Source organism: Cherax quadricarinatus, chromosome 8, assembly GCF_038502225.1.
Source record: "Cherax quadricarinatus isolate ZL_2023a chromosome 8, ASM3850222v1, whole genome shotgun sequence".
Taxonomy (NCBI): Eukaryota; Metazoa; Arthropoda; class Malacostraca; order Decapoda; family Parastacidae; genus Cherax; species Cherax quadricarinatus.
Genome location: NC_091299.1, coordinates 32662326 through 32734414, shown reverse-complemented (window position 1 = coordinate 32734414; position 72089 = coordinate 32662326). Strand labels below are relative to the sequence as shown.

At 41.0% G+C, this 72089-nt stretch overlaps 2 protein-coding genes across 3 annotated transcripts in view; both read right to left on the bottom strand.

Annotated features, from left to right (window-relative positions):
* Positions 1 to 27499: 27499 nt before the first annotated feature.
* Positions 27500 to 46303, bottom strand: LOC128685496 (zinc finger protein 54-like). 2 transcript variants are annotated; one of them, XM_053772061.2, is made up of 5 exons: positions 46116 to 46303; positions 42312 to 42468; positions 39398 to 39454; positions 37812 to 37906; positions 27500 to 31913 (listed from the first exon to the last, which is right to left on the bottom strand). In XM_053772061.2, the coding sequence occupies exons 1-5, from the start codon at positions 46219 to 46221 to the stop codon at positions 29848 to 29850; spliced, it is 2481 nt and encodes an 826-aa protein (XP_053628036.2). In that variant the 5' UTR covers positions 46222 to 46303; the 3' UTR covers positions 27500 to 29847. The 2 variants fall into 2 exon arrangements, with proteins under 2 accessions (XP_053628036.2, XP_053628037.2); XM_053772062.2 differs by lacking the exon at positions 39398 to 39454.
* An 8543-nt stretch (positions 46304 to 54846) lies between these two features.
* The window catches only part of LOC128685260 (transmembrane protein 151B), a 53369-nt gene continuing 36126 nt past the window's right edge, over positions 54847 to 72089 (bottom strand). The window contains exons 7-8 of the mRNA XM_070083026.1: positions 62925 to 63134; positions 54847 to 61669 (exon numbers count right to left, since the gene is read on the bottom strand). Of these exons, the coding sequence (XP_069939127.1) occupies positions 61097 to 61669; positions 62925 to 63134 (783 nt within the window). The 3' untranslated portion in view covers positions 54847 to 61096. The remainder of the gene's footprint in view (positions 61670 to 62924; positions 63135 to 72089) is intronic.

The window sequence follows — 72089 nt, the reverse complement described above, 5'->3', positions numbered from 1 at the left end:
GCTAGTGGAGTTATTTACAAATGGTGTGCCTTGCAAGTGGAGTTCCTTGCAAGTGGAGTTCCTTGCAAGTGGAGTTCCTTGCAAATGGTGTTCCTTCCAAGTGAAGTTCCTTGCAAGTTGAGTTCTTTCCAAGTGGAGTTCCTTGCAAGTGGTGTTCCTTGTAAGTGGTGATCCTTGCAAGTGGAGTTCTTTCCAAGTGGTGTTCCTTGTAAGTGGTGATCCTTGCAAGTGGTGTTCCTTGCAAGTCGTGTTCCTTCCAAGTGGAGATCTTTCCAAATGGAGTTCTTTCCTTGTGGAGTTCCTTTCAAGTGCTGTTCCTTCCAAGTGGAGTTCTTTCCAAGTGAAGTTCCTTTCAAGTGGAGTTCCTTTCAGGTGATGTTCCTTGCAAGTGGAGTTCCTTGCAAGTGGTGTTCCTTCCAAGTGGAGTTCCTTGCATGTGGTGTTCCTTGAAAGTGGAGTTCCTTGGAAGTGGTGTTCCTTGCAAGTGGTGTTCCTTGCAAGTGGAGTTCATTGCAAGTGGAGTTGCTTGCAAGTGGAGTTCCTTGAAATTGGAGTTCCTTGCAAATGTATTTCCTTGTAAGTGGTGTTCCTTGCAAGTGGAGTTCCTTGCAAGTGGAGTTCCTTGCAAGTGGAGTTCCTTGCAAGTGGTGTTCCTTGCAAGTGGTGTTCCTTGCAAGTGGAGTTCATTGCAAGTGGAGTTCCTTGCAAGTGGAGTTCCTTGAAATTGGAGTTCCTTGCAAGTGTATTTCCTTGTAAGTGGTGTTCCTTGCAAGTGGAGTTCCTTGCAAGTGGAGTTCCTTGCAAGTGGAGTTCCTTGCAAGTGGTGTTCCTTGTAAGTGGAGTTCATTGCAAGTGGAGTTCCTTCCAAGTGGAGTTCCTTGAAATTGGAGTTCCTTGCAAGTGTATTTCCTTGTAAGTGGTGTTCCTTGCAAGTGGAGTTCCTTGCAAGTGGAGTTCCTTGCAAGTGGTGTTCCTTGCAAGTGGTGTTCCTTGCAAGTGGAGTTCCTTGCAAATAAAGTTCCTTGCAAGTAGAGTTCCTTGCAAGTGGAGTTCCTTCCAAGTGGAGTTCCTTGCAAGTGGAGTTCCTTGTAAGTGGTGTTCCTTGCAAGTGGAGTTCCTTGCAAGTAGAGTTCCTTGCAAGTGGAGTTCCTTGCAAGTGGAGTTCCTAGTAAGTGGTGTTCCTTGCAAGTGGAGTTCCTTACAAGTAGAGTTCCTTGCAAGTGGAGTTCCTGCCAAGTAGAGTTCCTTGCAAGTGGAGTTCCTTGCAAGTGGTGTTCCTTGCAAGTGGTGATCCTTGCAAGTGGTGTTCCTTGCAAGTGGAGTTCGTTGCAAGTGGAGTTTCTTGCAAGTGGAGTTCCTTGCAAGTGGAGTTCCTTGTAAGTGGAGTTGCTTGTAAGTGATGTTCCTTGCAAGTGGAGTTCCTTGCAAGTGGAGTTCCTTGCAAGTGGAGTTCCTTGCAAGTGGAGTTCCTTGTAAGTGGTGTTCCTTGCAAGTGGTGTTCCTTGCAAGTGGAGTTCCTTGCGAGTGGACTTTCTTGCAAGTGGAGTTCCTTGCAAGTGGAGTTCCTTCCAAGTGGAGTTCCTTGCAAGTCGTGTTCCTTAAAAGTAGAGTCCTTTCCTAGTGGAGTTCTTCCAAGTGGAGTTCCTTGCAGGTGGAGTTCCTTGCAAGTGGAGTTCCTTGCAAATGGTGTCCCTTCCAAGTGGAGTTCCTTGCAAGTAGAGTTCTTTCCAAGTGGAGTTCCTTCCAAGTGGTGCTCCTTCCAAGTGGAGTTCCTTGCAAGTGGAGTTCTTTCCAAGTGGAGTTCCTTGCAAGTGGTGTTCCTTGTAAGTGGTGTTCCTTGCAAGTGGAGTTCCTTGCAAGTGGTGTTGCTTGCAAGTAGAGTAGTTTCCAAGTGGAATTCCTTTCAAGTGGTGTTTCTTTCAAGTGGAGTTCCTTGCAATTGGTGTTCCTGCAAGTGGAGTTCTTTGGAAGTGATGCTCCTTGTAAATGGTGTTTCTTGCAAGTGGAGTTCCTTGCAAGTGGAGTTCCTTACAAGTGGAGTTCCTTCCAAGTGGTGTTCCTTGCAAGTGGTGTTCCTTGCAAGTGGAGTTCCTTCCAAGTGGAGTTCCTTGCAAGTGGAGTTCCTTGCAAGTGGAGTTCCTTGCAAGTGGAGTTCCTTGTAAGTGGTGTTCCTTGCAAGTGGAGTTCCTTGCAAGTAGAGTTCCTTGCAAGTGGAGCTCCTTCCAAGTGGAGTTCATTGCAAGTGGAGTTCCTTGCAAGTGGTGTTCCTTGCAAGTGGTGTTCCTTGCAAGTGGTGTTCTTTGCAAGTGGAGCTCGTTGCAAGTGGAGTTTCTTGCAAGTGGAATTCCTTGTAAGTGGAGTTGCTTGTAAGTGGTGTTCCTTGCAAGTGGAGTTCCTTGCAAGTGGAGTTCCTTGCAAGTGGAGTTCCTTGCAAGTGAAGTTCTTTTTAAGTGGTGTTCCTTGCAAGTGGTGTTCCTTGCAAGTGGAGTTCCTTGCGAGTGGACTTTCTTGCAAGTGGAGTTCCTTGCAAATTGTATTCCTTCCAAGTGGAGTTCCATGCAAATGGAGTTCCTTCCAAGTGGAGTTCCTTGCAAGTGGAGTTCTTTCCAAGTGGAGTTCCTTGCAAGTGGTGTTCCTTGTAAGTGGTGTTCCTTGCAAGTGGAGTTCCTTGCAAGTGGTGTTCCTTGCAAGTAGAGTTGTTTCCAATTGGAATTCCTTACAAGTGGTGTTTCTTTCAAGTGGAGTTCCTTGCAAGTGGTGTTCCTGCAAGTGAAGTTCTTTGGAAGTGATGTTCCTTGTAAGTGGTGTTCCTTGCAAGTGGAGTTCCTTGCAAGTGGAGTTCCTTCCAAGTGGTGTTCCTTGCAAGTGGAGTTCCTTCCAAGTGGAGTTGCTTGCAAGTGGAGTTCCTTGCAAGTGGAGTTCCTTGCAAGTGGAGTTCCTTGCAAGTGGAGTTCCTTCCAAGTGGTGTTCCTTGCAAGTGGTGTTCCTTGCAAGTGGAGTTCCTTCCAAGTGGAGTTCCTTGCAAGTGGAGTTCCTTGCAAGTGGAGTTCCTTGCAAGTGGAGTTCCTTGTAAGTGGTGTTCCTTGCAAGTGGAGTTCCTTGCAAGAAGAGTTCCTTGCAAGTGGAGTTCCTTCCAAGTGGAGTTCCTTGCAAGTGGAGTTCCTTGCAAGTGGTGTTCCTTGCAAGTGGTGTTCTTTGCAAGTGGCGTTCGTTGCAAGTGGAGTTTCTTGCAAGTGGAGTTCCTTGCAAGTGGAGTTCCTTGTAAGTGGAGTTGCTTGTAAGTGGTGTTCCTTGAAAGAGGAGTTCCTTGCAAGTGGAGTTCCTTGCAAGTGGAGTTCCTTGCAAGTTGAGTCCCTTTTAAGTGGTGTTCCTTGCAAGTGGTGTTCCTTGCAAGTGGAGTTCCTTGCGAGTGGAGTTTCTTACAAGTGGAGTTCCTTGCAAGTGGAGTTCCTTCCAAGTGGAGTTCCTTGCAAGTCGTGTTCCTTAAAAGTTGAGTTATTTCCAAGTGGAGTTCTTCCAAGTGGAGTTCCTTGCACGTGGAGTTCTTTCCAAGTGGAGTTCCTTCCAAGTGGTGCTCCTTCCAAGTGGAGTTCCTTGCAAGTGGAGTTCTTTCCAAGTGGAGTTCCTTCTAAGTCTTGCTCCTTCCAAGTGGAGTTCCTTGCAAGTGGAGTTCTTTCCAAGTGGAGTTCCTTCCAAGTGGTGCTCCTTCCAAGTGGAGTTCCTTGCAAGTGGCGTTCTTTCCAAGTGGAGTTCCTTGCAAGTGGTGTTCCTTGTAAGTGGTGTTCATTGCAAGTGGAGTTCCTTGCAAGTGGTGTTCCTTCCAAGTAGAGATCATTCCAAGTGGAGCCTCTTTCAAGTGGTGTTTGTTTCAAGTGGAGTTCCTTGCAAGTGGTGTTCCTGCAAGTCGAGTTCTTTGGAAGTGATGTTCCTTGTAAGTGGTGTTCCTTGCAAGTGGAGTTCCTTGCAAGTGGTGTTCCTTGCAAGTAGAGTTGTTTCCAAGTGGAATTCCTTACAAGTGGTGTTTCTTTCAAGTGGAGTTCCTTGCAAGTGGTGTTCCTGCAAGTGAAGTTCTTTGGAAGTGATGTTCCTTGTAAGTGGTGTTCCTTGCAAGTGGAGTTCCTTGCAAGTGGAGTTCCTTCCAAGTGGTGTTCCTTGCAAGTGGAGTTCCTTCCAAGTGGAGTTGCTTGCAAGTGGAGTTCCTTGCAAGTGGAGTTCCTTGCAAGTGGAGTTCCTTGCAAGTGGAGTTCCTTCCAAGTGGTGTTCCTTGCAAGTGGTGTTCCTTGCAAGTGGAGTTCCTTGCAAGTGGAGTTCCTTGTAAGTGGTGTTCCTTGCAAGTGGAGTTCCTTGCAAGAAGAGTTCCTTGCAAGTGGAGTTCCTTCCAAGTGGAGTTCCTTGCAAGTGGAGTTCCTTGCAAGTGGTGTTCCTTGCAAGTGGTGTTCCTTGCAAGTGGTGTTCTTTGCAAGTAGCGTTCGTTGCAAGTGGAGTTTCTTGCAAGTGGAGTTCCTTGCAAGTGGAGTTCCTTGTAAGTGGAGTTGCTTGTAAGTGGTGTTCCTTGAAAGAGGAGTTCCTTGCAAGTGGAGTTCCTTGCAAGTGGAGTTCCTTGCAAGTTGAGTTCCTTTTAAGTGGTGTTCCTTGCAAGTGGTGTTCCTTGCAAGTGGAGTTCCTTGCGAGTGGAGTTTCTTACAAGTGGAGTTCCTTGCAAGTGGAGTTCCTTCCAAGTGGAGTTCCTTGCAAGTCGTGTTCCTTAAAAGTTGAGTTATTTCCAAGTGGAGTTCTTCCAAGTGGAGTTCCTTGCACGTGGAGTTCTTTCCAAGTGGAGTTCCTTCCAAGTGGTGCTCCTTCCAAGTGGAGTTCCTTGCAAGTGGAGTTCTTTCCAAGTGGAGTTCCTTCTAAGTCTTGCTCCTTCCAAGTGGAGTTCCTTGCAAGTGGAGTTCTTTCCAATTGGAGTTCCTTCCAAGTGGTGCTCCCTCCAAGTGGAGTTCCTTGCAAGTGGCGTTCTTTCCAAGTGGAGTTCCTTGCAAGTGGTGTTCCTTGTAAGTGGTGTTCCTTGCAAGTGGAGTTCCTTGCAAGTGGTGTTCCTTCCAAGTAGAGCTCATTCCAAGTGGAGCCTCTTTCAAGTGGTGTTTGTTTCAAGTGGAGTTCCTTGCAAGTGGTGTTCCTGCAAGTCGAGTTCTTTGGAAGTGATGTTCCTTGTAAGTGGTGTTCCTTGCAAGTTGAGTTCCTTGCAAGTGGAGTTCCTTGCAAGTGGAGTTCCTTCCAAGTGGTGTTCCTTGCAAGTGGTGTTCCTTGCAAGTGGAGTTCCTTCCAAGTGGAGTTCCTTGTAAGTGGAGTTCCTTGCAATTGCAGTTCCTTCCAAGTGGAGTTCCTTCCAAGTGGAGTTCCTTCCAAGTGGAATTCCTTCCAAGTGGAGTTCCTTCCAAATGGAATTCCACTTCCCTTCCTCACCATCACTGCCACTTCCCTCCCCACCAACACTTCCCTCCCTAACGTAACTGCCACTTCCATCCACCATCACTGTCACTCCTTTAAACCATGACTGTCACTGCCCTCACCATCACTGCCATTTCCCTGAATCACTCTCATCTCCCTCCATAATCACTCTCATCTCCCTCCATAATCAGTCACTTCCCTCCATCATCACTGTCACTTCCCTCCATCATCACTGTCACTTCCCTCCATCATCACTGTCACTTCCCTCCATCATCACTGCCAATTCCCTCCATTATCACTGCCACGTCCCCCACCTTCACTGCCACTTCTCTCCACCACCAATGTCACTTCCTTATACCATCCCTGTCACTGCCCTCCACCATCACTGCCACTTCCCTCCACCATCACGGTCACTTCCCTTCATTATCACTGCCACTTCCCTCCCCACCAACACTTCCCTCCGTAACGTCACTGCCACTTCCATTCACCATCACTGCCACTTCTCTAAACCATCACTTTCACTGTCCACACCATCACTGCCATTTCCCTGAATCACTCTCATCTCCCTCCATAATCACTGTCGCTTCCCTCCATCATCACTGCCAATTCCCTCCATTATCACTGCCACTTCCCTTTATTATCACTGCCACTTCCACCATCACTACCACTTCTGTACCATCACCGACACTTTCCACCACCATCACTGTAACTTCCCTCCTTTACCACTGCCACTTCCCCACCATCACTGCCACTTCCCCACCGTCACTGTCACTTCCCTCCATTATCACTGCCACTTCCACCATCACTGCCACTGCCCACCATCACTATCACTTCCCTCCACTATCGCTACCCCCTCCCTTCACCCTCAATGCCACTTCCACCATCGCTACCACTTCTGTACCATCACCGACACTTTCCACCACCACCACTGTGACTTCCCTCCTTTATCATTGCCACTTCCCCACCATCACTGCTACTTCCCTTCACCATCACTGTCACTTCACTCAATCATCACAGCCACTTCCCCACCATCATTTCCACTTCCGTCCACCATCACTGCCACTTTCCTGAATTATCCCTGTCACTTCCCTCCACCATTATTGCCACTATCCTCCATTATCGCTGCCACTTCCCCACCATTACTGCCACTTACTTCACCATCACTGCCACTTCCCTAAATCATCACTGCAACTTCCCTCAATTATCACTGTCACTTCTTTCCCCATCACTGTCACTTCCCTCCACCACCACTGCCACTTCCCTCCACCATTACTGTCACTTCTTTCACCATCACTGTCATTTCCCTCCACCATCACTGTCACCTCTTTCACCATCACTGCCACTTCCCTCCACCATCACTGCCACTTCCCTCCACCATCACTCCCACTTCTTCCACCATCACTGTCACTTCCCTCCACCATTACTGTCACTTCCCTCCACCATCACTGCCGCTTCCCTCCACCACCACTACCACTTCCCTCCACCATCACTGCCACTTCCCTCCACCATCACTGTCACTTCTTCCACCATCACAGTCACTTCCCTCCGCCATCACTGTCATTTCTCCCACCATCACTGTCACTTCCCTCCACCATCACAGTCACTTCCTTCCACCATCACTGCTACTTCCCTCCACCACTGTCACTTCTCCCACCACCACTGTCACTTCCCTCCACCATCACTGTCACTTCCCTCCACCATCACTCCCACTTCCCCACCATCACTGCCACTTCCCTCCACCATTACTGTCACTTCCCTCCACCATCACTGCCGCTTCCCTCCACCATCACTCCCACTTCCCCACCATCACTGCCACTTCCCTCCATCACTGCCGCTTCCCTCCAACATTACTGCCACGTCTATCCACCATCACTGCCACTTCCCTCCACCATCCTTCCCACTTCCCTCCACCATCACTGCCACTTCCCTCCACCATCCTTCCCACTTCCCTCCACAATCACTGCCACTTCTTTCACCATCACTGCCACTTCCCTCCATCATCATTGTCACTTCCCCCATTATCACTGCTACTTCCTCCACCATCACTGCCGCTTCCCTCCATCACTGCCGCTTCCCTCCACCATCACTGCCACTTCCCTCCATCGCTGCCGCTTCCCTCCACTATCACTGCCACGTCTCTCCACCACCACTACCACTTCCCTCCACCATCACTGCCACTTTCCTCCACCATCACTTCCACTTTTTTCACCATCACTGCTACTTCCCTCCACCATCACTGTCACTTCCCTCATTATCACTGCTACTTCCCTCCATCATCAGTGCCACTTCCCTCCATCATCCGTACCACTTCCCCACCATAACTGCCACTTCCCTCCACCATCACTGCCACTTTCCTCCACCTTCAATGCCACTTCCCCCACCATCACGGCCACTTCCCTCCATCATCACTGGCACTTCCTCCTCCATCACTGCTACTTCTCCACCATAACTGCCACTTCCCTCCACCATCACTACCACTTCCCTCCACCATCACTGCCGCTTACCTCCACCATCACTGCCGCTTACCTCCACCATCACTGTCGCTTCCCTCCACCATCACTGTCACTTCCTTCCACCTTCAATGCCACTTCCCACACCATCAATGCCACTTCCTCACCACCACTTCTCTTCATCACTACCATTTCCCCCACCATCGCTGCCACTTCCCCCACCATCGGTGCCACTTCCCCCACCATCAAGGCCACTTCCCTCCATCATCACTGCACTTCCTTCTCCATCGCTGCCACTTCCCTCTACCGTCATTTCCTTCCACCATCACTACAACTTTCCAGCGATCGTTGGCACTGTCCCCAGAACGAAGGTCACTGTCACGTCACTTTCTTTCTCCGTCGAAAGTTCACATACTTATAGCTACAAAAAATTGTATACACGCTAAACCCGTATGGGTGACAGCAGAGGGGAAGGTACTCTACCTGGTAAGTACTGAAGCACAAGTGATCAGGGTACCCCCCCTTGACTCCCTTTATATACCTTGAGCCAGAGTCCACCACGGTCTCCACATGTCGCCACCAAAATTATTTTTATTCCTATTATTATTATTATTGCTAGTATTATTATTATTATTATTGCCAATATTATTATTAATATCATTATTATTTTTAATTGTATTTTTCTTATTATTATTACTGGGTTTTAATAATAATAATAATAATAATAATAATAATAATAATAATAATAATAATAATAATAATAATAATAATAATTTTATTATTATTATTTCGTTTAACATACGCTAAACCCGTATAGATCATGTAGAGGCCGAGGAATGGCTGGCAATATAGTTTGATTCGAAGGAGGACAGCTCAAACTCCTGGAATCAAGATTATTATTATTATTATTATAATCAAAAAGAAGCGCTAAGCTCCTGGAATCAAAAGCACTTCACCATCCACGTCCTGGAATGTTAATTCTATCAGGTCCTGAACGTATCTTCGTTACTTTTGGCTTGTATCGTCATGTTTAACGAATTTATAATCGGAAACCCTAGTTAAACCCGTATGAGCCATATAATACATGCATAGGTATTATAGTGGGCTTATAATGTGTTTGAAACCTATCTACTACACGAGGTTCACCGTATGACACCAGGTCACCAAATGTCAAGAATACTTTAATACTTAAGGTAGGGCTTAAGCACTGAGGGATACACTTCTCCGTGTGTACATCCTGTCAGAGAACCTCATGTACGTTTTGTAAGCGTGTATAATGGAGTGTACACGTGTGCGTGTGTGTTTGGTGGGGCGTGGAAGATGTGTGAGGAGTTGGTGGGAACTTCCCTCCAGACTCTGGTAATTCCATTACCCAGTGACCACCTTCCTTCACCCTTCACACACACACACACACACACAGGAGAGGTTAAGGGAGCTCGACCTGATGACACTGGAGGACAGGAGAGATCGGACATGATAACATGCAAAATATTTAGAGGAACTGACAAGGTGGACAGAGACAGGATGTTCCAGAGATGGGACACAGCAACAAATTCAAATTCAAATTCAAAATTTATTCTCTATAAGGATTACAATGCTGAGTTTACAGAATTTGGTTATTGTGTGGTTTACATGTAGTAAAATAATAATTACAGAGTGTACCACTAGAACACCTAGCATGGCTAGGCATTTCGGGGTCACAGATGGAAGCTGAAGACTCAGATGAGTCATAGGGATGCTAGGAAGTATTTCTTCAGCCACAGAGTTGTCAGGAAGTGGAGTAGTCTGGAAAGTGAAATAGTGGAGGCAGGATCCATACATAACTTTAAGAAGAGATATGATAAAGCTCATGGAGCAGGAAGAGGGCCCAGTAGCGACCGGCGAATAGGCAGGGCCAGGAGCTATGACTCGACTCCTGCAACCACAATTAGGTGAGTATACAAACACACTCATATACACACGGTGTTCCGTGGCCTGGCAGACAATGCCTCACACACACAGTGTCATTGGTTTAATCCCCGGCAAGGGTGGAAACACTGGGTGTGTTACCTTACATCTGTTGTCCCGTTTACCTAGCAAGCAAGTAGGTACCTGGGTGTTAGTCGACTGGTGTGGGTGGCATCCTGGGAAACAAGATTGAAGGGGCCAGCAAGGAGGCAGGGCCAGGAGCTGCAAATCGACCCCTGCAGCCACAAATAGGTGATTACACAAACACGGGAGGACCAAGAGCTGCGAATCGACCCCTGCAACCACAAATAGTGATTACAGGAGGGCCAGGAGCTGTGATTCGACCTCTGTAACCACATAAAGGTGAGTACACCAGGTCACAGTGTGATACCTACGGGCTTAGCGCTCCCTCATCCACTTAATATACGTAATGACACCTTGAATTGGACCAGTTTAGTTGAACACTCTCAAGAAGTCTAACACCAGTAGCTTGAAAAGCCCAGGAGCTGCAGATCAACACCCTTGGGAGGCCCAGGAGCTGTAGGAAGCTGAGAAGGAGAATCATGAAACTGTCAGTCATGACACTGAATTATGACTGAATCGTCACAGTGAGAATCATGACACTATGAGTCGTGACACTGTGAATTATGACGATGTGAATCGTGACAATGTGAATCATGATGCTGTGAATCGTGAGTGTGAATTGTGACACTGAATCGTGAGTGAGAATCATGACACTCTGAATCATGACACTGAGAATCATGACTGAATTATGACACCGTGAATTGTGACACTGTCAATCATGACACTGTGAACCATGACACTGAATGATGACAGTGAATTGTGACACTGTGAATTGTGACACTGTGAATTGTGGCACTGTGAATAATAGTAATGACACTGTGAATCATGACACTAGTTTTTTACAGAATTACGACACTCACTTGTCTATAGCAACCATTATTATATTCATAAGGAAGCAATAAACCTGTAAGGGGTCTTACAACACTCTTCCAGCTGTTTTGTACTAATTATAAGACACAGAATTTAGAGCACTGTTAAAAATTTGATATAAATCACATAATTTTGTTTAGAGAACTCATAATTAAGAAAGGGCAAATACGAAATAAAAATGAACATAATATAACTTGAAAACATTGCTTCTTTTCTTACCTGGAGTTTACCTGGAGAGAGTTCCGGGGGTCAACGCCCCCGCGGCCCGGTCTGTGACCAGGCCTCCTGGTGGATCAGAGACTGATCAACCAGGCTGTTACTGCTGGCTGCACGCAAACCAACGTACGAGCCACAGCCCGGCTGGTCAGGAACCGACTTTAGGTGCTTGTCCAGTGCCAGCTTGAAGACTGCCAGGGGTCTGTTGGTAATCCCCCTTATGTGTGCTGGGAGGCAGTTGAACAGTCTCGGGCCCCTGACACTTATTGTATGGTCTCTTAACGTGCTAGTGACACCCCTGCTTTTCATTGGGGGGGATGTTGCATCGTCTGCCAAGTCTTTTGTTTTCGTAGTGAGTGATTTTCGTGTGCAAGTTCGGTACTAGTCCCTCTAGGATTTTCCAGGTGTATATAATCATGTATCTCTCCCGCCTGCGTTCCAGGGAATACAGGTTTAGGAACCTCAAGCGCTCCCAGTAATTGAGTGTTTTATCTCCGTTATGCGTGCCGTGAAGGTTCTCTGTACATTTTCTAGGTCAGCAATTTCACCTGCCTTGAAAGGTGCTGTTAGTGTGCAGCAATATTCCAGCCTAGATAGAACAAGTGACCTGAAGAGTGTCATCATGGGCTTGGCCTCCCTAGTTTTGAAGGTTCTCATTATCCATCCTGTCATTTTTCTAGCAGATGCGATTGATACAATGTTATGGTCCTTGAAGGTGAGATCCTCCGACATGATCACTCCCAGGTCTTTGACGTTGGTGTTTCGCTCTATTTTGTGGCCAGAATTTGTTTTGTACTCTGATGAAGATTTAATTTCCTCGTGTTTACCATATCTGAGTAATTGAAATTTCTCATCGTTGAACTTCATATTGTTTTCTGCAGCCCACTGAAAGATTTGGTTGATGTCCGCCTGGAGCCTTGCAGTGTCTGCAATGGAAGACACTGTCATGCAGACTCGGGTGTCATCTGCAAAGGAAGACACGGTGCTGTGGCTGACATCCTTGTCTATGTCGGATATGAGGATGAGGAACAAGATGGGAGCGAGTACTGTGCCTTGTGGAACAGAGCTTTTCACCGTGCCTGCCTCGGACTTTACTCTGTTGACGACTACTCTCTGTGTTCTGTTAGTGAGGAAATTATAGATCCATCGACCGACTTTTCCTGTTATTCCTTTAGCACGCATTTTGTGCGCTATTACGCCATGGTCACACTTGTCAAAGGCTTTTGCAAAGTCTGTATATATTACATCTGCATTCTTTTTATCTTCTAGTGCATTTAGGACCTTGTCGTAGTGATCCAATAGTTGAGACAGACAGGAGCGACCTGTTCTAAACCCATGTTGCCCTGGGTTGTGTAACTGATGGGTTTCTAGATGGGTGGTGATCTTGCTTCTTAGGACCCTTTCAAAGATTTTTATATGGGATGTTAGTGCTATCGGTCTGTAGTTCTTTGCTCTTGCTTTACTGCCCCCTTTGTGGAGTGGGGCTATGTCTGTTGTTTTTAGTAACTGTGGGACGACCCCCGTGTCCATGCTCCCTCTCCATAGGATGGAAAAGGCTCGTGATAGGGGCTTCTTGCAGTTCTTGATGAACACGGAGTTCCATGAGTCTGGCCATGATTTTTTTTAATACTAGAAAACGCTGTAAAGATTAATAAGTCTGGTTTATTTCCATTAGACTCCATTGTATGTCTTCTTTTAGAATGCGAACCTAGTTGCCTGAACTCCTAGGTATCTACAGTAGTATTGCTGGGTGATGGAGAAGGCAGGTAATAAAAGACCCATCCATACGTTCCACCTTGATTGCAAGCCAAGCGCTCTACTCAAGGGTGTCCCATAGCTCGGATAGTAGCACATTCAGCTCCCACAATGAGATCTGTGGTTCGATCCTCGGTACAGGTGGAAACATTGGGGCATGTTTCCTTAAGACACTGTCCTTGTTCACCTAGTAGCAATTAGGTACCTGGGTGTTAGGCAGCTGGTGAGTCACATTCTGAGAACAAAACCTAATTTACCCGAAATGCTCTGCATAACAAGGGGCTTTCTATATAGTATGTCACTAATGTCAACTACGTCTTTATAAGTTGTATCATGTACTTGTAGAAATAAGGATTATTATTACTACTTAGAAATAAAGATTATTATTTTTTTAAAAAGTCGGCCATCTCCCACCGAGACAGGGTGACCCAAAAAGAAAGAAAATCCCCAAAAAGAAAATACTTTCATCATTCAACACTTTCACCTCACTCACACATAATCATTGTTTTTACAGAGGTGCTCAGAATACAACAGATTAGAAGCATATACGTATAAAGATACACAACATATCCTTCCAAGTCTGGCTATATAAAAATAACCGGTTTCCCTGAATCCCTTCACTAAATATTACCCTGCTCACACTCCAACAGATCGTCAGGTCCCAAATACCATTCGTCTCCATTCACTCCTATCGAACACGCTCATGCACGCCTGCTGGGAGTCCAAGCCTCTCACCCACAAAACCTCCCTTACCCCTTCCTTTCAACCTTTTCGAGGACAACTCCTACCCCGTCTTCCTTCCCCTGCAGACTTAAATGCTCTCCATGTCATTCTACTTTGATCCATTCTCTCTAAATGACCAAACCATCTCAACAAACCCTCTTCAGCCCTCTGACTAATACTTGTATTAACTCCACACCTTCTCCTAATTTCCACACTCCGAACTTTCTGCATAATATTTAAACCACACATTGCCCTTAGACAGGACATCTTCACTGCCTCCATCCGCCTCCTCGCTGCTGCATTCACAACCCAAGCTTCACATCCATATAAGAGTGTTGGTACTACTATACTTTCATACATTCCCTTCTTTGCCTCCATAGATAACGTTTTTTGTCTCTACATATACCTCAACGCACCACTCACCTTTTTTCCTTCATCAATTCTATGATTAACCTCATCCTTCATAAATCCATCAGCCGACACGTCAACTCCCAAATACCTGAAAACATTCACTTCTTCCATACTACTCCTCCTCCCCAATTTGATATCCAAGTTTTCTTTATCTATATCATTTGATACCCTCATCACCTTACTCTTTTCTATGGTAAAATTAGTGAATAATGGTGGGGCCGGTGGTGACTGGCGTGTCGCCATGGAGTGTCCCGGGGAAAATACCCGTGATCTAATCCTCACTCATCGGTCTCAGATCTTAATGGAGTGGCCTCTAATGTGTATAATAATTATGAGACATTAAATCGTCTTGTGAATTGTAATGTAATCAGTGATAATAACACTAAGTTAAGAGAATGCGTGAAGTGAAATAAGTCACCTTGCTCCGAGTGAACACGTTAGACCTCGTTGTTCCCGTCCCGAGGACAGTGAAGTTTTTATGGAGTCACGACTTCTAAACCGGGACAAACCAACGGATACCTCGTCCTGCTGGAATAAGAACCGTGTCGGTGTAGCAGGACATCGAAATGAGATGGTGAATGGAGGAAATAAGGAGCATCAATCACCCACAGTTAAGTAACCTTTCTAGTTATAGCAGACTGATACTGGCCAGTTAGGTATGTTGTAATTGGATAGGTTATGGGTGATCCAGCTACATCAAGTGACTACCAGAGAATATCTGGTAAGTGGTGAGATTATGCACAAGTGTCTTTCCTTGATGGATATATCCATGTGTAACCTACCCCCTGCCCCTTCATTCAGTTACACTAATATAATCTATACAGTCCACAATTAATTAGTAGCGCCGTACTTGTGGGTGCTATCCAATCTATACTGGTCTCGGATAGATATGGATAAGATTGTGAGAGCAAGGCCCACCTGCAGTGACCAGGGGTGGTGAAGTTTTCTCACATGTCTACACGGGGTGACTACGGTAAACAATATAGTGTTGTCTCCCAATGAGATTACTTGTATGTATATAATGTTGAGGTACGTACAGGTAACACCCTAGAAAATTTTCCATACCTGCCTGCTGGTCCTTCCTGAACCAGATGCAATCAGTGAAAAAATTAATTGAATTAATTACTTAATAATTAAGTGACTGATTGAAGGAAGTGGGTATAGAGTACACAAATTTAATCGATCGTGTGGTGGATGATAATTAGTCCAATTAATTGCTAGCACACGTGTGACTAGGATTTATACAAGAGTAAAGTGCAAGAATTACTCTTAGAAGGCGCCTACTTAAGTTGTATAATCAGTGATTAATAATTCTCTAACCATGACTGGATCGGATGAAGTTAATGTGGCTGACAAGTCCGTGGATTTTAGAGTAATGAAAGCATCATTACAGGCTATTAAAGGCCATGTGACGAAGGCATACAAGTGCTTGGATTCAATGAATCAAGAAACCGTGAACCCTAATGAATTAAAGTTATATTTAGATGCTTTAGAGAGTAGATTTGAGTGGTACAAATTGTGGTTTAAAGACTGTGAAAGAGATCTACTGGAGAATTGTGCAGAAGGAATGGAAATGAATGTTTTAATTAATCAACATTACGAATTGGAAGAAAAACTGTCTTGTAAAAGTAAGGCTTTGAATAAATTAAAGGGTGTAACCCAGGCAGTTGATCAACCTATTAATGCAAAGGGTGTGGTTGCCAAAACCTCCAGAGTACGGTCTGGAGGAAATCAGACTAGGTCGGTAAGAATTAATTGTTCAATTGCAGACCAGTCAGCCAAACAGTTCTAAGGATATAACACATAATGACTCTGAAGTATCTGTCAAGTCTCAAAAGGGAAAATTAATCCCAGTGGTAATAATCATAATTAAGAGTTAAATAGACACATATCAAGTGACAGGAATCAGTAATAGTGGTTCCTCACATCAAGGTAAGAGGAATAAGTACCTCAGTAAGGGTAACCCAGTTAATAAGAGGTCAGGCAAGGAAAAGAGAGACTGTCTCTTCTGCAAGGGTACTCATTTCACTAAGAACTGTAATGCCTATAATTCATGGGATATTAAAGTGGAAAGAATGAAAGAACTTGACAGATGTATCAGATGTCTAGACAATCATAATGTAAAGGATTATCATACCAAATTGAACAGTTGCTATCAATGCAACAAGGGAAGGCACCATACAGTTATGTGCAGGGTTGTATGTAATTCTTATAATAATGGTGACAATGATAATGTTAATAACCCTGACACTACAGTGACTGATGTAAAGGTTGCAGCTAATGGCAATAATGATGGCCTAGCTGAGGTAACCTTGCCGGTGTTGGATGTAATAATTCAGGATAAAGGGCATAAATCCAAAACCATGCGGCGTCACTCTCCTCAACACAGGTACGGGCCATGTAATATATGGCAGACTACCGCCTAGTAATAATGACTAGAGTAAGTAGTAAATACAGTCACGGTGTCTTACTCATAAAAGGTCAACCCAGTACAAGTATTCTTCTATCGAGGATGATGTTGAACCAGTCTAATTTGTGGGAGCTGGACAGCATAGGGATTAATATAAATGAGGAAAGTCCAGATGATTCCTTTACTCAGGAACAATACCTGAAGGATGTTAAATGTGAATCTGGACATTACTGGGTGCGACTTCCGTGGAAGCTCAACCGTCCAGAATTATCTACTAATTATAGGATGGCGTATGGACAGTTAAAGGGCCCAGCTCTGCGAACTGAGCAAGACACTAAAATTGTTGACTGCTAATAATGATATAATTAATAAACAGTTAAATAATAAATTGTTCTTACTTCAGGCGACGATAAATGCACACCTTAGGTGCACAGACTGTAGGCATACTATCGAAGATACGGTACTATGCTCCACAGTCAGCCCTCCTGGCCCTATATCACTCTCTTATTTACCCCTATCTCACCTATGGAATTTGTGCATGGGGCTCAACAACAAGTAACCATCTCAGACCACTAATTACCCAACAAAAGGCTGCAGTTAGAATGATAACAAATTCTCACTACAGGCAGCACACTCCACCAATATTCAATACACTCAACCTACTCACCATACAAAACATCCATACTTATTACTGCACCTATTACATACATAGAACACTCAACTCTGATATTAACCCTCCCCTCAAACATCTCCTTGCCAACCTCAACAGAACACATGACCATAACACAAGGCACAGATCACTCTTTGATATTCCTCGTGTCCATCTCACGCTATGCAAAAACTCAATGCACATAAAAGGCCCTAAAATCTGGAATTCATTACCAGTAAATATAAAAGAAACACTACCTGTTTATAAATTCAAGTCTCTTCTCAAAGATCACTTACTCACCCAAAACCAAATAAATACTGAATAACTGAACCTTATAAATTGTATATCTTAAATGTTTCTCACAATTATATCACATAAATGTTAAACCTAAAACCCAATCTAACTTTATTATTTTTTAAATACACTACCTAACAGAATACTCCATTCTACTGAATTTACAACAATGCATGCAACCATATGACCTGTCTTTGTAATACTCACTTGTGCTTTATAGCAATCTGTTTACATTAATGTTTTTCACTGATTTCATCATTGCTTAGTTAATCTTAAGTTAATTTTAAGCCAGCCCGTAATGCTATGCATAGTATAAGTGGCTTTGGCATGCTGCTCTTATCTGTATTTTTTTGTACCTCTGTATGTGTGCTCAAATTATAAATAAATAAATAAATAAAAACAGGTAGTCCACTGAGCGTAGTAATTGGGTAAATAATCTTATGTGGACAATTTCCGGGTGTGACGTCAACTGAAGAGGAACTAATGAGGATATGTGAAGGGGTTAATGAAATAATGCAAGGTGCAAGGATGCCCCTGAGGGAATGGAACAGTAATTAGTCCATTTTGAGGGATCAATAAATATAGATAGCCCTGGAGTTGAAGTGCCTATATGCAGTAATGTGCTGGGGCTGACTTGGGACACTGAGAGAGACTTGTTATTGTCAAAGTCTCATAATTCCAGCATGCCCAATAAATTAACCCAGAGAGCATAGGCTTAGTGTCACACCTTACAATAAGAGGGAAATTGTTAATACCAGAAGCATGGAAGCTTGAGTGTACTTTGGATGAACCCTACCTGAGGAATTAACAGGTGGAAAGAATTAATGGGTGATTATGTAAATACCAATGTTGGAGTTCCCAAGCCAGGTGGCCAGTGAAGATGGGAAAATTGTACTCCACGTTATTTAAGTCATCTAACAACGACCTCCGCCCAGCTGCAGTGTGGAAAATAAATTCCCATAATTATACTTCACATATTTTTATAATGTAAATATACACGATTAATGCATTACTGTTGTTCTAAATTGTATTTTGAATAGAACCAACTGGGTTCGCCCTGCGCCTGCACGGATGTGCGGGGGAGGCAGGTCGAGGCAGGGTATGGAGAGGCGGGCGTGTTTTGAATTGAGGGAAGAGGCTGGGAAAGCATGGGACCAGGAAATTGGCGTTCACGGTGGCCTAAGGATTAATATAGGCCTCACTTCATAATAGGAAGTGTCGTAACTGTTCCTGATGAAGAGTGAGGGAACGTGATTTCAAATTCAATTCAAAGTTTATTCTCTATAAAGATTACAATGTTGAATTTACAGAATTTGGTTGTTGTGTGGTTTACATGTAGTTAAATAATGATTACAGAGTGTACCACTAGAACGCCTAGCATGGCTAGGCATTTCGGGCAGACTTAGTTTAATTCTTTATTTTAAAATATTACAAATTATGAGGTAAGTTGGTATTATGGCTAAGTGACTAAATACTAGTTTGTGAGTTTAGCAATGTGAATGCTTTTGTTTTGGCACAGTACATAGTTTCAGTATTGGAGTATCATAGGATTCATTATTTTAAGATTGAGATTAATATTTCTGTTTATGGTCAAATGGGTGAGTGAAAGTGTGAACCACCAGGTGGTATTCATGTAGTTAGTTGATGGGGTGTATCAGGGAGATAAGATGTTTTCTAATGGTAGTTTTGAAGGTGATGAATGTGTCTGCAGTTCTAGAGTTCTCAGGTAGGGTGTTCCAGATTTTAGGGCCTTTGACATACATAGAATTTTTGTAAAGGTTTAGTCGGACACGGGGAATGTCGTAGAGATGTTTGTGTCTGGTGTTATGCCTGTGGGTTCTGTCACAACTATCAAGAAAGCGTTTTAGGTCAAGGTTGATATTGGAGTTTAAGGTCCTGTAGATGTAGATTGCACAGTAGTAAGTGTGGATGTACTGAACAGGGAGTAAATTTAGATCTATGAAGAGTGGGGGGGTGTGTTGCCAGGGATGGGATTTAGTGATTATTCTTACTGCAGCTTTTTGTTGGGTTATTATTGGCTTTAGGTGTGTTGCTGCAGTTGATCCCCAAGCACAAATAGCATAGGTGAGGTATGGATAAATAAGTGAGTGGTATAGTGTGAGAAGGGCATTTTGCGGCACGTAGTATCGTATCTTGGAGAGGATCCCAACTGTTTTGGATACTTTTTTGGTTATGTGTTGGATATGGGTGCTGAAATTGAGGTTGTTGTCAAGGTATAGGCCTAGGAATTTGCCCTCATTATGTCTGGTAATTAGAGTGTTGTCGATCTTAATGTTAATTTGTGCATCTCCTGCTCACCGGTGGTGACTGGCGTGTCGCCATGGAGTGTCCCGGGAAAAATACCCGTGATCTAATCCTCACTCATCGGTCTCAGATCTTAATGGAGTGACCTCTAATGTGTATAATAATTATGAGACATTAAATCGTCTTGTGAACTGTAATGTAATCAGTGATAATAACACTAAGTTAAGAGAATGCGTGAGGTGAAATAAGTCACCTTGCTCCGAGTGAACACGTTAGACCTCGTTGTTCCCGTCCCGAGGACAGTGAAGTTTTTATGGAGTCACGACTTCTAAACTGGGACAAACCAACGGATACCTCGTCCTGCTGGAATAAGGACTGTGTCGGTGTAGCAGGACATCGAAATGAGATGGTGAATGGAGGAAATAAGGAGCATCAATCACCCACAGTTAAGTAACCTTTCTAGTTATAGCAGACTGATACTGGCCAGTTAGGTATGTTGTAATTGGATAGGTTATGGGTGATCCAGCTACATCAAGTGACTACCAGAGAATATCTGGTAAGTGGTGAGATTATGTACAAGTGTTTTTCCTTGATGGATATATCCATGTGTAACCTACCCCCCCACCTTTCATTCAGTTACACTAATATAATCTATACAGTCCACAATTAATTAGTAGTGCCGTACTTGTGGGTGCTATCCAATCTATACTGGTCTCGGATAGATATGGATAAGATTGTGAGGTCAAAGGCCCACCTGCAGTGACCAGGGGTGGTGAAGTTTTCTCACATATCTACACGGGGTGACTACGGTAAACAATATAGTGTTGTCTCCCAATGAGATTACTTGTATGTATATAATGTTGAGGTACATACAGGTAACACCCTAGAAAATTTTCCATAGGAGGAGGGGAGAGTGTGGATGGTGTTAGTGTTTAGAAGGGGAATCCCCTTCCATTAGGACTTGAGGTGTCAAGTCCTTTTCTGGGGTTACTTCCCTTCTTTTAATGCCACTAGGACCAGCTTGAGAGTCACTGGACCTCTGTCGCACAACATATCTGTCCATAGAGGCCTGTACCTCCCATTCCTTTATGACATTCCTAAAGTGTTTCACAACATTGTCAGTGTAATAGTCACCAGCATGGCTTGCAATAGCTGTGTGAGGGTGATTTTCATCAAAAAAGGTTTGCACTTTAAGCCACATTGCACACATTTCCTTAATCATTGAAGTAGGCAACTTCTTCAATTTCTCTATCCCCTCCTCCAGAGCAGTTTCCTCAGGTCTGGCCTCTTGCTGTTGAAGATGATCTTGCAGCTCATCAGTGGTTAGTTCTTCATTGTCCTCCTCCACCAACTCTTCCACATCCTCCCCACTAACCTCCAACCCCAAGGACTTCCCCAATGCCACAATTGATTCCACAACTGGCATAGGCTTCTCAGGGTTAGCCTCAAATCCTTCAAAATCCCTTTTGTCTACACATTCTGGCCCAGTTTCTTCCAAGCAGAGTTCAAGGTCCTCTTAGCCACTTCCTCCCAAGCCTTACCTATAATGTTTACACAATTGAGGATGGTAATGTGATCTCTCCAAAACTCTTGGAGTCAATTGAGTTTCTGAGGTCACTACAAAGCACCTTTCAAACATAGCTTTTGTGTAGAGTTTTTTGAAGTTTGCAATGACCTGCTGGTCCATGGGCTTCAGGAGAGGAGTGGTATTAAGAAGCAAAAACTTGATCTTGATGTAGCTCATGTCCCCAGAAAGTCGCTCTGCCAAGTCTGAAGGATGACCAGGAGCACTGTCTAATACCATGAGGCACTTAAGGTCCAATTTATTTTCCAGGAGGTAATTTTTCACAGTGGGGGCAAATGCATGGTGTAACCAGTCATAGAAAAAGTCCCTAGTGACCCATGCCTTACTGTTTGCCCTCCACAGCACACACAAATTAGCCTTGAGGACATTGTTTTTCCTGAACACTCTGGGAGTTTCAGAGTGATACACCAATAAAGGCTTCACTTTGCAATCACCACTAGCATTAGCACACATCAACAGAGTAAGCCTGTCTTTCATAGGCTTATGTCCTGGGAGTGCCTTTTCCTCCTGAGTTATGTTGGTCCTGCTTGGCATTTTCTTCAAAAACAGGTCTGTTTCGTCACAATTAAACAGTTGTTCAGGTTTCAGTCCTTCACTGTCTATGTACTCCTTGAATTCCTGCACATATTTTTCAGCTGCTTTTTGGTCCGAACTGGCAGCCTCACCATGCCTTATCACACTATGTATGCCACTACGATTCTTAAAGCTCTCAAACCAACCTTTGCTGGCCTTAAATTCACTCACATCACCACTAATTGCATGCATTTTTCTAATTAAATCGTCATGCAACTTCCTAGCCTTTTCACATATGATCGCTTGAGAGATGCTATCTCTTGCTATCTGTTTTTCGTTTATCCACACCAATAACAGTCTCTCATCATCTTCTATCACTTGCGATCTCAGTTTTGAAAACATAGTTGCACCTTTGGCAAGAACAGCTTCCTTGATTGCTGTTTTCTTGGCCACAATAGTAGCAATGGTTGATTGGGGTTTTGTGTACAACCTGGCCAGCTCGGAGACACGCACTCCACTTTCATACTTAGCAGTGATCTCTTTCTTCATATCCATAGTAATTCTCACCCTTTTTTGCTGTAGGGTTGGCACTAGAAGCTTTCTTGGGGCCCATGGTGCTTATTTTGCAGGTGCAATCACTAAAAACGCTGTGATAATATGAAATGTTCCGATTGTATGTTTGGATGAGACCGCGGTGGCTGGCTAGCTTGTAAACACTGGCACCCACGGGACAAGTGAAGCGCGCTCAGGCCACATGTGGACGCATCTCGAATGGAATGAATCGCATTGGTCGAGTTTTTTAGTGCTAGTCGAGGCAAAATTTTTGCGTTAAAATGTATTGCTAGTCGGATTTAACATTATATGATGCCATCGTTGGCCGAGGGTTCACTGTACTTGCAACATCTGCCACATTTCTCCCCTATCTACTCTATCATGTGCCTTTTCTAAATCCATAAATGCAATAAAAACTTCCCTACCTTTATCTAAATACTGTTCACATATATTCTTCAATGTAAACACTTGATCCACACATCCCCTACCCACTCTGAAACCTCTTTGCTCATCCACAATCCTACATTCTGTCTTACCTCTATTTCTTTCAATAATAACCCTACCATACACTTTTCCTGGTATACTCAGTAAGCTTATTCCTCTATAATTTTTACAATCTCTCTTGCCCCCCTTCCCTTTATATAAAGGGACTATACATGCTCTCCGCCAATCCCTAGCTAGGTACCTTCCCCTCTTTCATACATTTATTAAACAAAAATACCAACCACTCCAACACTATATCCCCCCCTGCTTTTAACATTTCTGTCATGATCCCGTCAGTTCCAGCTGCTTTACCCCCTTTCGTTCTATGTAATGCCTCACGCACCTCCCCCACACTCACATCTTGTTCTTCTTCACTCCTAAAAGATGGTATACCTCCCTGGCCAGTGCATGAAATTACTGCTTCCCTTTCTTCCTCAACATTTAAAAGTTCCTCAAAATATTCTTGCCATCTACCCAAAACCTCCATCTCCCCATCTACTAACTTCCCCACTCTGCTTTTAACTGACAAATCCATTTGTTCCCTTGGCTTTCTTAACTTGTTTAACTCCAAAATTTTTTCTTATTTTCATTAAAATTTCTTGACAGTACCTCTCCCACTCTATCATCCACTCTCTTCACCTTTCTTTTACTCTCCATATACTCTGCTCTTCTTGTAACACTTCTGCTTTGTAAATACCTCTCATAAGCTACCTTTTTTTCTTTTATCACACCCTTTACTTCATCATTCTGCCAATCACTCCTCTTTCCTCCTGCACGAACCCTCCTATAACCACAAACTTCTGCCCCACATTCTAATACTGCATTTTTGAAACTATTCCAACCCTCTTCAACCCCCCCACTACTCATACTTGCACCAGCCCACCTTTCCATCAATAGTTGCTTATATCTCACCCGAACTTCCTCCTCCCTTAGTTTATACATTTTCAATTATTACCACTTTGAAATAAAAATTATTATTACCACTTAGAAATAAATCTTATTATTACCACTGGGCTCTAATGTACCCCTGTACACCACTTTACTCTAACTAATGAAAAAGATGAAATAATACATAGGAGAGTAGTACAGTACAACAATTTATTCTTATCACATATGATAGTACATGTAATGAAAGTAACATGCTCTCTTGGACATTTTTTAATATGGTACAGTACAAAAAAAAAAAGCTCAAAAGAAACTTTTATGGTGGCCAAAAATCTATAAAATGTATATGTATATAAATGCCAACATCTGATGCTATCAATAAAAAATTGTGGCCATGCAAAACTGTAGAGGTTGATAAACGTGGCACCAAGTATTACATAACACTGTGCTGTCTTCAGAAAGGCATTCTAATACCTAAAAAATTACAAAATAAAATCTTTATAGAACATTACAACAGTGAATAAAAGTTAAACCTTTCTTAAACACGAAATTTAAAAAAAGCTTTTGCCATCAGGAAATTTATAACAGAAAGAGTAATTTGGCCTACTTATCAAATGTATATATCTTTCTTTCTTGTTTCAACAAACCGGCCGTATCCCACCAAGGCAGGGTGGCCCAAAAAGAAAAACGAAAGTTTCTCTTTTTAAATTTAGTAATTTATACAGGAGAAGGGGTTACTAGCCCCTTGCTCCCAGCATTTTAGTCGCCTCTTACAACATGCATTTAGGTAGTAGGTTGGTAGACAGCAACCGCCCAGGGAGGTACTACTGTCCTGCCAAGTGAGTGTAAAACGGAAGCCTGCATTTGTTTTACATGATGGTAGGATTGCTGGTGTCTTTTGTCTGTCTCATAAACATGCAAGATTTCAGGTATGTCTTGCTACTTCTACTTACACTTAGGTCACACTACACATACATGTACAAGCATATATATACACACCCCTCTGGGTTTTCTTCTATTTTCTTTCTAGTTCTTGTTCTTGTTTATTTCGTCATTTATTTCGTCTTATCTCCATGGGGAAGTGGAACAGAATTCTTCCTCCGTAAGCCATACGTGTTGTAAGAGGCGACTAAAATTACTAAATTTGAAAAGAGAAACTTTTGTTTTTCTTTTTGGGTCACCCTGCCTCAGTGGGATATGGCCAGTTTGTTGAAAGAAGAAGATAGATATATATATATATATATATATTTTTTTTTTCAACAAGTCGGCCGTCTCCCACCGAGGCAGGGTGACCCAAAAAAGAAAGAAAATCCCCAAAAAGAAAATACTTTCATCATCATTCAACACTTTCACCACACTCGCACATTATCACTGTTTTTGCAGAGGTGCTCAGAATACAACAGTCTAGAAGCATACACATATAAAGATACACAACATATCCCTCCAAACTGCCAATATCCCAAACCCCTCCTTTAAAGTGCAGGCATTGTACTTCCCATTTCCAGGACTCAAGTCCGACTATATGAATATATATATATATATATATATATATATATATATATATATATATATATATATATATATATATATATATATATATATATATATATATATATATATATATATATATATATATATATACATATATATATATACACACACACACACCATTTAAACACTAAATAATACAACAAATTAGCCTTAACTCTCCATTCTAATAATGATGTCACTATTGCAACTCAAACAAGAAAATAAGTTAAGAGCACTATGTTACATCATCTGAAATACTGTGCTGACTTATTTTTTTACTTGTGATGAGTAAAGGCATAATCAGTGACTTTATTTTTGTGCCTATTAATGTTTTATTACATGTAAATTAAAATATCTGTAGTGCATAAAGAAATAAAAAAATCATTACATCATCGACGGTGGTACATGGAGCAAAGCTGCACAACAAACTGTTACTATGATGAAATACTGTTTATGTACTTAGGTGAACATCAAAATGGTATACAATACCGACAGGTTGGTAGGTAAGACACATATGCAACAGTTCCATAGTCAGGAACTATCTGACTATGGAACTGAACTTCTCCAGGCTGAGGGACTGACAACCTCAAATTCTACGACTTCAAGGGTGATGGACTGATTACATCATCTTCACATCTCTACTGTTCCTGCCTTCTTTCTGTATTCGACTGAAGAAGCCTACTGTGTAGGCGAAACGTTTCGAAATAAAGTTGCCTAACTGTTGCATGTGTCTTACCTACCAACATGTACTTAGGTAATGTACTGTAAGAACGTGCAGTACAGTATACATCATATTCTTGCAAACAGTCCACTATACCAATATACTGATAGATAAATCATACATACAGTGTAATATCATACACACAATCCAGTACCAACATACTGATCAATAAATCATACAAACAGTCCACTATATCAACATACTGATAGATAAATCATACACACAGTCCAATACCAACATACTGATAGATAAATCATACATACAGTCCAGTACCAACACTGATAGATAAACAATTGGAAATGTATTTCTTGCCACTTGAAATTTATAATTCATTATTCTTTTAAAATATTCATGCATGAAAATCTTTTACAATACTGCACATGTACTGTAATGAGTTTTATATTAATGAATAAGATAAGTATGAATAATTACAAGACATTAACATAAGTCCATATCATCAGAAGAAGCTTGTCATCTTGATGGACATTTCACAAGTACCGCACAGTATCGAGCACAATCACAAATCAAATCAGTACTTATGCATTTATCATTCTTGTACTGCACAGAGCTTTAAAGATATTATTTATATAGTAATACAGGATAAAAAATTAAGAGTACAATAGTCGAAAACATTTCAGTAAAATGAATCATTCTTAATAATAAAACATTACAATGTTTTATTAAAAAACAAGTGAATAAGAATGAGACAAAATGCAAAAACATAAGAATGCAATATTAGTGTACATCCTTATGAATTTCTCGCAAATATTTTCTAAAATTGGCACAATATGAGGGGATTCATGTTTCACAAAAAATGACGACCTGAAGGAAAGCCAAATTTATCTACTATTTTATATGGTGTATAAATATTATATTGTATGTAGCTTTAGTTCCCTTAATATTTTAATATATTTGAACATTGGTGCTACAACCAGGAGTACTGTGGGGTTTGTAGTAGCTGATGTGTGCCTATCAGCACACCTCAGCCCTATGATGTTCATTTCTACACACATCAGCCCTATGATGTTCATTTCTGCACACATCAGCCCTTTGTTCATTGCTGCACACATCAGCCTTATGATGTTTATTTCTGCACACACCAGCCCTATGAAGTTCATCAAATATTTCTGCACACCTTGGCCCTATAATGTTCATTTCTACACACATCAGCCCTATGATGTTCATGTCTGCACGCATCAGCCCTATGATGTTCATCATTTCACCAAGCCTGCAGTGTTCTACTTCTCGCATCTCAAACGTGGTTGTTCATTCCAAACTCATGAACAAGACTTTTACTACAAAGAGTTACTGTCTGTATGATTCTATTGTGCTAGTATTCATTATGGCTAGTAACTCTATTTCCTTGGATCAAGCCTAATTATGCTGCCTCCCATTCCCCAGTTATTGCATCATCCTCACGAGATTAGCACTTCCCTATGTATGTATTAATAATTTTGGTCAGGACAAGAGTTAAATATCAGATAACAGGACCTGACGATCTGTTGGAGTGTGAGCAGGATAATATTTAGTGAAGGGATTCAGGGAAACCAGTTATTTTTATATAGCCAGACTTGAGTCCTGGAAATGGGAAGTACAATGCCTGCACTCTAAAGGAGGGGTTCGGGATATTGGCAGTTTGGAGGGATATGTTGTGTATCTTTATACATATATGCTTCTAAGCTGTTGTGTTCTGAGCACTGATGCAAAAACAGTGATTATGTGTGAGTGAGGTGAAAGTGTTGAATGATGATGAAAGTATTTTCTTTTTGGGGATTTTCTTTCTTTTTGGGTCACCCTGCCTCAGTGGGAGACAGCTGACTTGTTTAAAAAAAAAAAAAAAAAAAGGATATTCAGTGCATTGTTCAAAGCAGATTCAGAATGTGTGGTAAATGCATTTTCACATTTTTAGTGGTTTAAATAATAAGACAGCCTAGTGGAGAATTTGAACTATGATACTGCATTACTGACTAGTTTAAAATATGTAAAATGCTTGAAAACTCTTGTTTCCAATATTAGTTAATATAACTATGCTAAACAAAAAACCCACTATCATCTAAATGTAAGCACTGCATTATGCCTTGATCAACGATAGTATCTCTAAAGCATGTTTGGTTAAACTTAATACAGTAATTCTAGAAAGAATTTAACTTATACAGTTATAATAGACTAAAATGCCAAGAGCAAGGGTCTAGTAACCCCTTCTCTTGTATACATTACCAAGTTAAAAAGAGAAAGTTTTGTTTTTCTTTTTGGGCCACCCTGCTTTGGTGGGATATGGCCGGTTTGTTGAAAGAAAGAAGTTATAATAGAGTACTGTATATACAAACAATTGCCAAACAGCTGACTTTCTTCATTGGACATGCATATAAAATGTACTGTCATATACAGCCTCTCCTCACTTAGTGACGTACTCGTTTACCGAAGATTCGGACTTACAACGGGCTCTCTGACCAGTATGCATACCTAAATAAAGTATATCAGAGCTGATTTCCTCTATTCTGTTTAATACAATATACAGTACACTAGTATAAACATTTAAAAATTTACCAGAAATATTATAAATGGTGCAAAGGTGATATTAAAACAATATCAAAGATGGTTGACACAACCCACTACCGTTATAGTATGCTCCTCGCTTAGTGACAAATTCGTTTACCAACATGATCTTAGGAACAGAATTCTGTCGTTAAGTGAGGAGAGGCTGTATTTAAAAATGATTATTGGGGATAATATTTTTTGCAAGGACAAGATTTTTTATTCCTTGGCCAAGGCAACAATTAAAGCTCAATCTTATGTGGCACCAGCTCCAATTAACAATTACTTTTGGAAGACCAGATATATAGTACAAATACAGTACCACTCAGAAATAACAACATTTGTTGTAAATGCTGCAGGAAGGAGGAGGCTGGAGGCAGTGAAGACGTCATGTCTAAGGGCATGTGTGGTGTAAATATCATGCAGAGAATTCGTAGTGTGAAAATTCGGAGGAGGTGTGGAGTTACTAAAAGTATTAGCTAGAATGCTGAAAAGGGATTGTTGAGGTGGTTTGGTCATTTAGAGAGGATGGAACAAAGTAGAATGACTTGGAGAGAGTATAAATCTGTAAGGGAAGGAAGGCGGGGTAGGGGTCGTCCTAGGAAAGGTTGGAGGGAGGGGCTAAGGGAGGTTTTGTGGGAGAGGGGCTTGGACTTCCAGCAAGCATGTGTGAGCATGTCAGATAAGAATGAATGGAGAAGAATGGTTTCTGGGACCTGATGAGCTGTTGGAGTGTGAGCAGGGTAATACTTTGTGAAGGGATTCAGGGAAACTGGTCAGCTGGATCTGAGTCCTGGAAGTGGGAAGTACAAAGCCTGCACTTTAAAGAAGGGGTTTGAGATATTGGCTGTTTGGAGTGACATCTGAACTGTTGTATATGATTGCCTCTGCAAAAACAGTGATTATGTATGCATGATGGTGAAAGTGTTGAATGATGATGAAAGTTTTTTTCTTTCTGGGCTTTTCTTTCTTTGTGGGTCACCCTGCCTTTGTGGGAAACAGCCGACATGTTAAAAAAATAATAAAATAATAGCTTTCAGCCTGTTAAGTAAGGAGCATTTTTAAACTATTGGTCAAGCTCTCTAATCACAAGTACAGTACCAAGAATGCCTTTTTTGTGGTGTAGTAGAAGTGATGAAAATAAAAAAAATCATTAGCTGATTAATAATAACCAATATGGTATAAAATATGGTATGGCTTACCCAAATTAGGGATAAGATTATTACATTATTATTATATTTAGGGGAAAGCACTAAACTCATAGGGGTTGTGCAGTGCCTAGGAAACACAATGTAATCAGATACACTTAAGGAGTGGGAAGGACAAGACCAATCTGTTGCACCAGAAGCCCCACACCAACATCAAGGAACCTATCATAAGAGGATCAGGGTCAAGATGACTATAATTAATTGAACACTCCACCTAGACAAAGCCTTTAGGGCTTAATCCAATAAAACACACAATTCACTGCTTAGCAAGACTGGATTTGTGCACTTTTAGAAAATATGCAATTTAAACAGCAATACAAAAATGTCGACACTATCCCATAGCTGTTAAATTTTCTTGTTTATTGTGAGATCGTTCCATGTGTCTAGAAAGATTATCGCTACGAGTAAATTTTGTCTTGCAAACTTGACATTCATGTAATCTAATGCCTGTATGAAGTTGCATATGTCTTACGAAATTAGATGGACAAGAAATTTCAATATTGCACACTGTACACTGCCTATGTTTAGAAGGTTTATAACTTTGAACAGAAGAGGCAGAATGTGGCAACTTTTCTTGAAAGGAACATGAACTGAAGTTTAAAAAAGGGGATAAATCACATGCAGATTCTTTGTCATGTTTGTCTTGTCGATGCTCATCAATGCATCTACTCGGATTTGATGTATAAAATGATGGCTGGACAGGTGCTTGCTCATTATGGTGGACCCCCTGAATAAAACTGTCTCTTGCTTGAGTATCATCTAAATTACTGTAACCCACGGGATCAATAATTTCAGAGTCACTTTCTGTCTTACAGCTACTGCCATGTTGCTGTGACTGGAGATATAAATGTAAATTATGTGTGGAATTATTAGATGCATGCACTAGTTGTGATTTCTGAGTACATTTGATTCTGTTAGAGGAAAAATGTGAAGAAGTGTCTTTGGTAATCATAAAATTATGAAGAGATGCTGTCTCATGATTCTGATACTCTTGCCAAATTTGTGACTCTTCGTGAGTGAGAGTTTGATGGAAATCCTTTTTCTTGGGGCTCATAAATCTAATCCTTCTTAACTCTTTTGTTAAACTAAGTTGCTGGAAGCCTTGCATGTGATCTCTTTTATTACCTCCAATTTCCACAAGATTTAGTGATGCTCCAGAGTGAATTTGCTCGTGGGTTTTTAAATAGGATTTTTTCTTGAAAGTTTCACCACATGGCATACACTTCCAACCCCTTTCAGTATGCATTCTTTCATGGCCATGAAGACGCCCTATGCTATCAAATGAATGTCTACACTGAGAACATTTGAATGGCCTGTCTTTGTTATGCACTTCCTGGTGCCTTCTGAGATCTCCAAGGTAAAGAAATTCCATTTTACAATCAGAACACTGATATTGCTTAACTTTTCTACGATTAGCAACATGTCTTTTAAGATGACTTCTATTGCTAAATATTGTTAAACAATATGGACAAGAAAATGACTTCAGATTGCCAGTGTTACAGTTATGTCTCTTCAAACCCCCTGCAGTTGCATATTTATGACTACAGGTTGAACAGTAATAAGGGAGATCCATAGAAATTTCCTTTAAATGCCTTTTTAAATGGCCTGCATTATAATAACTTGCCCCACATAGAAGACATTTAAAGCATTTATCCTTCGAATGAACCTTCTGAGCATGGTTCCTAACAGATTTCACATTTGAGAACTGTAGTTCACAAAGACAACATGGCACCATCTCGGTCTGGCTGTGAATGAGCTCGTGATTTTTCCGATTGCTGTCTCGTAAAAATGTGTGATTACAATAAGAGCATTTATATCTACCATCAGTTGTTTCAGCAGTGACGCACAACAAGTGTTTACGCAAATAACTGAACTTTGAAAACTTTTGACCACACTCATCACATCCAAAATGCTTCTTGTCCATGTGAGTCTTAAAATGTGCAATAAAATTCCATTTATTAAAAATCTTATGCCCACAAACATAACATTTGAAACCTTTACTCTTCAGCTTACCATGACTCTTCTCCACTCTGGAATCCTTGTGCTTCAGTTTACCATCAGGCAAGCACTTGGAAATATTTATAGAGGAGCACTCATTAAAATTTGCCTTTGTCTGATTGCTTTTCACATCACAGTCTTCAAAACTCATGTCCCTCCCATTGAAGCACTTAAAATATGTAGCAGTGATACTTTTTTCACATTTCACCTCATTCTGACTGAAGTTAATTTTACTACTTTGGATCTGAGCTTTACACTCAGCTTTAATGGGAGGACATGCTTCTTGTACTGTCCCTTCTTGATCCTTCATATCATACCTGCAGTTTTCTTGATCCATTCCATTCCTGGCCTCTAATATTCCAGACTCTTTAATTTCATCCTTTTTTAACACTGGCGAGCCTGTAAATAGTAATGATGATGATAAGTAATAAATCACAAAAATAGTGTTTAAAAGAGGGTGCATCCAGTATTAGAGGTTGAGATACTGCAATCTGACTATGCAGTATCTTGGATACTGACAGCTCATACTATGACTAGAAATAAATCTGGATCATGATAAGTAAGATGACCTATTAACTGTAATGATGTTCATGTAAGATAACTGAGGGTTCAATTAATTCTTATTTATTAATGGAATTCTGAACTGCCTACCCCAACTGTAACAACCATATGTTAACTTTCCTATGAAACTGGAAGAGGAGAATTTCCATGTTTTTTTAATTTTATTGGCTAAACAATTTCAACATTTTATTCAACACATTGGCTGTCTCTCACAGAGGTAGAGTGACCCAAAATAAAAAAGGAAATGCATTCCCCATCACTCATTTAATAGCTGTTTTGCCACAAGTGCAGACATAATAATTCAAATGAAATAAACCTTAAGCTCTGCACACACACACAGAGGTCCATGGTTCGAGTCCTGGTACAAGTGGAAATATTAGGACGTGTTTCCTTAAGAAACCTGCTGTCCTGTTCACCTAACAGTAAAATGGGTACTTGGGTGTTAGCTGACTGGTGTTGGTCACACACTTGGGTCAAAACTGACCTAATTTGCCCTAAATGCTTTGCATAACAAAGGGCTTTCTATACAGTAATTCACTGATGTCAGCTAGGCTTGTATATGTCATACATGTACTTGTAGAAATATTGAGTATTATTATTATTTACTAGTGATGAATTAGAATGTGCAACATCTGGGCATCTTTATTTTGTAGATGTTTCACCGACTAGTGGCTTTATTTATTTTATTTATTTATTTATTTATAATTTGAGCACACTTACAGAGGTACCAATTCAATAAGGGACAAAAGCAAAAGACTGTAGACTAGGAGGTAATCAATCCCTCACCCTGTCAGAATTATATACAGAAGATAGTAGAGGATGAGGTAATCAGTCTCTCAGCCTAGGAGCAGGTGTTGAGCACTGTAGTCTTGATGAATTTGAAGTACTGTATAGGCCTCTTGTTGGTATTGTATACCACTGACATACTACTTGTCACACACAGACATCATGGAATCTTGGTACAGATTACATCTCCATAACCTGACCAGCCGGGCCACCATGAGGCCTGGTCACAGACCGGGCCGAGGGGGCATTGACCCCCAGAACTCTCTCCAGGTAAACCTACTTGCTGAACCTCTGGCTCAGCTCTTGGGCATGACGTACTTCCACTGGTGGGTCCCATCTACCAGTGACAAGGCTTTCATCTGCTGCATCTCATCTGATTCCAGTATAAGTGCCCATCTTCCTGCTTGTGCTTCAGATTTATCAATACTACAGTACCTAACACCTGCTCCTAGGCTGAGGGACTGATTACTTCATCTTCTACCATCTTTTGTATATTCTATGAGGTTGAGGGACTGATTGCCTCTTCTTCTAGTCTTTTGTTTATGTCCCCGTATTGTACTAATAATGCCACTGGCTGGCAAAATGACTAGAAAATAAAGATATCCAGATGTTGCCATGTGTCCAGTTCATCATCTTGTCAGTTTTGTATATTCAATTCAATTCAAGTTTATTCTCTATAAGGGTTACAATGTGGGGTTTACAGGTTTTGGGTATTGTGTGGTTTACATGTTATAAAATACTAATTACCGAGGGGGCCACTAGGACACCTAGCCTGGCTAGGCATTTCGAGCAGACTTAGATTAATTCTTAACATTAGATCCTTGCAGATTATGGTATTAAGGCTAAGTGATTACATCATAATTTGTGAGTTCAGCAATGTGAATGCTTTTGTTTTGGCACAATACAAAGTGTCTATATTGGAGTATCATAGGCAAACTTATGACTAGTTAGGATTTATTATTTTAAGATTAAGATTAGTATTTCTGGGTTTATAGCCAGTGGGTGAGTGAGTGTAATTGTGAACCACCAGGTGGTTATCATGTAGTTAGTTGTCGGGGTGGATCAGGGAGATAAGATGTTTTCTAACTGTAGTTTTGAAAGTGATGAATGTGTCTGCAGTTCTAGAGTTTTCAGGTAGGGTGTTCCAGATTTTAGGTCTTTTGAAATACATTGAATTTTTGTAAAGGTTTAGTCGAACACGGGGAATGTCATAGAGATGTTTGTGTCTGGTGTTATGCCTGTGGATCCTGTCACAACTATCAAGAAAGCATTTTAGGTCAAGGTTAATATTGGAATTTAAGGTCCTGTAGATATAGATTGCACAGTAGTAAGTGTGGATGTTCTGAACAGGGAGTAAGTTTAGATCTATGAAGAGTGGGGGGTGTGTTGCCAGGGATGGGAATGGTGTTTCACTGATACACCATTTTTACTAGTGCTGAATTATCATCATTATTACAATTATAGCTAAGCATTAAACCCACAAGGGTCATACAACACTGTGCAAGTATTGACATCAGGAAAATTTCTAAATCTTTGGATCAAGAGTCCTTCCTTGTACAAGCATTATGTTGCTTCTCTTCAGGGGAAGGGTAGGTCCAATTCCTTGGATCAGAGCCCATTACCAATATTAAAGCACTCCCCATGAAAGGTTATGAAGATGAGAAGCAGTAGCTACAAGGGCCATGCCTTACAGTAATAATCCCTTTACTGTGAGACTATGTAACTGACAGAGCAAGAGAGTTGTTGAAAGCTATCAAAGTTGATCAAAGTGCTTTTAGCCTCCCTCTGATGACCTTCATGATCTGCCCCTGAAAGAGATGCTACTTCCCTCCTAGTGAAGCCTATGGAGCCCATAAACTTCACAGTGATCCTGACCACCTGATAAACCACACTGAAGGAACTGGATGAGAGGGTTCTCTTGCAGACATCAACCCACTACAGCTCCCAGCCATAAAATAAGGTTGTTGGATATAACCTTCTACATCAACAACAGAGTTATCAGAAAAGATGAGGTTTTCAGCTCCTAGTAATGTAACCCAACAATAGAATTAAGTTACTGTGAAAATGTATCCTCAGTGATGGATGAGTATTAGCAGAAATGTTGAATCCTCAGATTCCCATTAAAAGAAGGGCTGAGAACATTCCTAAATTGAATGTGCATTTTCTTCAAAATTTGTTTTTAAAAGAAGTCCATCTGAATCCTGGTGCAAAAGTAGCAAAGAAAGTATGGAAACAAGTGTTGGAGATAACCATATGAGGAAAATGAGGGTAGACCAAACCTGTGAGGAGGCCAAGTCACTTTGAAGTGGGCCATAGACACTTGTGGAGTGAGCAGGCAGTAAACTTAAGAAAGTGTCTGGAAAAACAAACCCAGTTGGAAAAAAAGTCTATTGCTTCTTGAACAGAAATCAAGGAAGGCTAGGCTTGGTAAGTGTTCATCAGTAATTAATGAAACTTCAAGGATCCTTTACCAGAAGTAATATCACCAGGATCTTGAATGCCAATAAGGTGTATATAATAGTTCATCTGTACAATACTAGTAAACTGAAAATTGACTTTAGTCAATGTCCCATAAGATGTTTAAATAAGGCAAAAGGAGTCTCTGTGCCAGCTTGTGGCACAGAGAATATAAGTCATCACTGAAATCCACTGCAGATTCAGCTAAACACACTGAACAAACCATCCTGATTATGTAAAGCATTTTTTTATGCAGAACATAATGAGCATTCTAAAACTATGACTTATCTATGTGACTTAAAATTCGATTAAAAGTGTGTCAAGCAATGGGAATGTTAATCACTGTTCCCCAAGATAAAGGAGCAAGTTGAATGTCCACATAAACCACTGGTGTTCTCTAAGTTGTTGAGAGAGCTGGCAGATTGTGCAGTGAACAGTGAAGAGAGCAAAGGTGAGCAGAATACAAACCACTGACTTATTGGGTAAAATATGATCCAAGTCTTTTATTGATGTTACAGAGGTTATACCAACAGGGTGTTATACCTATTAGTGGTGCATGGAACCTAAACAAAGAAATATATAACAATTTAATTTTTTTAATGCAATGGCCATCACCCACCAAGGCAGGGTGACCCAAAGAAGACAACATAAATATAGCAGAAGTCAATTTACAAATGGTTCAAGAATATCTAATGAATGAAGATGGAAGAAAGGAAGTAGAATAACTTCTTGTATTCTTAGTATGAAATGTGCCCTAAACCAATAGTCATTTATATTATTATTATTAATGTTAATAAAGGTAATGGTTATGTAAATATGCCTAACTACAGTACTATATCACTGTAACTATGGCATATACCACTAGGACCCCAATATGAATAGAAATAAGTCATGTTGCTTGACTATACTGGGTTATCCTACGTTAATTTTTATATAATCTCTATATAACATTATAGAAAATTTTTTAATGCATACGAAATATAAATAAAAATTTACTCAAACCCTTTCTTTCCAGGCATGTGCATTAGTATAGTACCAGGAGGCAACTGCTGTTTTCACTTACGTAACCAGTGGAATAAACACAACTGATACCAACAAGTTTAAAAGGACAACGTGAGCCAATGCTAGAACATATTTATTAGAAAATGTTTCGGTCTTGGGACCCTGAAGTGATCAAGGTCCCAGTATCAAAACATTTTACAATAAATATGTTTTACTGTTAGCTCATGTATCTTTTTTAACCCTTTCAGGGTCCAAAGGCCAAATTTCAAAGTGCGCACCAGTGTCCAAGAATTTTCAAAAAATAATTTTGTTATTTTTTTCTTATGAAATGGTAGAGAATCTTTTTCTGAAGGTAATAAAACAAAAAGTACGAAATTTGATGGAAAATTGATGAAATTATGCTCTTGCGAATTTTGATGTGTCAGTGATATTTATGCATAGGCGATTTTGCCGACTTTGACTCCCATTTCAGGCCAATTATATTATTCCAGTCTACTAAATTCTTAGTTATTTCACTAGTATTACTTCTATTCTATAGATTGAGCACAAGAAATCAGAAATTGGTAATTTGGCCAATTTAATGCAAAGTTTAAAATATTCTAATTTCAAAATAGGGTCCAGAATAAACAATGCAGGAATTCCTGGAACTAAACTAACATTTCTTCTGTTCACTCATTTTACAAATGAATTCCATTTTGATTTTTTAATCACATAATGAGTTTTTATTCAAACCAAAAAATATAAGTTACTGTTATGTAATACTGTAATACATGTAATTGTATAAATAATATCACCACATTTGTGAACATATATTAGACCCACCAGCTGGCGTGTATTAGACGTGTGGGATCATTTGTTTACTCTTGAACAGCAGCAAAAATTTAACATTTCTGCTATTTTGAGCTCAGTTTCAACCCATTTCCATTACTAAAACCAATCAAAATCATCTCTATTTCTGTAATATATCTTCCATTCTATCAAATGAGACCAAGAAATCGCAAATACAACTATAAAAAACATACAAAAAAACACTGCAAAGTTGCTGTTTTAATCGAAAATTATGGTCTCAGTTTTTTTTCTCTCATTATGCACTGTGTGCTGCAGGATTTGTTTTATGAGGTGCACACATACCACATAGATGTATTCTCTCATATCTAGGCCCAAATTTACTGCTCACAGTTTATCAAAGTGAGCTGAGCTCATGGCGTAGATCTACGGTTTGGACCCTCAACGTATAGCCGTAGATCTACGGCACCGACCCTCAAAGGGTTAAACCACAACGTAACTAGTGTTAATCTCATATTTGAAGTCACAATAAGGATGCAGTTATACATAGATATTTGTGACCTTTTACAGCAGAGTAGCTTAGGTAAAAAATTACTACACGTACTGATATAACTGAAAAGAGAAGTAGTGATTTTAACTAGAAATAAAGATAAAGAGGTTACAAGATAAATGACTGATTCAATGAGAGAACTATGGTGGACTAACAATTAGAGTTGTGTTTCATTATGTGCTTTAAAGTATGTCTTCTTTTGGCTGTTGTCTTGTTTGTAATTCCTTTCTTACTGCACCTCTGCAAGCTTCTGTAAAGAAAAAAAATGGCTTAAATCTTTGTCCGATAAAAATTTTATATAAATAAATCTTGCATAACATATTTAATGACTACAACACAAAATAGTAAGTATTATACCATGAAAATAAACAAGCAACTTCTGCAAAGCAGCAGGGCATGATGAAATCCAATATACAGCTGTAAGTGGCATGGTACCAATAAACTCAGGAAAAGGATACTTGTGTACAGTTCAAAACATTTATTAAAGTTAATATGGATTATGCTTGCTCTTCATGGTACTCTGCCTTGACAAAAAAACTGAAAGATAGACTGCAAATCACCAAGAACAAAATGGTAAGATTCATCCTGGAACTGGGTCCAAGAGAACATGTAGGCCAGGATGAATTACAGCAGTTAGATATGCTGAATGTTGAAGACAGAGTAAAACAACTGAAGCTAAATCATACTTATAAAATTGCTCACAAACAGTGTCCAGAATATCTTGCTGCCAATTTTGTCAAGGCAATCATAGTACTAGGGGGAGAGAGCACAACTTTGTAGTACCCACAGTCAGTGGCCAGGCTTCAAACACCTTTTATTGTACAGCAATAAAGAAATGGAACAGACTGCCCGCACATGTCAAAGCCAGTCATAGCATGAACCAGTTCAAGAAGGGAGCCAAAAGGTGTCTGATGAATGTAGCTACAGAAAGGAGGGGAATGATTTTTTATTTTTTTAGCTAACACATGTGTAATTTTACCTTATTCCTAGTAATGACCCTCGTATTGTAGATAGTCTTAATGACCCTCGTATGATAAAAAGATGTTATCTTCATTATAGAATAATAATAAGATATTATAACCTTTATATTATAATAATACCATAAAAGGACCCCAATGCAAATAAGTCACATTGTCTGACTTTTTTGGGTTATCCTAGGTACTTTACACATATGCTGCTATGTATGATAATCTATGTAACTGTATTTGTGTATACCTGAGTAAACTTACTTACTTAACATTTTGCCTAGAGTGGCTTCAGTAGTAGACAAATGATGCCACTCTTGGCAGTGTTTCCTTTAATAAATGTCCTGAACTGTACCTATATATGCTTTTCCACACTAACATACAACACTTGGAGGTAAGAAACTTTGATCCAATAAATGAAAGGGAAGTGCCATTACCTTGGATCACGAGCCTTCACCAGCAACTAGGCATACCTTCATCAAATAACTGTAAAAGGAATCTATCTCAAAGTGTTGAGATACACAGCTTCTAGTTTTTACTCAATGGGATGTGCTAAACCCATAAGGGTCATTCAGCACTTGAGGAATAGGAGGCCATCAGCTTTGATCCAACGAAGGGAAGGGAAGGGAAGGGTAGTTTCACCAGCATTATGGTACCCCTCCTCCTCTTCCTCCTTTCATGGGATATTTCTAAATTAGGTCAAATTATTACCTCTAAAAAGGCAAAACCATTAAGTCATTTAGAATTAATATTATTAAAATGGAAAAACACTAAACCTGTGATTCAATGAAAAGGAGGGGTTGCTCCAGTTCCTTTGATCAAGAGCCCTTAACCTGTTAGAATGAGAAAAAAAAAATTAGTTGTGCCTGCTCAAAGTAAGTGTGACTAGGAATATTTACTCCACCTGACATGCCTTTATTCATGTACCCTTCAAAATAGCACTTTTCGTCGAAGGCCTGTTCATGAAATACTTATATGCTGGAAAAAAAAAAAAAAAAAAAAAAAAAAAAAAAAAAAAAAAAAAAAAAAAAAAACTTTTCTCAGATAAATGGAGATTCTTAGGGTATTCTATTAGAGGAGAAGTCTTCATAAATTTGCTAATCTGGCACAGAATTTCATAAAAAACAATGTTGTTGTTGGGAGCCTCGAGGGCCACCAAAGTTCTTGCTGTCTGGGTTTGGAGGGCCACCAAAGTTCTTGCTGTCTGGGTTTGGAGGGCCACCAAAGTTCTTGCTGTCTGGGTTTGGAGGGCCACCAAAGTTGTTTGTTGTTTGGGCTTCTCGGAGTTTAATTTAATATCTTTATTATGCACCACATACCCATCCTGTGGGCGGTAGTAAAAATATTACAGAGGTATATAATGGGTCCAGGGACTGTACCCCAAAGTTATGATAGCTGAGCTAGTTACAAAGGTAGTGAACTCCAGGTAGATCTGGTCACAATCATGGCAAGTTACAAAGAGAACTTGCCATGTGTATTTGTTCCTTCTTTATTTATTTATTTTTCTCCCCTCTGCGTTCTTGCTCTTACCCTCTGTTGGCACCTAGCTCCCTTGCAGTGCTCCTCATTCTTGGTATTTGACTTGCTCCTCCTCCTTACTACCTCCCCCACTACTACCACCTCCTGCCTATACATTCCCCGCCCTCTCTCCTAAAGTTAAATCAAGTTTATAAAATTGTTCACAAACAGTGTCCAGAATATCTTGCTGGGAACCAAAGAAATCATAGTACTATGAGAAGAGAACACAACTTTTTAGTACCCACGGTCAGTGGCCAAACTTCAAACACCTTTTACTGTATAGCAATAAAGGAATGGGATAAACTACCTGCACATGTCAAAGCCAGTCATAGCATGAACCAATTCAAGAAAAAAGCCAAAAGGTATCTAATGAATGTAGCGACAGAAAGGGAGAATGATTTTTTATTTTGTTTTAGCTAACACACATGTAAATATAAATAAGTAATTTTACCTTATTTCTTAGTATAGCTCTCTTATAATATAATTGTAAGATGTTATCTCCTTGATAGTATAATAATAAGGTATAAAAAGGACCCCAATGGAAGTAAGTCACTTTGACTTTTTTGGGTTATTCTAGGCTCTCTACACATGGTCCGAGTCGGACCGAAACGTCGTCGTAAGCTCCTCTCCTCTATGTGCGGGTTATTTGTGCATATGCTGCTATGTATGATAATCTACGTAACTGTATTTGTGTATACCTGAATAATCTTACTTATAACTCCAGAAGAGCCAGGCACCCACACACCTCAGGCTTTCCCCAGACCTATAACTAATGTATGACACCCCAACCAACTGCCTCGAGGGCTGACGCTGAGTACAAACGTCTCGGGGGAGAAAATACTAAAAAACTTGCCACTGATTCTTTAATAAGGGGAAGAGTGAGACATCCACTCTACCAAGACCAGCATAGAAGTCCAGTGTTGTTTCTATTGGTTACTTTGGCCCTTCCCTCCCCTAAAACAAATTCAGCTAACACCTAGGTATCAGATTGTGTCCCGTGGCTCAGTTGATAACACACTCAACTCACATACTGAGTATCCGTGGCTCGATCCCCGGAATGGGTGGAAACGTTGGGCACGTTTACCTGGAGGGTGTTCCGAGGGTCATCGACCCCACGGCCCCGTCCATAACCAGGCCTCGTGGTGGATCAGGGCCTAATCAACCAGGCGCTACTGCTGGCTGCACGCAAACCGACTTACGAACCACAGTAGGCTGGTCAGGTACTGACTTTAGATGCCTGACTCCATTTCCCTCTTGAGGACAGCTAAGGGTCTGGGGTCATATGGTAATTTCCCTTACGTATGCTGGGAGGAAGTTGAACAGTCTTGGGCCCCTTACACTTATTGTGTTGTCTCTTTGTGTACTCATGGCACCCCTGCTTTTCACTGGGGGATGCTGCACCGCCTGTCGAGTTTCTTGATGCCCCTGTTATATCTATTTTCATAATTTGCACTATTACATTGCAACACACTGTTAATTTGTACCGAACATTTAATTACTTCCAGAGGTCTAGTTTAACACAATTAGCAGTTTGCCCGGAACTTCCTGTAGGTCACATGTATGACACGTTTGCATAGCAAATTTTCCCTTCGTTGCTATCGACAGCAGTCTGCTAATACACGGGTACTTAATAACAGTGTTAGGTGGGCCAGTGTGTAAGTAAACTTGCTGGTCCAGCAGTCACATCAATGATTCCTCTGTGCTGCCTGAGTGACTAGTTTATTGTGCACCACATGCACATCCAATGAGCGGCAGCACAAAAATTGAGGATTACAGAGGTCACAACGGGTCTTTGTCAAATCCCACTAGGCAGTTTTTTTTTTTTTACATCATAAAGACCCTACAATTATTTCATATAGCAATCACGTTTTATAGGTAATCATCTCAGAAATTAAATAAAAAACTTACTGCTATAGTAAATACTGGTCACTCTCAAACCCACATAAGAGACAAGCTATATAAAAGAGAGAAACTATAATACATACAGACGGTGACCGGGGCAACAAGCCGAAGTTAGGACTGAGCTTTAACAAGTCTGGATAAACCTCTGAGTGTCAGCGAAACAGCGTCTCATCACGTCTCTTGATTACATCATTTACGTCTTTTTACAACGAGTTTCTTATACCCTGTAATATGTGTACTTAATAAAAAGCATTAAATCACACAGCTTACCTCTCAGGTCTTTGTGTTTTTTCTGATCTCTCTTGTCTTCTCTGATGCCTCTCTTGTCTTTTCTGATGCCTTTCTTGTCTTTTCTGATGCCTTTCTTGTCGCTGTGTCTGGCGATTATTGTACCTAAGTACGAAGTCTGGCGGCCTAGTTTCCAAGCCTGTCGGATAAGAACTCTCATTACTCACTTTACAAAGTAAATATAATACAATTATCATAGAGTAATTAGATTACAGTCGCACTAGTGTTTCTTCCAAAACTCTACAGTTGTTAAATTAGAAAATTCTGGTAGGTAAGACACATAGGCAACAGTTAGGAAACTGTCTAACTGTTGCCTGTGTCTTACCTACCAACCTGTCGGTATTGTATACCATTTTGATGTTCAACTTAGAAAATTGTATAATATCAACCATTAAAAACCAGCCAAAAAAAAAAAAATTGTTTGAACTCTATTCCTTTGTTCTGTACCTAATAGGTGACTGAGTGGACATAACTAAACCTTACAGTATGCCACCGTTGCAGATCATTATAATTATATCTTAGAAAAAAGGGTTGAGTTGAATTATAATTTTGGCAAGTGAGAAAGATAATGAGATCTGTATGGGATATAATCTACAACAAATATACCATGAAGATTTCCTACGGCTTTCTCTCCTGACATAATTGTATCTTTGAAACTATTGTTAGTTGCCATTGAGAAAACACATGCTCACACACTTGTATTTAAAGAATAAAAAGGTACACTACCGTAACTGGAATACAAAAAATAACCCGCACACTTGAGAACGGAACTTATGACGACGTTTCGGTCCGACTTAGGCCATTAACCGTAGTCCAAGTAGGACCGAAACGTCGTCATAAATTTCATTCTCCTATATGCAGGTTATTTGTCCATTTGTATTTACAGTCATAAACAATGATCATGGGCAGTTATTAATTGTTATATGTACTTCATGACTTTTCACTGCAAACCATCTTATAAGAATTTAAAAGGGTTTTGTGAAGAAAATGTTAGGTTAATGGCAAAACTGGAGGAGCGTCAGGACAAGCAGGAAGAAATTATGAACAAGGGATAAAGCTGAATTAAAATGAGGATGCGGGAAAACTAATGAAATAAAAAAAAATCGAGAGGTTAGATATTGTAAAAAATAAATATGGAAGGGCCGTAAAGGCCAACATAAATTCAGAAATGAGATAGTAAGTAGCCAAGAGGTTCTTTAAAAAAAAAGTCCTCCCTTCAAGGGATGCGACTTGATGTTGTGAGAGGATCTTGATTCAAGGAATTGGAGTTATACTCCCACAAAAAAAAAAAAATCCCCGCCTGCCACTTAAAAAAATGGTTTGAAACATGAACTAAGCAAGCGTTATTTCAAATTATTATTATTATTATTATAATCAAGGGGAAGCGCTAAACCCGGAGGATTATACAGCGCCTGGGGGGGATGTGGAAGGCATTCTGGCTTAATTCGGGGAACTGGAGCACAGATCCAATTCCCTAATCAAGAGCCCCTCACCAACATCAAGGAACCTTCCTTGAGGGGGTTATTTCAAAGAACGTGAAGCTACAACCAAAATTAACGGATAAATTTCTCTCTCTCGAAATACAAAATACTATGAGCGATTTGAAACTGTGCTCTCTTAATTAAGGCAGAAGCTCGGCGTAAAATACTGTGCAGAATCTGTATCTATAAATCCAGCTGATCATCATCATTATTATTATATTTAACTGCGGGTAATAAACCAGTAGGGGTCATAGATGACTGGGGGAATGGGAGGCAATCAAGTACAATCCAGTGAAGGGGAAGAAAGGGGCTTTTGCATCAAAAGCCCCTCGTCGGCATCAAGGAACCTTTCTTGAAGGGAGCTGATAATTATTATTACATCCACAGTAAGCGTTAAACCTGCTGGGGTCATGCAACGCCTAGGGAACGGGAGGCAATCAGATTCGATCCAAGGAATGGAAGGTAGTTCCAATTTCTTGGAACAAGAACCCTTCCACGGCATCAAGGAACTCCCATTATAGGCAGTGATTCAGTTGAAAGTTTGTAATGGCATCTCAGATTTCAGTTACTGATTACTTCTCATCAAAGCTAATTTCATCCCCACTGATATTAGTTCTTTACTCATTTTTATTTTAGCCATGGGAAAGCGCTAGATACGTACGAGTTATACAACGTCCTGGATCTGACGATGGTCCAAGACGAACAGAAATGCTGTCATAAGTTTAAGTGAGAGTTATCCGAGTTGTTCCAGCCATGGTATTGTGACTTGTTATTCCTTTTATGTCCATTAGAATTATTATAATCACGGGGAAGCGCTAAACCCGTAGGATTATACAGCGCCTGCGGGGGGATGGAAGGTATTCAGGCTTAATTCAGGGAACTGGAGCGCAGATCCAATTCCCTAGATCAAGAGCCCCTTACCAGCGTCAAGGAACCTCCCTTGAGGGATCCTTTCAAATCCAGTTCCTTGGCTCATGAGTCCCGTAGCTAGATTACTAGCGCACTCAGCTCACACACTGAGGTCCGGAGTTCGAATCTCCGGTGCGGCTGGAAAACATTAGGGACGTGTTTCCGTAAGACACCTGCTGTCCCTGTTCAGCTATCAGTATGAAATGGGTACCTGGGTGTTTGTGGACTGGTGTGGGTCGCATCCTGGGACAAAAGTGACCTAATTTGCGGGAAATGCTCAGCATAACAAGCGGCTTTGATGTTAGCTATGCCTGTATACCTTGTACACGTACTTGTAGAACTAAAGATATTATTATTATTATTATTATCAAGGTACCTCTCTTGAAGAGATCGGTCCTTCACTATTTCATAAAGATAAATTATATTCTGGATTTCGTTTGGTTATATTTGTCAAGACGGGAAACCTAGTGACTGCATGATTAGTTTCTCGATCCAAATACAGGAAGATTTTTCATGAGGCAACGCTAAACCCATAAGAGATGTACAGAGCCTGAGGAATGGCAGACAATCAAGATTGATCCGAAAGGGAGAGTGGCTCCAATTCCTAGGATGAGGAGCCTTTCACCAGCATATAGGAACCCTCTTGAAACTGCCTGACGATTCCAGCTTATGAGTTACAGAGCCCCTCAAGAAGAGGATCAAGATCCCCTCACCAAGCGGATCAAGATCCCCTCACCAAGCGGATCAAGATCCCCTTACCAAGCGGATCAAGAGCCCCTCACCAAGCGGATCAAGATCCCCTCACCAAGCGGATCAAGAGCCCCTCACCAAGCTAATCAAGATCCCCTCACCAAGCGGATGAAGATCCCCTCACCAAGCGGATCAAGATCCCCTCACCAAGTGGATCAAGAGCCCCTCACCAAGCGGATCAAGAGCCCCTCACTAAGCGGATCAAGATCCCCTCACTAAGCGGATCAAGATCCTCACCAACGGTGAGGGGTTCTTGATCCAGGAAAATGAGCCTGACCTCCCCTTCCTTGGATCGAACCTGAATGTCTCCCATTCCTCCGGTGCTGTATGACACCCTTACGGGATTAGCGCCCCTACAAATGCAATAATTTACGATAAAAAAAATCTATGCATTTTTAGCCTGGAAAAAAAAAACATGATCGATTACATTCACGGGAAGCACTAAATCCACACGAGTCACACAATGTGAAGAATGGGAATCAAATCAGTCTTGATCCAGGGAACTGCAAGGGCAGTTCCGGTTCCATGGATCAAGATCCTTTGACCACAATGGAGGGGAGAGGATTATTATTATTATTATTATAATAAAAAAAGAAGCGCTAAACCAAGAGGGGAGAGGAGACCCCAGGACAGCATCTGGTCTTACCTAGTTGGTTCAACATCTTGTAGTTCCTGTAGACATTGTAGCAGCGTGTGTGCTCTATGGACGACAGGTTCTCCCATTCTGACTTCCTGAAGAACCTTTTCACCATATTTCCCGCTTCTCGGCCGTAAGAGACGTGAAAATGCAATAAAATAACGCATCACCGCCCATCCGCCACAACCCACGCCAAGCTTAGCAGAGATCCACATTCGAATCCGCCCATATTTTCCACATTACAAGAAAACTGACAACATCTTACATTAACTTTTATTTTAAAATACTCCATTAACAAACTGCAATATTTTGAGTGATAAGACTTTTTTTTTCAACGTTGTCATTTTTGCTTGTTTCCTTTGCGAATTTTAATTTTGAAATGCGAAGCAGTGACTATTTTATATATATATTTTAAATTTTATTTGTTCATACCACTGATCAGAAAATGAAAAAAAGATGATAAAATGCGTTGTAGAATGGAAATAAATGGTATAAAATACCGACACAATGGAAATATAAACACATATGCAGTATAATGTGATCCTTTATTGACTACGTTTCGCCCACACAGTGGGCTTTTTCAAGTCACAGACAGATCTGTTTGTGACTTGAAAAAGCCCACTGTGTGGGCGAAACGTAGTCAATAAAGGATCACATTATACTGCATATGTGTTTATATTTCCATTGCGTTGTAGAATACAAAAATGTTCTGTGTTACATGTGGACATATTTCCAGTAAATTTTAATAGCTCAAATGATGTCTTTATATTGGATAAATTTTGGCTACTGTATATACAGGTGTTTCCTATCTACATGAAGGTAGTCGTACTCACCGAGTCGTACGTTTAAGGTAATTAAACCTAAACTATCTTGGATGTACGTTTAGTTAACAATTAACATCCAGCCACTGCCAGTGTGCCTCAAATATATCGGTATTAATTTGCTAATATTATTGAACTTTCAATGTTGCTGTTGTTATTGTGCTGTGTAGGTTCCAATTTATCAATTGTATTCCCAAATTGGGAGTGCGCTTTTACGTGCAGGAACCTGAGAATCCCTCTTATGACAACGTTTTGGTCCGTCTTGGACTATTAACTAGTCACACAGAAGTGTGAAGGGAAGAGAGCTCCCTTCTATGTATGTGGGTTATTTGTGTAACATCACTAGGTGCACAACACTACACACTGTTATTATCACGGGGAACGCTAAACCCGTAGGGATTATACAGCTCCTGTGTGGGGGGGGGGGATGGAAGGTATTCAGGCTCCATTCAGGGAACCGGAGCACAGATCCAGTTCCCTAGATCAAGAGCCCCTTACCAGCATCAAGGAACCTCCCTTGAGGAGTTGACAGTGCACAGGTACGTTTTACACAACACTTTCATATTTCCAACACGTCTGTACTTTCTAAAACATTTGTATAGCATTTATTGTTACTACATGCGGGTCACAACATATGGGTATGTGGTATGTGGTAAAAGTGGTGTAAGAAGAACGTGAGCATACATTTTGCCAGCCTGAGAATCGAACCCTGGATCTTATGGCTGCGAGCCAAGCTATTATACACCTTAACTACTCTGCACTCTGTGGTACGCGTAATCAATTTAAAATGAAAATGATTCGTCAGGAAACAGGATAGGTGATTCCTGACGCTGGTCTAAGATGATGATCCGCCGCTACAGCTTCTGGTCATCTGCCTAAGGCATTCCACTGGCTGACGAGTTCACCCATCTAAAAATAAAGCTAAAAGATTAGGGTAACTATTGCCTTTGTCTTGCTTTATAACATTCTTCACTGGGGTAATACTGGGATAATAAAACCACCCATGAGTGCAATAAACTCTCTTACTAATCACAATTTAACTTTGTCACTGCCAACAAGCCTTCAGGACGAACCTAGACCACCATCACAACCATGCACCACATGTAACCTTTTGTATATATATATATATATATATATATATATATATATATATATATATATATATATATATATATATATATATATATATATATATATATATATATATATATATATATATATATATATATATATATATATATATATATATATATATATATATATATATATATATATATATTGCAAATATCGCAAACCAAGCGATACAGGATGCTAAACAACCAAGGGGGGGGAATAGAATGATAGCTCTAGGCCTTTCGTGTTGCAATCAACACATCATCAGGAGCTTGCAAATTGCATAAAAGAGGAGGATGTCCAAGGAAGTACGATCCAAAAGGACGTCTTCACTTGAGTGAGGGAGAGAGAGAGAGAGAGAGAGAGAGAGAGAGAGAGAGTGAGAGAGAAGAGAAAGAGAAAGAGAAAGAGAGAGAGAGAGAGAGAGAGAGAGAGAGAGAGAGAGAGAGAGAGAGAGAGAGAGAAGAGAGAGGAGAGAGAGAGAGAGAGAGAGAGGAGAGAGAGGAGAGAGAGAGGCGAGGAGAGAGAGAGAGAGAGAGAGAGAGAGAGAGAGAGAGAGAGAGAGAGAGAGAGAGGAACAAGAAGTGACCCTAGGCATACCAGTGCCCAAAGCCAAAAGGGTGAATATTATACCATTAGAGAAATCCCACAAGCATTGATATTGTACTATCCTAAACGAAAGTAACGTGGCAATAATAAAACATTTGGTCATACTCCGTTATGATATCAGTAATTTTACATACATGATTATATTGTCAGTGATATAGAAGTCACTGGTAATTATGGAGTAACCATTCAAGGGAAAGTGTTTCCATTTAAAGGGACGAGAAAACAAGAACATTTAAAGGGGAGACTTCTAAAAGTTATACATAGGAAACGGGGTTCATTGCAATAAACTCACTAAAAGAGGGAGGCATCTGTAATTACAAGGAAGACAGCCACAGTGATTCAACCCACATAATTTCTGAGGCAAACTCTGGTTCAACCTTAAGAACCTGCAGGAAAAATAATCCCTAATTCCTCGGTGTGGCACTACATTTAAGACAGTCTAATGTATTCGTATAAGAGCCCAATTTTTGACTGTGTACTCAGGGCTGGCCCTTAAGCCATTTGGACAGGTTGCTCCCAGTTGGGCCCCGTGCCTAAGGGGGCCCCGTGCTAGATTGTAATCTACTCTTGGCTTGTCAAGTACACACAAAAAAGGCATCTTGAGAAAGGAGTTTTTTCAAGCTGAAACTGATCAAAACTTACTTGAGATCATCAATTCAGTAAGAACGTTTGAACAGTTTGGCTATTATGTCCACTGAATCAGAAATTAGCAGGAGTTTAAACTTCGGCAAATTTTGTTTGTTACTTGTAGGCTAACATGTATGCAATTTTATATTAAAGTGTAGCTTACATATGTTTAGTCTATTAACTTGCATGCATTTTTTAAGCACAGATTGATTGCTTTCTGTACATGGGGGCCACCAAAATTATTCGCAAATGGGCCCCACACCTCCTAAGGCCGACTCAGTGTGTACTATTGCCTTAACTAAAAACGAATCTAATTTCAACAACCCGTCACTGATATTGTATAATAAATGCTTATCATGCTTAATAACTGCCGATTCTACAATAATCCTTTCAAGCTAAGAGGAACAAGGGAAGATGACTTTTGCTTCCTGCCAATTTGTCGGGTTATTACAAGCTCTAATATGGTTGAAAATCTCGTTCGACTCCTATGGTGTCACCCGGGGCAGCCCCCCCGACCCCGCTCCCTTACGATACCACTGTCTTTTGCCAAATGATATGGTCCATTATACATTTTTACCAAGATTTAACGTCTTAGTCCCATCCCAGATGTGGAATATAAACTTTCATTCTTAGATATGTTGATACACCAGGTTGATAGACAGTTTAAATTTGCAGTATATAGGAAAGTCACCAATATGTGCTCATTCATTCACTACTATTCCAACCATGAGACTAGAGTTAAAAGGAGTGTACGTCCTGCTATGTTTCTGAGAGCCTATAAAGTGTGCAGTGCAGAGTTCCTATATGAAAAAATTAGGAAAATATTTAACACTGGCATGAACCTGCAGTATCCTAAGGTGTTTGTGGAATCTGCCTTGCTGGCAGCTAAGAAAACTTATTATAAAACAGAATCTAGGATAACACCTCAGACCAAGAATGTGCTGGTCCTCCCATACAAAGAGAATTTATCTATCCTGCCGAATGCTCAAAGAAAATTTAATATACAAGTAGTATTTAAAAATTCATGGACTGTTAGAAGCATTCTGATAAAGAATTCACACCAATAGCATGCTGGTGGTGTCTACAGAGGTGGTTGCAATGGCTGCAGTCTCTTATTTGGGACAGATGGGTAAACCATTAGAAGTGAGAATTTCCCAACACCGTTATTCAGTACGTATAGTACAGGAGTCGAATATGATTTTCAACCATATTAGAGCTTGTAATAACCTGGCAAATTGGTAGGAAGCAAGAGTCATCTTGCCTTGTTCCTCTTGGCTTGAAAGGAATATTGTAGAATCGGCAATTATTAAACAAGTTAAGCATTCATTATACAATATCAGTGACAGGTCGTTCAAATTAGATACGTTTTTAATCGAGGCAGTTGTACACAGCCAAAAACTGGGCTTTCATACAAATGCATTACACTGTCTTAAATATAGTGCCACACCAAAAAATTAGGGCCTATTTTTCCTGCAGTTTCTGAAGGTTGAACAAGAGTTTGCCTCAGAATTATGTGGGTAGAATTACTATGGCCGTCTTCCTTATAATTACAGATGTCTCCCTCTTTAAATGAGTTTATTTTAATGAGCCCCATTTCCTTTGTATAACTTTTAGAAGTCTCCTCGTTACATGTTCTCGTCCCGTGGATGGCTACTTCATAATTGCCAGTGACTTCTTTATCACTGACAATATAATCATGTATGTAAAATTACTGATATCATAGCGAAGTATGGCCAAATTTTTTATTATTGCCACGTTACTTTCGTTTAGGTTAGTACAATATCAATGCTTGTGGGATTTTTCTAATGGTATAATATTCATCCTTCTGGCTGTGGACAGTGGTATGCCTAGAGGCACTTCCTGTTCCCTTCTCTCTCTCTCTCTCATAAGAACATAAGAACATAAGAAAGAAGGAACACTGCAGCAGGCCTACTGATCCATGCAGAGCAGGTCCATGTCCCCCCCCCCCGGATTAGCCTAATGATGTGTTGATTGCAACACGAAAGGCCTAGAGTTATCATTTTGATATATATATATATATATATATATATATATATATATATATATATATATATATATATATATATATATATATATATATATATATTATATATATATATATATATATATATATATATATATATATATATATATATATATATATATATATATATATATATATATATATATATATATACTATACTATACTATGTACACTACACTATATATATAGCAAGAGACTACTGGACAAAAATCCGAACTTCAAAAGTCACACCAATGATTTTCTAATGCATTTAATTTTAAGTCGAAACTGACTTTAATATAATCTTAGTCTTCAAGGGACGCCTCTCTTTGTCGATGGGAAACTTTTGGTGTCCGTCTCAAAAGATCAAAGTCGCTGTTTCGCTCGCAAATTACAGTGACTCCCTTACCAAATTTAACCAATTTCAGGCGAAAGTTGCCCGTCCAATTAGGGCTAAACTCACCAAGTAAACACCTGGATGAAGTGATGGTGGTGGATGAAGGTGAGGGTGATGGTTGAAGGTGAGGGTGATGGTTGAAGGTGAGGGTGGTGGATGAGAATGGTGGTAGTCTGAGCACGTAGGCAGTATATATATATATATATATATATATATATATATATATATATATATATATATATATATATATATATATATATATATATATACATACATATATATATATATATATATATATATATATATATATATATATATATATATATATATATATATATATATATATATATATATATATATATATATATATATATATATATATATATATATATATATATATATATATATATATGTCGTGCCAAATAGGCAGAACTTGCGATCTTGGTTTAAATAGCAACGCTCATCTTGCCATATAGGACAAGCGAAAATTTGTGTATGCAATAATTTCGCCAAAATCATTCTGAATCTAACGAAAAAACTATATTTCGTTGTGTTTGTTTAGTATTAAATTACTGTAAACAAATCTAAAATATATTTAGTTGTGTTAGGCTAAAATAAATTACTCTTGTTATAACAAGGTTAGAAAAGTTTTCTAAGTTTCTTTTGGTGCAAAATTAAAAAATTTTGCATTAATATTAATTACAAATATATATCTTTAAACGTATAAAAGAAAATTTTGGAAAGGAATTAATTTTAAATGAGTTCTTGCTAATTGATCAGTTCTGCATATTCGGCACGACATATATATATATATATATATATATATATATATATATATATATATATATATATACTATATATATATATATATATATATGTAGTGCCGAATATGTAAAACTGGTCAATTAGCAAGAACTCATTTAAAATGAAGTCCTTTCTAAAGTTTTCTCTTACACGTTTAAAGATATATTTTTTTTCATTAATGTTAATGTAAAAAAAATTAATTTTGATCCAAACGAATCTTAGGAAACTTACCTAACCTTGTTATAACAATAACAATTTATTTTAGTTTGACCCAACTAAATATATTTTAGATTTGTTTACAATAATTTAATACTAAACAAACACAGTGAAATATATTTTTTTCGTTAGGTTCAGAATGATTTTGGCGAAATTATTGCATACACAAATTTTCGCTTGTCCTATATGGCAAGATGAGCGTTGCTATTTAAGCCAAGATCGCAAGTTCTGCCTATTCGGCACGACATATATATATATATATATATATATATATATATATATATATATATATATATATATATATACATACATACACACAATTTCGTTAGTCAGGAGAATCTGTATTTGTTGCAGTCCTTCAGGTGCTAATGGATCACTGATGGCTCTCAGGTGAGACATGAAGAACCGTGGCTGAGAAGGAAATGTATAGCCTAACTTTAGTAAAAAAAAAAGAAGCCCTGAAAGACTATGTAAAAATTACATCTTTAGAAAAATTGTTAATGTATTTATAATTTGTTTTTATATGTCGTTTAAGTAAATTTCAGATACTGACTTCACATATCCTACTCCCAGTGTTTTAATTTAAAAGGTTCAGAGATTTTAATGTAATTTTAGGTGGCGTTGTTTATCTTCGGCTGCCAGCAAGTTCTTTCAGCTGTCATCAGGTTCCTTCGGTTGCCATCAGGTTCCTTCGGCTGCCATCAGGCTTTTTCGGCTGTCATCGGGCACCTTCAGCAGTGACGGATTCCTTCAGCTGCCATCAGGTTCCTTTGGCTGCCATCAGGTTCCTTCGGTTGCCATCAGGTTCCTTCGGCTGCCATCATGTTCCTTCGGCTGTCATCGGGCACCTCCTGGAGTGACGGATTCCTTCGGCTGTCATTAGGTTCCTTTGGCTGCTATCAAGTTCCTTCGGCTGTTATCGGGTACCTCCAGGAGAGGTCGGGTTCCTTCAGCTACGATCAGAGAGGGTCTCCACTACAGGTTCTGCTGACTACTCCAAACAAACGACAAGTGTCCTGCAAACATTGTGCGCTTGAAAGGTTATTGTTAACGCAGACAACCAGGAGATAACTTTGGCTGCTGGGACTCCGGTCACACACAAGTATATAAGAGATTCTTCCTTATTATCCAAGTACACGAGAGATTAGTCCTGCAGCCTCTAATTATCTCTCGATGGCTCTTGTTACTTGTATTTGTGATATAGAGAAGTATAAGATAGTGTTCTTCTCGCTGAGGTAGACACAGTGAGCAACGGGGTCCTCTCTCTCTCTGTCTCTATCTTTCTCTCCTTCTAAACGTACACAGAAAGCTTCTCCGTGCCATCACTCACATATATAATGTCCCCATAAATCTGGTTGCTCATGGTAGTTCTCCGTAAAATTTCCTTCGCTCGATGGTACAACATCGAAGCTATTATTCCGTTTGTCTTATTCGACTTCTTTAAATAAATGACTTCTTTTCTTTATTTTTTTACCCATAATTTTGTTTTCATTTGTTAAATAACAGCTTTTGAGTAACTTGATCTTATTATGATTTTTAAAAATTTACAACACTGAGATAAGCCACTGAGCTGAAACACATAATTTACAACATTGCCATTAATTTCCTAGATATTTCATCACTTTTCTGAAATTACTCGATCACACAAACTTACATTTTTAATCAACAATTACTACGAAAATTCCACTCCAACCAATTTTTATCATTTCAGAATTTTCAGTAGGCAGTGCCCCACACGACGGCCCTCTCCCCCCCCCATCACTTTTTTTGACACTAGACTAAAAACACACACAGGTGTATAGCTTATTAACAAGTGTACTAGTGACTTATAGACTCACGGCATCCACTGTCTAGTCCCATGACTCTTATACGAGGCTCCCCAGCCTCAAAAAACTATTAATGCCACTGTTGACAAATATATCCTAGTATATCCTAACAAAACAACTTTCTCGTCCTGTTTTACGCATTAATTAAAAAAAAAAAGCTTGACGGGCACATTTAACTACCCCAGTGCACGTCCATGCAACACACGCACATACACACACCAAAACAAAATTACGAAAATTTAAAAAAAAGAAATAGAGAAGGTTTTAACTTTATTTACATTGCTGACTCGCAACCATGAAGTCTGTGGATGATTATTCCCCCCCCCTCCCCTCTCCAAAAAAAGTAAACTATCCCCCTAGATGAATCAGGCAAAAATAAATGTTGAAAACAGAAAAAAATAGCACATTAAGCACAAATTATCATCAGCTGAAAATTGTTGTGACGATAATGTTATTAATGGATGGAATAATTTTAGTAGTAATAATAATAACAGACCCTGATCCACCATGAGGCCTGGTCTCAGACCGGGCCGCGGGGGCGTTGACCCCTGAAACACTCTCCAGGTAAACTCCAGGTAAACTACTACTACTATTACTATAATAATAATAATAATAATAATAATAATAATAATAATAATAATAATAATAATAATAATAATAATATTAATGTTACTATTACTGCTACTAAAATAATGATAATAATAATAATAATAATAATAATAATAATAATAATAATAATAATAATAATAATAATAGAGATGATGATACTACTACTTTTGCTATAATAATAATAATAATAATAATAATAATAATAATAATAATAATAATAATAATAATAATAATAATAATAATAATAATAATAATAATGGGGAGGAGGAAGGGTAGCAGCGACACAGAGAGACAAGAGCTGCATCACAACATGATAGTATCAGCTGACACTAAGCTTCACATAACAGTCACACACATGATGCTTCTAACAACGTCTCACGCCGTTATATTAGAGTGATGGCGGAGGTTCGCTATAACAAGCAAAAGTTCCCTGTATACCAGGCATAGAGTCCCCCTAAAGGGCTCTTGATCTAAGGAACTAGAGTTATCCTCCCCTTCCTTGAATGAAATCTCAATGCCCTCCTATGCCCCAGGCGCTATAAATAGGCATAGTGTTCTGGAAGCCTAGCTGCTGTCTATTGTATATGTTTTAACAAAATTATTGCGCTATTTTGTATTTACCTAACTGTTGCACATATGTTTTAATCATCAACAAGTTAAGTACCGTCTATAATATACACTACGCTGATTAAACGTTTTTTTTTTTCATTAAAAAAATGCATATTTACAGAGCTGGTGTTGTGTTAGTGGAAGAAAATTAATATTTTTTTTTATTTATATATTATACTGATGTGTGTGCGAGGTCAGGAGGAGAACAGCATCCCAGACACAAGAGTCTGGTTGAACCAGTACTGACCCTGCCTTCTGTGGGCAAAGAGAAAGTTGATAAATTAGACATATATGCGACACTTGTCTATTTTTATTGAGGAAACGTTTCGCCACGCAGTGGTTCATCAGTCCTACACAAAGAATGGTGAACATCAGAAGGGGTTTGAAGTAATCAGTCCCTCAGACTTCTTCTGATATTCTCCATTCTTTGTGTAGGACTGATGAAGCCACTGCTTGGTGAAACGTTTCCTCAAGATACTCAAGTGTTGCACTTGTATCTGATTTATCAACTTGTCGGTTCCCTGAGCCATTGATCTACAAAGAGAGACCTGATGCAGTCAAACTGACAAGGTGTGTCTCCAAGGTTGAAAGGTTTGTGTGCTCCTCATACCCCTCCTCTGTGTAATGTCTTGTCACCTATGCCGACTATAATATCCTAACTGGCTCTCAACCGATGCGTCAACTGCGATATATCTTCCTGTAGTATCATCTCGTCAAGTATTTCCGACTCTTCCTCTTCCGTCTATTTCACCTCTTTCTTAAATAGTGGTGAATGACCCTCACGGATTGGATTGCGTTAAATGAATGCAGTAATGTCCACTATTATCCCCGCTATTTTCATGTTGCAAGAGAGGGTGCATCAGCACCTGCCTCGTGGGTTGATGGTTACCATCTTCAACATCCACTCATTCTCAGTATTTGGATTTTGGGTCATGTTACAACATTATTTAATAAGACATGTAATGTGACATTCAGATGCAGGCATAAGCATGATCCCTGTGCATGCGCATGTATGTCAGTTTTCAGCCATTTGCCTATGTATACAAGATATAAAAATATTATACCGTATATGAGGCAGGAAGGCAGTGGCTGTCTTGTCCAGGTGTCAAGGTTAGGTAAAGTTTGTCAGGAAACAGGACAATTGTTTCTTGACGTGGGTTTTAGTCACATGATGACCCGCAGCTGGAGCTTTTGGTCATCTGACCGAGGCCTTCCACTGACTTACCGGTCCACCCCTTTAAAAATTAAGATCATAATTATAACCATTCTGTCCAGGTGTCAATGGTATTTGTGGGTGTGTTTATATTTTTCAATGTTTAAGTCTGAAGTTGTCTGTGTATTTATGTGCACGTAAGTATGTGCGTATGTATGTGCGTATGTATGTAACGCTTCATGGGAGACACAGACCTGATTTTCTTCAGATAATTATTGCACTGCATAATTATCTGTTTCTATGACACTTGAGTTACCATTATTCTTATTTCTCCCAGAACACTATCACAGCAATGCAAGATTTGAAACAACAATAAAAAATAAAAATAAAAAAAAAGGTGAAAGAAATCCTGTAAGATAAGGGAGAGTGTTTTTATTTCAAGGTGAACCAGGTAGTTACTGACCAATAACAACTTTAGCAATAGGCCAGGTGAAAGGTGACATCAATTGCCGAGATGTATGTGAGAGTAGTGCTAGGATGTTTCTTTTGGAAACATTTCGCTCAGTGGGAACGAAACGATTCCTCGATGAGTGTCCCAGTAATGGTGCACGAGTGTTATTTAATAAACAAATAAATGAAATCCAAAACAAAACAGATGGATAAAAAATAAGGTCCCTGGATAAGGTGGTTCGTCTCATGGAGTACGACTCCTCGGTAATATTCCTGAGCCAACACAGATTTTGGTATTGAGTTTTCGACAAATATTTCGAAAAAATTCTAAAATTACGACTGTTGTAAATGAAGAGTTACTGTACGTTTGAGCGTAAACAAGATTATTGACCCACAAGTCTCTACCTTGGGTGTCCCGTAGCTCGGTTGGTAGCGCACTCAGCTCACACACTGAGGTCAGTGGTTAGATCCCCGGTGCGGGTGGAAATATTAGGACGTGTTTCCTTAAGACACCTGCTCTCCTTGTTTACCAAACAGTAAATAGGTACCTGGGTGTTAGTCGACTGGTGTGGGTCGCATCCTGGGGACAATGTTCTTCATAACAAGGGACTTTCTGTATATGTCACTAATGTCAGCTATGGTCTATATAAGTTGTATCATGTACTTGTAGAAGTCAAAAGTATTACTATTATTATTATTATTATTACTATCAATGAGAGCTAACAAAGAACACACTTAATATTAATTAGTGTTTTACTAGTATTGTAATAATTCTCAACACTGATTTCGAAATTATAACCGAGAGAACCATATAAGAGAAAATTGGTATTATGTTATGCATCTTTAGTGTTCATAACTAAATATATTCCGAGGGAAAATTTTTATCGTTTTTTTTTTTCTGAACAAAAAAGGCAGTGTATAACTATTACATCAGATAAGTTAAAAAAAAAAGAAAAAAATATAAATTTCAACACGAAAGAATGCCTAAAATTCTTAATGTTATTTACCTGAGATAATGTTAGTAATGTTAGTAAATAAAGTTAATGAACAATGCTGTGAATATTGGCTTATAATACAGTAGTATTTACTGCTATATCATATATACGATGTATATATAGGATATACTGTGCTAAACAAACTGTTATTAGAATGTTCTTCACTACTATATCAAGAATCAACGTACTTCTTGTTATTTCCCATTTCCATAGTTTTGGTCTGATCATCTATTGTTATTGTTGTTGTTGTCAGTAACCGCCTCATTCTGTATACAATCACTTACTGTTAAATATGCAAATATCGCGAATAAGCAATACAAGGTGCAAAACACCCACGGGGGAATTGAATCATAGCTCTAGGCCTTTCGTGTTGCAATCAACACATCATCAGGAGCTTGCCATGGTGGAGAAATGAGTAGGAAGTTCAGGCAGATGCGTTCAAGGGAGCGACTCGAGCTGACTTGAATGCATCTGCCTAAACTTCCTACTCATTTCTGCAACATGGCAAGCTCCTGATGATGTATTGATTGCAACCCGAAAGGCCCAGAGCTATAATTCAACTCCACCCGTGGGTGTTTTGCATTTTGCTGTTAAGGTTCCAGTTGACATCTTCATAACGCTCGTTTACATTTTCAACATTCATTCTCGAAATCTTTCAATGCTGTGATTACATATTAAAAAAAATCCTAGTGATGATAATTTTTTTTACGGAAACAGATAATTATAATGCAATAAATATTTTTTTAAAGAGAATATCGAGTCTATTATCTACGCGGATGTATACTTCACTTCAAGTATTCATTCAGCGCGTACATGCGTGTGTGTGAAAGTATTTGTGTGTATGGATATACGTACGTATTTGCAATTCCAATATTTGTCCACTGGGACTTGAGCAAATGTAAACACTGGGTGACATAGTTCACACTAGAGAAGTGTTTGTGAGGGATGGTAGTAGTGGCGGGTATGACCCTCATGACAACACCTAGCCAGGGACGTCACTCATGACAACACCTAGCCAGGGACGACACTCATGACAGCACCTAGCCAGGGACGTCACTCATGACAACACCTAGCCAGGGACGACACTCATGACAACACCTAGCCAGGGACGTCACTTATGACAACACCTAGCCAGGGACGACACTCATGACAACACCTAGCCAGGGACGTCACTCATGACAGCACCTAGCCAGGGACGACACTCATGACAACACCTAGCCAGGGACGACACTCATGACAACACCTAGCCAGAGACGACACTCATGACAACACCTAGCCAGGGATGACACCAATAACAACACCTAGCCAGAGAAGAACCTCGTGACAAAACCTAGCCAGGTACGACACTCATGACAACACTTAGCCAGGTACGACGCTCATGACAACACCTAGCCAGAGATGACACTCATGACAACACCTAGCCAGGGGCGACACCCATGACAACACCTAGCCAGGGACGACACCAATGACAACACCTAGCCAGGGACGACACTTATGACAACACCTAGCCAGGGACGACACCAATGACAACACCTAGCCAGGGACGACACCCATGACAACACCTATCCAGGGACGACACCAATGACAACACCTAACCAGGGGTCACACACAGTCATCATATCACCTAGCCAGGGATCACACACGGTCCTCACATGAATATTGTCTTCTACACGTCCTTATGTTCCCTCTCTACCTCCCCTCAACACTACTTCACGTCATGTTCACTTTCTGTCTCCCTCTCTACCTACTACTTCATCGCCTCATGTTCCATCTATCCCTTCACACTCTCTACATGTACACAGTAGAGCACCAGCGGGAAGAGTTGTGGCATCTAACACACCAACAATGACTCTCATCTCCACTGCATTTCACAAGAATGAGAACTCTTCACCTTCCTCTCCCTTGCAATGAACCAAGTTTTTTTTTTGTCACTAGATTCAGAATCCTGGTATACTGAAGAGATATACCACTTGACACTCTCTGTAAGTGTAGGGCAGTGTGAGTGTAGGACAGTGTGAGTGTAGGACAGTGTGAGTGTAGGACAGTGTGAGTGTAGGACAGTGTGAGTGTAGGACAGTGTGAGTGTAGGACAGTGTGAGTATAGGACAGTGTGAGTGTAGGACAGTGTGAGTGTAGGATCGTATGAGTGTAGGAGCGTGTGAATTTAGGATCATGTGATTGTAGGACTATGTAGGAGTGTAAGAATATAGAACTGTGTATGAGGATGGGGCTGTATGATCTAGCCTGAATGTTAATATGTTCTTGTATATGTTATCAATATTTAAATTAACAGTCGCATCTCATGGTTCAACGGTATGATCGAGGGTATATGTACATGTATGTGTATGGTGCAGTATGAGCAAGTGTATATGTATGTGTATTGTGCAGTATGTACGTATGTGTATTGTGCAGTATGTACGTATGTGTATTGTGCAGTATGTACGTATGTGTATTGTGCAGTATGTACGTATGTGTATTGTGCAGTGTGTACGTATGTGTATTGTGCAGTATATGTGTACTCACCTAATTGTTGTTGCAGGGGTGTGTGTATGGTGGTTTGAAGTACTAACCAGAGTAGTGTTGTGTGAAAGCGTGTGTTAAACTGTCGTACTTTCAAAATAGCTGCTTGGGTGTGCGTGGGGATGTGTGGGGGTGTGGAGATCGGTGTGGGCAGCGGGCTTGACCCTGCATGACCAGGCAGGGCAACACAAGGGTCCAGGGTCAGCAACAAGCGGCGGTCATAGTTGGGTCTCCAGGTCGTAGTGGCAGGAGTGACGAGGGAGCGCCAGGCGAGGGGTGGAGGGAATGTCTCTCTCTGTGTGCGACCTGCGTAGCGGAGAGGGCGACATGGTCCCCAACAGCGGGGCGGACACCCTCAGTGCGTCGTCGTACGTCGGGGGGGCTTCCGTAGGGGTGGTGCGTCGGCGCCCCTGGAAAGGATCGACTGGGAAGCACGGTACGAGCGGCGATGGATGATATAACACGTAGCCGTTGTGTAGCGAGGTTCTGGAGGCCGCCGCGCCTGTCGACGACCCCGGCGCTAGTTCAGACCCCACGCTGGCCGACGATGGCGCAGCCGGCAGGCTGCCGCCACCGTTCTGGATGTTCCCGTTGGCGTCGATTGCGGGTGTGAGGATGGCGGTGAGCGTGGCTCCGGCCTCCATCAGTAGAGCTTCGCTGTAGGAGGGAATGAGGGTGCAGTTGTTGGCGATGGTGAGTTCGAGGTCGTGACTATCAGTGGTGGCTGAACCTCGCGAGGCCCGACCTCCACTCACTGGCGTAGTGTAGTTCACACCGAACAGCTTCGTCACCTGTAGATAAACACCCTATGTAATATACCTGAGAAATGAACACACACACACACACACACACCTGGAAAGATGGAAGGTTTAAGGTCTTCACAGCACTGGGATCATCACACTGCACAGCACTGGGATCATCACACTGCACAGCACTGGGATCATCACACTGCACAGCACTGGGATCATCACACTGCACAGCACTGAGATCATCACACTGTACAGCACTGGGATCATCACACTGCACAGCACTGGGATCATCACACTGCACAGCACTGGGATCATCACACTGCACAGCACTGGGATCATCACACTGCACAGCACTGGGATCATCACACTGCACAGCACTGTGATCATCACACTGCACAGCACTGGGATCATCACACTGCACAGCACTGTGATCATCACAATGCTCAGTACTGGGCTCAACACTCACAGCTCAGTACCTGCACTCGTACCCTCAAGGTAGCTTTGTTGATGCTTTTGAGAGTGTTTTTGAGCTAAGGAATTGAATATGATCTATTCTTTGGGTCTAACCAGACTGATTGTTTTCCACTCCCACAGGAACTGCTTGATCTCCTACTGATTTAGCGCTCCCCTGTGAGAATACAGTACATCCACTAGTATTTCTCTACTCCCAAGTAAGGCTCATCTACAGGAATTAACGTTGAATAAAGCAAAAATATTTGGTCACACATGGTTCAGATATACCACACCTTTTATGGAAAAAACCTATGATGTCCCTACAGGAAACCACAAATATGTAATTCTTGAAAAAAAAGAAAAAAAAAAAAATAGATCGACGCTCGCGAGTGGATAATTAAAAACTTGACAGCCGCTGCTTCACAAATTGGAGAGATCTACATATTTTTTTTTTACCGTATAAGAAACACTAAATCCGAGTATGAAATACTGAGTATGTTCACCGGGGGATATATTTCTCTTCTGTTTGTTATTCTGAGAGTAGTTTAAATCCTTATTTCAGAGATTAAAATATCCTCAACTGGTGGTTAACAGATGATATGTAGCTTTAATGACCCAGGTTTAGTCGACAGGTTTTTCATCTAGCAAATTAAACAAATATGCAAGTCATTCAAGCCTATAATTCTAGGGTTTGGGGTAACTGTACACACACCTGGGGTCAGAGTACACTTCTGAGGTCACTGTACACCTCTGGGGTCAGCGTACACTTCTGGGGTCACTGTACACCTGTGGGGTCAGCGTACACCCTTGGAATATTTATTTCAGTTGGTGTCAGCGTACATACCTGGTAGTGAATATAGGCAGTGTTGTACTCAATGACAAGTCTGAGTGGCCAGGAGAGCAAGAGTAGAGAAGCCAACCAGAAGACTGAGTGTCTGTTGTACCAGGGTGGTCTCTTACTGTCGCGACGAGCTATGACGAACTCCTTGAAGTTGACGTTGGTCAAGTCCAGACCCTCCCTCATCTCCATGTAGTCATCCCGACGCTCGTTCTCCTGGTCAGTGGTGGGTGGTGAGGGAGAGTGAGAATGATTGGTCATGAGAGTGGGGGAGTGGGAGAGAATGAGAAGAAAGAGGACGTAAAGTAAGAGATGAGAAATGCAGCTCGCTCTCGCCTCTCGTAAGCAGTGAGCAAATAAAGTCAGACTTTCTCAAATAACCCACAAAAACTCACACATTAAAAGAAATCACTACTATGATGGGAAACCCAGACGTAGTTCTGGTATAGTACATGTCTTAGTATGCTTCTCTCCTAGTACTTTGAATATAGTTCTATCCTAGTATACAATTCTACTCTAGTATATACTAGTTCTATCCTAGTATATAACTGTCCAAATAAGCAATCAATTAATGCTTCTTTTTTTTCTTATCCTAGCATATCTCACTGCATTTTTTTATGAAGTACCCCTAAAAATTCTAGTATCTGATCCATCCTTCTCTCTTCCTCCCTTCCTCTAATGTTATTCATCTCTCAGAATGGCAGAAAATTGTACCTGCATCCGGCCAATTAGCTCAGCTGGAGGCTTCAAAGAGCAGAAGCCTCGCCTTCCCGGAATCCTTAAACATGACTGACCAGCGCACACGCGCGCGCACACCACAACACACACACACACACACACACACACACACACACACACACACACACACACACACACACACACACACACACACACACACACACACACACACACACGCACACACACACACACACATACACACACATACACACATACATACACATACACATACACACACACACACACACACATACACACACACACACACACACACGCACACACACACACACACACACACACACACACACACACACACACACACACACACACACACACACACACACACACACACACACACACGGGCAGACATACACACACACGCATGCACATACAACAGGCCTAGTGTCTAATCGACATGTGCCTAGGACCAAATGGTAACTAACACCATTCCCCAATATGTTAAGGACACTACCAGAGAGAGAGGGGAAGATGAACCAGCAAGACTGGACCTTGTGTTCACCCTTAGTAGCTCAGACATCGAGGACATCACATAAGAAAGGCCCCTTGGAGCTAAGGACCACGTAGTTCTGAGATTTGAATACATCTTAGAGCTACAAGTGGAGAGGGCAACAGGAGTAGAAAGGGAAAAGCCAAACTATAAAAGGATGGTGGGGGGGACTACACATGTATGAGGATCTTCCTGCAAGAGGTTCACTGGGAAAGAGAGTTGGTAGGAAAGTCAGTAAACGAAATGATGGACTACATAACAAAATGCAAGGAGGCAGAGGAAAGGTTTGTTCTCAAGGGTAACAGATATAATGGGAAGACCAGAATGAGCCTTTGGTTTACCCGAAGGTGTAGGGAGGCAAAAACTAAGTGTGCCAGAGAATGGAAAAAGTACAGAAGGCAAAGGACCCAGGAAAATAAAGAGATTAGTCGACGAGCCAGAAACGAGTATGTACAGATAAGAAGGGAGGCGCAGCGGCAGTACGAAAACGGTATAGCATCGAAAGCCAAGTCTGAACCGAAACTGCTTTACAGCCAAATCAGGAGGAAGACAACAGTCAAGGACCAGGTAATAAGGTTGAGGAAAGAAGGTGGGGAGCTCACAAGAAACGACCAAGAAGTAAGTGAGGAGCTCAACACGAGATTTCAGGAAGTATTTACAGTGGAGGCAGAAGAGACACTGGAAAGACAAAACAGAGGGGTACACCAACAAGTGTTGGATGAAATGCACACAACCGAGGAGGAGGTGAAGAAACTTCTAAGTGACCCTGATACCTCAAAGGCGGTGGGACCGGACAACATCTCTCCTTGGGTCCTTAGAGAGGGAGCAGACAGTGTGTGTGCCACTAACCACAATCTTCAACACATCCCTTGAAACTAGGCAACTACCTGAGGTATGGAAGACGGCAAATGTGATCCCCATCTTTAAGAAAGCGGACAGAAACGAAGCACTAAATTATAGTCCAGTGTCACTGACGTGTATAGTATGCAAAATCGTGGAGAAGAATATCAGGAGATTAGTGCAGAAGCTAGAGGATCAGGCACATATAACAGGAAGGGCACTGCAATGGATCATAGAATACCTGACAGGGAGGCAACAACGAGTCAAGGTACATGATGAGGTATCACAGTGGGCGCCTGTGACGAGCGGGGTCCCACAGGGGTCAGTCCTAGCACCAGTGCTATTCTTGGTATATGTGAATGACATGGCGGAAGGGATATACCCAGAAGTGTCCTTATTTGCAGATTGCAGATGATGTGAAGTTAATGAGGAGAATTAAATCAGATGCGGACCAGGCAGGTCTACAAAGAGACCTGGACAAGCTGGACACGTGGTCCAGCAACTGGCTCCTAGAATTTAATCCCGCCAAATGCAAAGTCATGAAGATTGGGGGAAAGGCAAGGAAGACCGCAGACAGAGTATAGGCTAGGCGACCAAAGACTGCAAACCTCACTGAAGGAGAAAGATCTGGGGGTCGACCCCTGCAACCTCAACTAGGTGAGTACAACTAGGTGAGTACACACACACACACACACACACAAGAAAGCAGGAGGAGAAAAAAGCGATTGAAGGTATCATGAAGGTGATACGCGAGGGAGACATGACCCAGGTGGCAAATTTTCGGAGAATCGGGTGGTTCACAAAGAGAAGGAAACGGCCTCTCAAAGTAATTCTCAAGGCAGAATCAACTCGAACCATGATCCTGCAGGAGAAAGCACGGCTGAGAGGCAAACAGGAGTTCATGAGTGTGTACCTCGATCGAGACAGAACACAGGAGGAAAGGATGATACTGAAAGAAAGAGTGCAAAAACGAAAGGAGGAATGGGAGGAAATGACAAAGAGCAGAATAACCCAGAATAACCCAAACCAACCATCACACACTGATCCCTCTATTCCCACCCCCCAGCACCACGAACTCTACCCCTACAGCAACCCCCTATGGGAGCTCTTCCTCCACCTCTACTGCAACCCCCCACAGGCCCCCACCAGAGCTCCTGCTCTCCCAACCCCAGTATTCCCCCAGGACCACAGTTACAGTATTAGAACAGAAATTGAAGGTTTGGTACACAAATGCGGATGGATTAACGAATAAATATGAGGAATGGCAAGAAAGAATCGATGAGAAATCCCCAGACATCATAGCAGTTACAGAAACAAAACTCACGGAGACAATAACAGATGCAATCTTCCCACCAGGATACCAGATCATGAGGAAAGATAGAAGGGGCAGAGTGGGAGGAGGGGTTGCTCTGCTCGTAAAAAAAACGATGGAAATTCGAGAAAATGGGAGGCATAGACGAGACAGGAGAAAGGGACTACATAGTAGGTACACTTCAGTCTGGAGAGCACAAGGTGGTCATTGCAGTGATGTATAATAAACCACAGAACTGCAGGAGGCCAAGAGAGGAATATGAAGAGAGCAACAGAGCAATGGTGGACACACTGAGGTGGCAAGAAGAGCTCACTCCAGCAGAGCAAAGTTGCTGGTTATGGGGAATTTCAACCACAGGGAGATTGACTGGGAAAATTTGGAGCCACATGGGGGTCCCGAAACATGGAGAGCCAAGATGTTGGATGTGGTGCTGGAAAACCTCATGCACCAACATGTTAAGGACACTACCAGAGTGAGAGGAGAGGATGAACCAGCAAGATTGGACCTTGTGTTCACCCTGGGCAGTTCAGACATTGAGGACATCACATATGAGAGTCCCCTAGGAGCTAGTGACCACGTGGTTCTGTGCTTTGAATACATAGTAGAGTTGCAAGTGGAGAGAGTAACAGGAGTTGAATGGGAAAAGCCAGACTATAAAAGAGGGGACTACATAGGGTTGAGGAACTTCCTGCAGGAGGTTCCGTGGGACAGAGAACTGGCAGGAAAGAGAGTAAATGAAATGATGGAATATGTAACAACAAAATGCAAGGAGGCAGTGGAAAGGTTTATTCCCAAGGGCAACAGAAACAATGGGAAGACCAGAACGAGCCCCTGGTTTACCCGACGGTGTAAGGAGGCAAAAACAAAGTGCAATAGAGAATGGGAAAAGTACAGAAGGAAGAGAATACATGAAAATAGGGAGATCAGTCGCATAGCCAGGAACGAATATGCACAGGTAAGGAGGGAGGCCCAGCGACAGTATGAAAGTAACATAGCATCGAGAATCAAGACTGACCCGAAACTGTTGTATAGCCACATAGGAGGAAGACAACAGTCAAAGACCAGGTGATCAGACTGAGGATAGAAGGTGGAGAACTCACAAGAAATGATCAGGAGGTATGTGAGGAGCTAAACAGGTTATTTAAGGAAGGTTTTACAGTAGAAACAGGAAGGGCTGTGGGAAGACAGCACAGAAGGGAACATCAAGAGGGAATATACCAACAAGTGTTGGATGACATACGAACAACCGAGGAGGAGGTGCAGAAGCTGCTAAGTGACCTTGATACCTCAAAGGCGATGGGACCGGAAAACATCTCCCCATGGGTCCTTAGAGAAGGAGCAGAGATGCTGTGCGTGCCCCTAACGACAATCTTCAACACATCCCTTGAAACTGGGCAACTACCTGAGAAATGGAAGACAGCAAATGTAGTCCCCATATTTAAGAAAGGAAACAGAAACGAGGCACTAAACTACAGACCTGTGTCTCTGACATGTATTGTATGCAAAGTCATGGAGAAGATTATCAGGAGGAGAGTGGTGGAACACCAGGAACAGAACAAGATTATAAATGAAAACCAGCATGGGTTCATGGAAGGCAAATCCTGTGTCACAAACCTTCTGGAGTTTTATGACAAGGTAACAGAAGTAAGACACGAGAGAGAGGGGTGGGTTGATTGCATTTTCCTAGACTGCAGGAAGGCCTTTGACACAGTTCCTCACAAAAGATTAGTGCAGAAGCTGGAGGATCAGGCGCATATAACAGGGAGGGCACTGCAATGGATCAGGGAATACCTGACAGGGAGGCAACAACGAGTCATGGTACGTGAAGAGGTATCACAGTGGGCGCCTGTGACGAGCGGGGTCCCACAGGGGTCAGTTTTAGGACCAGTGCTATTTTTGATATATGCGAACGACATGATGGAAGGAATAGACTCTGAAGTGTCCCTGTTCCCAGGTGATGTGAAGCTGATGAGAAGAATTAAATCGGATGAGGATGAGGCAGGACTGCAAAGAGACCTGGACAGGCTGGACATGTGGTCCAGAAACTGGCTTCTCGAATTCAACCCTGCCAAATGCAAAGTCATGAAGATTGGGGAGGGGCAAAGAAGACCGCAGACAGAGTATAGGCTAGGTGGACAAAGACTACAGACCTCACTCAGGGAAAAAGGTCTTGGGGTGACCATAACACCGTGCACGTCACCGGAGGCACACATCAACCAAATAACTGCTGCAGCATACGGGCGCCTGGCATACCTGAGAATAGCGTTCCGATACCTTAATAAGGAATCGTTCAAGACACTGTACACTGTGTATGTTAGGCCCATGCTGGAGTATGCAGCACCAGTCTCGAACCCACACCTGGTCAATCACATCAAGAAGTTAGAGAAAGTACAAACGTTTGCAACAAGGCTAGTCCCAGAGCTCAGGGAAATGTCGTACGAGGAAAAGTTAAGGGAAATCGGACTGACGACACTGGAGGACAGAAGGGTCAGGGGAGACATGATAACGACATACAAGATACTGCGGGGAATAGACAAGGTGGACAGAGATAGGATGTTCCAGAGAGGGGACACAGGGACAAGGGGTCACAACTGGAAGCTGAAGACTCAGACGAGTCACAGGGACGTTAGGAAGTATTTCTTCAGTCATAGAGTTGTCAGGAAGTGAAATAGCCTAGCAAGTGAAGTAGTGGAGGCAGGAACCATACATAGTTTTAAGAAGAGGTATGACAAAGCTCAGGAAGCAGAGAGGGAGAGGACCTAATAGCGATCAGTGAAGAGGTGGGGCCAGGAGCTGAATCTCGACCCCTGCAACCACAATTAGGTGAGTACACACACACACACACACACACACATAGGCAAGAGCTTGCTTGGGGTCAAACACTCGTATTTATCGGAGAAGCTGTATACTGTCATCTAGCTGAGAGGTTTATGTGTGAAACCTCTTTGCCCTCTCTGGATCCTGCTGAGTTTAGTACGGTAGTTGGGTGAAGACCAGCATGGGTGAGTCACCCACACTGCCCCTGATCCTCCCCTGTCACCTCTCTTTTACACCACAGCTAAAATAATCAGTAGTAAAGAGAATAGTATAGGGAAAGAAAGAGAAGATGGTAGTATTTTGTGGGTCAGGAGATACGGAAGCCTCGTGTGTTGAGAATCTTTGTTAAGAAATTGACCGCTGGGTGGCTAGGCGGGAGGGTTTGTAATATGGAAAATTTAAAATATCTGGATGAACCTCGTAAGATACATACCAGTAATTTAATGAAAGTAACAAAGATAATTCTTCTTTTTCAAGGTTACAGAGACATGTAAGAATCTTAGGACACTCTAGGTCGCAAAAAATGTCCCCCTTCGATACCTACTCCACTCTTTCTAAGTCCACAAGTCACTCTAGACCTATATTAATTTCAAATGAAATATACATCACCAGGAATTCTGGTAAAACATTAATATAAATATGTGGACTGTATGTTAATTTTAATAAATGACTACATATACACTGACGGAGAATTTATAATAATAACACTCACCAGTTTGTCTGGAGATTACTTTGTGTGTCATACACAAACCCATTCCTAAAATATGAAGAAAATACTGGCCAGAATTCCAACATAAATCTAGACATCACCTGGGTTAATTTTATACTGTTTCCATCTAATTACGAAGTCCTGTCCAATCGCCTAATTTTCACGTTCTGCAGGACTGGAAATCCAACAATTTCTGCTCACATTTAGGAGGTTTCAACCACAATTTAACCTCCAGAGCGACGAAATTTATGCACATTTCACTAGTGTGCCTTTGCCCAATTCAAATCAATGGCGTCTCTCCCCAGCGACACTAACCCACCGTCGCTGGTTCATTTTTCTATTTACAAATTAATTTTTATTAACTACAATGTATTCCATGAATTTACGTACAAAATGCACTGTATTTTCGGAAAATATGCAGCATTTTCCACATGTAATGTATGGTTGGTCTTATCAGTGGGTAAGCCACTACTGGCTTATCAGAGCTGCAGTCTAGTGGGTAAGTACCTGATGGCTTACCTGACTTATGTAAGCCAGTTAATAAGCCAGAGACTGCTACTTAGGATTCATAAAAGACACTTTAAGACCCGAGACTGATACACCTGACCCATGATGTCAAGACTCATACTGCCAAGAGTTGCTGTCAAGACTCATGCTGTCAAGAGTTGCTGTCAAGACTCATGCTGTCAAGACTTGCTGTCAAGACTCATACTGTCAAGAGTTGCTGTCAAGACTCATGCTGTCAAGACTTGCTGTCAAGACTCATACTGTCAAGACTCATGCTGTCAAGAATTGCTGTCAAGACTCATGCTGTCAAGAGTTGCTGTCAAGACTCATGCTGTCAAGAGTTGCTGTCAAGACTCATGCTGTCAAAAGCTGCTGCCAAGAGTTGCTGTCAAGACTCATGCTGTCAAGAGTTGCTGTCAAGACTCATGCTGTCAAGACTCATGCTGTCAAGAGATGCTCTCAAGACTTATGCTATCAAGACTCATGCTGTCAAGACTCATGCTGTCAAGACTCATGCTGTCAAGAGATGCTCTCAAGACTTATGCTATCAAGACTCATGCTGTCAAGACTCATGCTGTCAAGACTCATGCTGTCAAGAGTTGCTGTCAAGACTCATGCTGTCAAGACTCATGCTGTCAAGAGTTGCTGTCAAGACTCATGCTGTCAAGAGTTGCTGATAAGACTCATGCCATCAAGACTCATGCTGTCAAGACTCATGCTGTCAAGACTCATGCTGTCAAGATTCATGCTGTCAAGACTCGTGCTGTCAAGACTCATGCTGTCAAGACTCATGCTGTCAAGACTTGCTGTCAAGACTCATGCTGCTAAGACTCATACTGTCAAGACTCATGCTGTCAAGACTTGTTGTCAAGGCTCATGCTGTCAAGAGTTGCTGTCAAGACTCATGCTGTCAAGAGTTGCTGTCAAGACTCATGCTGTCAAGAGTTACTGTCAAGACTCATGCTGTCAAGAGTTGCTGTCAAGACTCATGCCATCAAGACTCATGCTGTCAAGACTCATGCTGTCAAGAGTTGCTGTCAAGACTCATGCTGTCAAGACTCATGCTGTCAAGATTCATGCTGTCAAGACTCATGCTGTCAAGACTCATGCTGTCAAGACTCATGCTGTCAAGACTCATGCTGTCAAGACTTGCTGTCAAGACTCATGCTGCTAAGACTCATACTGTCAAGACTCATGCTGTCAAGACTTGCTGTCAAGATTCATGCTGTCAAGACTCATGCTGTCAAGATACATGCCATCAAGACTCATGCTGTCAAGACTTGCTGTCAAGATACATGCTGTCAAGACTCATGGTGTCAAGATACATGCCATCAAGACTCATGCCATCAAGACTCATGCTGTCAAGACTCATGCTGTCAAGACTCATGCTGTCAAGACTCATGCTGTCAAGACTCATGCTGTCAAGATACATGCTGTCAAGACTCATGCTGTCAAGATACATGCCATCAAGACTCATGCTGTCAAGACTCATGCTGTCAAGACTCATGCTGTCAAAACTCATGCTGTCAAGATACATGCCATCAAGACTCATGCTGTCAAGACATTGTCTCAAGACACATTCTCTCAAGACATATGCTGTCAAAACACATACTGTCAAGACGCATGCTCCAAAGACACATGCTGACACACGGCAGTAAACTCCGAGCCATCACTCTAATGACACACACAATACCGACAAGTTGATGACTAAGACACATGTATCTTTATTAAAAAAAACGT

Bases quoted from the DNA above. Each gene is read 5' to 3' on its own strand.
- LOC128685496 (XM_053772061.2), bottom strand. From the start codon at position 46,221: ATGGTGAAAAGGTTCTTCAGGAAGTCAGAATGGGAGAACCTGTCGTCC. The intron at 39,455-42,311 runs GTAAGCTGTGTG...TCATTCTAACAG, and splicing joins AAAACACAAAGACCTGAGAG to GTTAAGGGCTCTTGATCAAA. The intron at 31,914-37,811 runs GTTAGTCCACCA...TACTATTTACAG, and splicing joins AATGAAACACAACTCTAATT to GCTCGCCAGTGTTAAAAAAG.